Source organism: Eucalyptus grandis, chromosome 10 (genome assembly GCF_016545825.1).
Source record: "Eucalyptus grandis isolate ANBG69807.140 chromosome 10, ASM1654582v1, whole genome shotgun sequence".
Lineage (NCBI taxonomy): Eukaryota > Viridiplantae > Streptophyta > Magnoliopsida > Myrtales > Myrtaceae > Eucalyptus > Eucalyptus grandis.
This window is the reverse complement of record NC_052621.1, coordinates 24364396-24434997: the sequence shown is the minus strand read 5'-3', so window position 1 is coordinate 24434997 and position 70602 is coordinate 24364396. Positions and strand designations below refer to the sequence as shown.

The following is a 70602-nucleotide window of genomic DNA, read 5'->3' as shown; positions in this document are numbered from 1 at the left end:
AGCATTTTCTCAAGAGGCTTTCAGGGCTGAAAGACCATTGTAAATACTGAACCAAACGCATCGGATAGAATTAAAGTTAAATATATAAATTAAAATAGGATTAACTTAAAATATTTTTTATTTTTTTTTTAATTTCTTAAATTAGAATTAAAATATTATTTATATTGAAATATAATTTCAATTTTATTAATTTAATAAGTTTGTTATTCGAGAAAAATAACTTTCCTATTAAAGATATTAGAAATCCTATTTACCTTTATCCTACTTCCCTCATGGGATAATTTTATCCTATCTATATCCCATTTATATTTGACTTTATTTTATCCTAAATGAGCACCAAACGTAGGATAAGATAAATCATATCCTATTCTAACTGCCAAACACAAATTAAGTCTACACGTTTTTTTTAGTATGAAAAGGATTTTCAACCTAGTCCTTGTATTGTTTTTCAACTTGTCCTCTCCCATTTTAAGATCAATTTTTTTTTTAACAAACAACGAGAAATATGCACTTTTGGTAATAATAGAGGAGATAAATGACATTATTCCCTCGTGATTCAGTTTATAGACATAATAAAATTGTTGATTTCAAGTAGAGTTCGGTTCTAATTATTTGTAGGAGAAAGAAAGAGTGAAAAATGTGCATCCTCTTCGAAAAATTGTGTTCTAGTAATAAAGTTTATTCTACTTATTTTTAGAATAATCTAAAATAATGGAGATTACATTGTGTATTTTACAATTAGAGAAACATATAAATAACAAATTTGTTTAAAACGGTTCATGGTTAAATAAATATTACTAATGAAACTAAGCATGAGCGACCAAAAAGAGGAACGATAACACAAGATATGTCAATCATCATACACAATCCGATTGACGTTTACATGGGTGCATTTGTTTGAGTGAAAAAAAAAATCCACAAATAAGTTTTACGAACTTTCACACATTTGATTTATTAAAAATGATTAGTCAAGAAAAACCATTTATAGTCTAATAAAATATGCTTGCTTGAAGTTAGGATATTATTTTTCTAACTTGAAAATGGGAAAAAAACATTTTTTTTGAAAAATAATTTCCTAAAAAATATTATTCTTTATCATGAAACTTTCCGTGAAACAAACACATTCATAATAAAAGAATTTTTTTCTAGAAAATCATATTTAAGAAAAAATGATCATTAAAATTCATGTGATTTGTCTTCGTGCATTACAAATGTAAAAATTAGTTCAAAAGTGAAATCCAATGGGATTGAACAATTACAAATTTGGAATTAATAACTTATCATGTTAGAATCGATTCCTAATTTTTGAAACCTAAAACCTACTATGTTTATCATGAAACTAACCCTAGAAGCCTGGAATCTATCATGTTTGTTTGGTCTAGTTTTATGGTTTACTAGGGAATTGGTCTCCTTTTTTATCTTCATTTAAAAAAAAAAAAAAAAAAATCAAGACAAATAACAATTATAGCAAAATAGTACGAGTGATAAAATGGTTCAAAGAAAAACATATACACACCAAACATAAATATAAAGCAATAAAGAAGTTAAACTCTTTTGAGAATAATAAATAATCTTCTTCCAACTTCAAAAAAATAGGTTTTAATCGTTCCAGTGTGATTGGGTGGGTGGTAGGTTCAGCACCCAAAACGTAGACCTACCCACACAATACCGGTTTAAAAAATTTGGAACGAGAAACTGATTTTTTTTCTTGCTTCATTTAAAAAAAAAATCAACACAAAAGTATGAGCAACAAAACATGTGAAAGTAAAACATCGATACAAAACATACGCAAATATAAAGTAACAAAGAAATTAAATCTTTTTAAAAATAATAAATCATCTTCTTCCACTTCAAAAAATAAATTTTAACCTACACGTATAGTACTAGTTCCCATTTTTGGAATTGGAAACCAATTTTTTTTTCCTTTGCTTCAATGTTTTGAAAAACCAAAACAAATAGCAATTATAGCAAAATAGCACAAACAATAAAATGCTTCAAAGTAAAAAAAAAAAAAAAAAACAAAAACAGAGATACAAAAACAGAGAAAAAAATGTTAAACATTAAAGAAGTTAAGTTCTTTTACAAAAAAAAATAATCATCTTTTATTTTTTCTTTTTTTTCTTTTTTTCCTTTTTTTTTTTTTCATTTTTTTTTCTTCCTTTTGGCCGGCGTGGCGGCGGCGAGGGTCGGCTCGCCGGATCTGGCGAGATCGAGCTCGCCCGGGCCGGCGCGAGGTCGACGTCGCCATGGTCAAGGCAAGCTCGAGCTCGCCCTGGCCGTGCGAGCCTCGGCCTCTTCAAAAAAACAGGTTCTAAGTAGTTTCGGCTAGGGTTGGATAGGTGGATAGGTTTAACACCCATAACTTAAAATCTACCCACACAATACTGGTTTCAAAATTTGGAATAAACCAACACATATTCACTGGAACAAAAGCACCCATAACTTAAAATCTACCCACACAATGGGTTTCAAAATTATGACAAAACAAAATGAGCAATAAAATGGTTCAAAGTAAAATATTGATACAAAACAAATAGAAATATAAAGTAATAAGGACGTTAAGCTCTTTTAAGATTAATAAATCATCTTCTTCTTACTTCAAAGAGTAGGTTTTAATCGGTTCCCAAGTTGGGCAGGCGGGTGCATATATTCAACATTTAGAACCTAGAATTTACCCACACAATACCAATTCAAAAATTTTGGAACTGGCAACCAGTGTTTTTTTTTTTTTTTTGGTGACTCGAGAAGCATCGTACAGCGTAAACCTGGGGCGACCCATAGGGACCCACCTCCCACGAGCCGCAGGTAAGTCACGCAAATGACGAGGTGGGGAGTTGAACTCTGGCCTTGCAAGTGGCCAGTGTGCAACTCCATCATCTTTGCCACCAACAGGGTGGGTGCAACCAATGTTTTTTTCCCTTTAATTTTTTAAAAACCAAGACAAATGGTAATTATAGCAAAATAGTACAAGCAACTAAAACGGTTCAAAGTAAAATATCGATACAAAACAAAAAGAAATATAAAGCAATAAGGAAGCTAGCTCCTATAAGCATAATAAATCATGTTATTCCAATTTCGAAAACAGGTTGTTGGTGGATGGGTAAGTTCAACACCCATAACGTAGATATCAGTTCCAAAAAGTTGGATCTGGAGCTAGACTTGTTTTTATGGGCGGTTCAGTCCTATTTTCAGATGGAACTAGACCGGTTGCACAACTCTAGTAATTGTATAGTAATTTTCAATAGAAAGAGTAATATAAGCAAAGAAATAAATATTGGAGCTATCGTCACTTCTATAGTCTCCTTAGTTTTCCCATCTCAAAGGGGGAAAAAAAGAGCTTATCTAGAATATGACTTCTACTTTTAACTTTTGAGTGTTGATAAATTTTACAGCACTTATATAACGCAAGATTCTTGAAACTTTATAATATTCAAATTTTGACATGTAGTATGGTGTATAGCTTATTCGCAATTTTAACTATTGGCTTTTGAATATTCATAAATCTTCAAGAAGCAAACCAATCGTGGGTACATCAAGGAATAATTCATCATCAAGATGAAGTCCCTGATGCCTAAAACCCGACTCTCGCGACCCTGACGCCTTGACCTAGGCTCCAAATGGCAAAGCTCAGGGTTAGCGGCCGCACAAACCCTAGGAAGTCAGGGCTCAATGCCCCAACCTTGAGGATATGACTCAAGAACGTGGAGTGCTAAGACTTGAGACCAACACTCGTTACGGTTGGACTTGGGACCCAATGGTTGATTGCAACCATGGCCTCTGGACCCGAGGCTTGGTGGCATACCTGGGATCCCTGGGATAGGACCCAACAAGCCAAAGCCTAGACCTAAGATCCCGAACTAGATGGTGTGCTAAGCTAGATTTAGTATGTTCAATGCATGTTTCCATTTTTTGGCAAAAGATATCAAAAATGATTTCTAACCTGTTTGAAAACTTAATTTAATTTTCTCATCAAAGTACTTTTCAACGTCTAATTTGTATGGAAAAAGATATTTGAAGTGATTTGATTTGGCGATATGTTATTATGTCTCTAGTATGATCTACTAATTTAAATGCTCACCAGTATTGCAAGTCTGCCAAGCCACCAAAACGTTCCGCAAATCGACGTACCGTACCTGGCCTTAGCTCCCGGTTAATTTTGGGTTTTTCTTTGTCATGGCCTGGGTTACTTTGGGCAAGCCCGAAATTGGACAGCTCCAATTATGGAATCAACGAAGAAGAAAAGTAGCACATTTCCAATTAAACAATTAAAGCTGCAATTCAACTTGAGCATTGGCTTCACTAATTACAACAAAACACCCTTTTACTTTGCACATCTTAAGTGGAACTTGTAATTCAAACCTAGAATCAAATCCTATTTGGGAGTTATTTGTAACATCTAACACCAAAGATATGAAAGTTTAGAAAAGTAAACTGGTATAGAATAGTTGGTTCCAAGTGTCCGGTAACCCGGGCAAGCACCAGTGGCTACAGTCAGCGGAGTGGTCGGGATTAGCCTTCTGCTCGGGGCTCAGGTCACCGCTGTAGATCGAAGGGTGCCCGTCCTTCCGAAGAGCTGAGAGCATCGTAATGTCAAGAAGATTCACCGGGGTCTGCATGCCTTTGATCGCTGTGCTTATCACCTTCATCTGCTCAGGAAAAGTGCCAGGATAGGTGGTGCTGCTCGTTGGCACCGTCTCGCCGTAACAGTTCTTGGACACGGTAGCCATTGAACCTGTGCTCCACTCGCTCGGACTGCAATTTCATTGAATCAATCAGTAAGTTGTCAATCAACTAAATAGACAATTAGGTAACATTTCTAGATAACTTAGTTAAACTTCAATCTAGTATGAACATTATATCAATGATGGAAAATGAATAATTACTCACGGACATGAAATTACTTTTTATCCCATAACTTAAGGATGCGGGCATGGAGACCCGGCAGAAATCCTATGAACCCATTAAGTCAAATGTCTAGTGCGCCTAATCTAGAGTAATCTACATAATTAGCGAAATTCAAACAAGTGGTTTCTAGTTTTCAAAGCTAGAAATCCTCCGACACCCAAATGAATCACGTTAACCTGCGGATTGCATGCATTTAGGTTTCATTTATTGCAGAGCGACAGATGCAAATGGACAGACAAAAGGCAGTGCCATGGCCACGAGGAGCTAGGCTGGCGAGAGAGCAGAGAAGTTTCTCGACCGCTTGATCGTTTCGTCTGCACTTGAAGGCTTATTAATGTCGGCATTCTACCACATGAGAATTTCGCGGAGTCTCATGCGTCTCCATGGCTGGTCGGCCGACACATTGGCTCGTTCTCAGTTGGCTTTGTATAGTACACTCAAATGGGGTGTGAGGACAAGATGCGCTGGACCTTGCGATGGAGACGAATTACCGCCTACCTTTTACCTGTCCACTTCCATTGATCCTAGATAAAGAACTGCAGACAAGACTCTTATCATTTTCGAAGGGTCGTTTCGTCGAAATTTCGATGACCAGAAATGCATCTCGCAAATGCGCATGCGATACTTCCACAAAATGCTAAATTATTGATGGGTAGTACGTCTATAAGATTGGCCGAGCAGGTGCCAGGTGCGACCGGTCGAGATGCGCGAGAGATGGCCCCAGCATCATCTCTCCTTTCGCTTTTTTTTTTTTTTTTTTTTTTTTTTTTTTTTGGGGCTAACCTCAGCCCTAGGAATGATATCCAGACAGACAAAGTGCCGATTTGACTCAGCATGGGCCCAGGATCGGCCGCAAAAGGCAACCGAATCCGCACAGCTAAGTCCCCCTATCAAGATTGAATTTTTAGCCATTTGGAGCTGAGCTGGAGCAGCCTTCTTTTGATTTTCTCTTTTGACAAGTTGCTCAGACCTCAATTATTATGTCACGGAGAGAGGGAGGGGAGAGAGAGGGTTGCTTACTTGTAATGAGTAGGAGAGACTCCTTGGAAGAAGACCCGGGTCCGGGCCCTGTCGACGTTGGCGTCGACCCAGTTGGCCCATGTCCTGAGCCCCGTTCCCAACGCCACCAGACGGTCCATGTCCTCATAGTACCTCCCTCCTGCCTCCATCACGTCCCACCTTCATTACCGCCGCCGCCACCGTCGGCTTAGCATTAGTAGTTCATCATAGAATTCAATTATAAATATGACTGCGCTGTTATTTGTTTGTTTGGTTACCCCTGGAGAGAGCCCTTGTGGACCCACCAGTGGCCGGTGTTGAATGAGAGGACGTCGGCAGCCCGCCATGCGTCGGCGTTCCTCGAGATGTCCTCCAGCTTCAGGACCCTCTTGCCCTGGACGGAGTCGATGTCCACCAAGTAGGGGGCCCGGTAGAAGGACACTGACACCCCATAGTCCTGCCATGGTGTACCATGTTAATCACAGTGAGCTCTACACAACAGAGAGAGAGATATGCACGTTGACTTCCTAATTTTGCAGGGTGCCGCTTTTACTGACTGGAAAAGAAGAAAAACGATGGCACGGAACCGACTACTGCTCTATGATTGAGATTCCCAGTTTCTACACGTGAGTACTAGTACTCCCCACTTGACTCCCCGGGTCACGTTGCCGACAACCACCTACTGGTATACCCACAAAATTGCGCACAAAGAACCCGTGCCGTGCCATGCCGTGATTTTCCAACGTTACAGCACATCGAAACTGAAGGAAGCGGCTTTCTAAAAACCAAAGCGTGGAGCCGAAAGGCCTTCTCGGATGCCGTAGCACTTGTTTCAAATCAGTAAGTCCTACGATAAGTCCCTATTGAACGGCCTCTAAACTTGACTCCGGACATTGTCAAATTCTAATTGGATATAATATAACGGAGCCTAGAAGCTTTTGTTGAGTATCTCTATTTCCTAAGGCACCAGGTGGTGTGCCTACTCATGGGCCACTAGAGAGTGATCAGCCCTTAGAGAAACAATAATTGTGCGGCTCTCGTTTGTGCAGTAGCTGAGTTCCATGATGTTTCTGGTCCACTTAAACAAGCACTCAATGATTCCACCACATCACTTCATGAAAAAGAAATGTTCGAGTGCGCACAGCATCATTGAAACTTCCTTTTTCCTCCGCAAGTAAACATGGAGAGCAGTGAAATTTTGGCAAAGATCGTTAGTTTGAGGATGAAGCCAAGATGATGAACTCACGAGGAACTTGAAAGTGGAGAGTGGGTCGCCGGAGATCCTCTGGACGGGCGTTTTGGGGGCGGCAGCTGATATCATGCAGACCAGCGACTGCCACTGGTTCCTCCCCAGGGAGTCCCCCACGAACATCACCGTCTTCCCCCTCATCCTCACCAGGAAATCGAGTCCATTGAACCTGCGATATCACTGCCTTAAGTCCTCACTTCACTCACCGCATGCCTAAACAAGAGACCCAGAAACGAAAAACACCACCATAAAAAATAGAGCAAGTTTACAGTCGTCTCTTACCTTGGAAGTTCACAGCTGAGAGGCTTCCATCTATACTTGAGGTAGTCCGAGTCCGGGCGGCCGAAGGCTTGGCAGTTGAACTGGGGGTCGATAATGGGGCACTGGGAGGATTGGTACATCGGATACGTGTCGTCGAGGACCCACGTGCCGACATACAGTGAGCAGTTGGAGTACTGCTTGGCCCCGAGCATTGGCTTTCTATGCACAACCCGGGCGTTCTTTGCTCTCGTCCTCGGCAAGACCGAGCAGGAAGCCATGTGACGTTGAAGCCAGAAGAGGCATAGCGCCACCACAAGCGAGCATGGCTTAATGGCATTAGTGTAAGGTCTTGCCATGGTGAAGAATGCTGCAATGGACACAGAGAGAGAGAGAGAGAGAGAGAGAAGGGGGGGAGAGAAGGGGGCGGAGGGGACAGATGTTTTAGGATGTCCCTTGTAATGTAGTGACTTGTGGCTTGTAGCAGGAGAAATATATACAAGTTGGGGGGGTGTGTGGGGTTTCTGAAGTTTGAAAAGATTTGAGCATGTGAAGGTGGCTAAGCAGGGTTCACGAGAGAGCTTTAGGCGTTTTAAAAAAGTTGATTTGTCCATCTAGTGGCGGTGGCTTGTGAAGTTGATATGGACCCCTGGACCTTTTATCATATCTATATATATATATGATAAAAGGTGTAGGCTCATCTGTCCATCATCAGCATGAGGAATTGAGGGGATTGGATCGGTCTTTGGTGCACCACCAGCCACGGCCATGTGCTGATCTTCGATTTCGCTTTAGATCTCAATGAGGGTTGGTCCCATTGATTTTGGGAATGGAGAACTGGATTCCAGCAAAATAGAATAAAAACTCGCATTAATTTTAAGAATAATCGGGCTCGAAAAAGGTGTGTATATATAGCAGCATTTTTCAAAAACTCTGTTTGAAAAATTTTGCACATTTTTTTTCTTTGGAAAGGAGCCACCAAAAATTCCAATATGTAACCATGGTGGCACGATTACCCTATACTTTTTCTTGTAACATAAAAAAAGCCCAAATTTATATTTATGTGATACGTTTACCCTCTCTCAAAGTTTTGTTAAATAATTTTTCAGTTAAAATAACATCATTATATCAACACTGTTTTCTTTTAGTCATCCATATAGATAAATTTTTAAAAGAAGTAAACGTGTCGTACAAGTACAAGTTTGGGTAGGGTAAATATGTCACGGTTGGTATAAGTTGGGTTTTTAATAACTTTTGTTTTTTCACTTTTTGTTTTTGGAAATGGCATTTCTCATTTTTAAGGTAATTAGTTTTCACTTTGTTTGGTAAAAAACATGGGGTTATTCCAGTGCTCAAAGTCAACCCGAAAGAACTACTGCAGTACTTCCCATATTCTCCATCAGCCAATTCCATTTAAGATCTTGGTCAAATTCACTGGTAATCGAGAATCTTTCATTTTTAGACAAAACCACAACCATAACGTTCTCCTGCCGGAGGCTCGTGGCTACTCGAGGCAATCCTGTCTTAAAAAAGGGTGATCGACCTATGAATTCTCCTATTTCGGCACGTTCAGCCTTTTGCCTTTATTTGATTGGACATAAGGGATAAACTTAATTCGTTGTGCGAGAGCAGTGTTGAGTTATAGACATATATGATACCTTTTCGAAACCATGAATCAAGCAAAATAAAAACAGAAATCTTAGCGATTGATAAATGCCAAATAGTTCGCACCATATGAGGTGGGAATTAAATCATTATATCATTGCAAATCCAAAAAAAATTAATGATTACAAAGCGCTACGTCAATTGTTGAAGTGTCGTGCCTCTTTTTACTCATGTCCAATAACTAATTGACTTGTCTCTATTAAGGTGAAATAACATAAAATATGATTTTTCTCTTCTTCCTCTTCCATCACATAGGAACACCTTGTTCGACCACCATCTCCACCCGTTCTGGTGTCGCTTGGGGTCAACCCAAGCTAACCCTCCATCATCATCATTGCTCACGATCAGCTCCGTTGTTACTTGTCCAAATTTGGCCTCAACCATGGTTGTAAGTTTTGCTTGTCCATCCACCCACTGCAACAAGCTATGACCGGTGCTTGTCCAACCACCTATAACAACAACTACAGGCAACAAATTCTAGATTTGGTTGCCGAGATTGTCGATCTATTAACGAGTCTGAGCAACGAAGTCCAAATCTAGTCTCCACGGTAAGGATTGCAAGTGACGAAGTTCAGATTTGGTTGCCATGACTCCAAATCTCAAGATCGCGAGTAACGCAATGCAAGCCGAGCACCCTTTTATCATCCTTGCTTGTCTAGGGCCAGTGCCTCTCAATCTAGCCCGACCAAACTTGTATATATGGAGCAATAATTCATCCGCCGGGGATCGCCATGTACGGCTACATCTAAAGAGCCAACCAAAGATATGCCTCAACGCGGCATCGCCGGCCATGCACGACAACCGGATCAACACAGGAAAGTCGGTAACATTGGAAGAAGAAAAAACAAAATCACATTTTTATTACGTCATTCTATTATTGAATATAAGTAAAAAAGGATCCCGTGTCACTTTGCAACCACTCAATAATTTCTCCACAAATCCTGGCAACCTGCCTACTTTCTGAATCTACAAGAAATCAATCCTTTCAGGCTCATTAACTTTTGTAGATTTACGTTTTCAATTTTCAAAAATTTATTGCCCATTAAGTGTCAGACAGTTCAGACTTTTGCCGGGGGGCCAGGGACTATTATTAAAATATGCAACCTTTTTGCGGGTCTTTTTAGGTGACATCACTTTTGAATTTTTCAGCCTCCATGAATGACTAATCAATCTCCCCGTCAAATTATATGATATGATAGTAAGTATTTTTCTTATTTAACTAACATTTTGCAATATTCAGCAAAAGAAAGAAAAGGGTAGAAAAGAAACCAACAAATTACAAATATTTTAACATTTCACTAACAGACAAAATGACAATCGGCGCAGGAGCTGTTCTAGTCTAGATCTGCACATGATGAAACCTCCTACCTTCCCAAAAGCATTTCAGACAGTCAAAGATCCAAGTACATTATGGCAAATTTTAATGATGGACCATAAGTTTAACTGCTACATCAAGCTTTTTCGAGTACGTTTGATTTTACATTTTAAAAGCCAATTAAAAAAGTACACAGCAATTCAACTTAAGAGACTTCAGATAAATGTAAAAATTATTTGGTCATCCATTGAGAAACAGCTTTATTAATTTTTTTTTATTTAAAATTGAAAAAAATAATATATACAACTTTTTAAATATAAATTTCGATAATAATACTAAAAAAATCAAATATATAATTAAAAAAAAAAAACAAAGGACCAACCTTTCGCCAATTCAATGAAGGGCTACAATCGCCAACAAGCTAGATTTGAGGTTGACGGCCATTGGTCAAGGTCACCTAGATTTGACGTCGATGGCCATCAGCTGAGGTCACTTGATCGAGCAATCAAGCGACCTTTGGCGAGGGTCATGTGACCCTAGTGAGGATAGTTGCCGACGCCAAATCTAGCTCATCGACAACCATAGCCTTCGACAAAGGATTGGTCTTCTTTAAAATATATATATATATATATATATATATATTTATTTTTTTAACATTTATATATATTTATTTATTATGCATTTAAGAAAAATAATAATAAGGGCAAAATCGAAAGTTTGACGAATGGATGAAAGTGGAAGAAAAAATGAGTTGCAACATTTGGTTAAATGCTGAAAGCGTTACTAATATCAAGCTTTTAACCTTTCCAACGTCAACTTTGATTTGAAAGCTATTTTAAAATCATTGCCAAATGATCCGACATTTCCCAAGAGGCTTTTGAGATCAAAAGCCCATCGGTGAAAACTTTGACGCACCTTTCAACGTTCACCCACGTAATGAAACCCACATAACATAACTGAGATTCAATTTCAACGGGAACTTCCTGAGAATGACTCTGAATCAATGGAATCCCAAAGAAGGAACACATCATGACTTTCCCCTAGAAAAAGAACAGGAGATTACATGGTGTTCAATAATTATTTACTGTCTGATGCACAAGGCCAAATGCTTATCAGGCCAAAATTTCCAGATCATTGTACTTAGCTGAGATCTGGAAAATGATCTGGGCCAGCATGAAAAGAAACAAAAGCCCTTCAAATCTAGCATTGAAGGGGGGAGGGAGGGGAGGGGGGAGAGAGAGAGGTTCCATGACTTCCCAGACCAATAAAACTACAAAGCGTGGTTACAAATAAATCCCAACCTGACCAGAACTCACACTGAGAACTTCTTCCTCCGGTTGTAGCACTTCAAAAGTTTGATGCTCTCCGTTCTGGCTGAACCGTCGGTAATGCCTTCAGGGAAGCCTGGTCCACTACCTAGTTCAGTGGGCTGGTTAACCTGGGAAAGAAGCAGACTAGAATTCATATTGGAAATCAGCACTCAATGCAAGAACGAAATTAAATTTATCTGGTGAGAAGCAAATACCCCTATAGCCGAAGAAACAACTCTGCCCTCACCATCAACAGCATTGCCTGCATCCAAACTGGTGAAAAATCACAGCAGTCAGTGAGATGTATATGCTATGCTTCAATAAAAGCTATTAAAAGCCGCATGCCATATTAGGGAAAGACCCTGGAGAAAAGGTATTATAAATGGAGGAATTTTCTACTTGTAATTGTTGAATGTAAGATAAAGCAAAGACTGATCAGAAGAGACAAGTGCAGTTCCTAGCTGTAGGCATGACATAAACACAAAGGTCACCCCCTTGAACCAGAAGAGTGCTAAGGCCCTTGAATTTCGAAGTTTCCCTCCATAAAACTAGCTTTTAGTTCAGTCCTGTTTGAGTTCCGTGTAGTATAAAAGAAAGTATTCCCTAAGCAACAAACTTTTAGGTTGATTGTGCAGCAGAATGTGTTAAAAAGGTGGGCATGTCAATGGTGCATCTAGCTGTTGTCCAGGTGTCTAGCATAAGAATTTCAGATTGAGAAGACAATGGCCATAAGGGGGAATCCACCTATCTCCCAGGAAGTAAAGTGGAAATCCTTAGAATCGCACACTATTACATCCAAAACTGACCATTGAAAGGTAAGACCTATATCCTTATGAAGAAGTCTAGTTGTAGGAAATTCATTTTAAGATTTACCAAGCCAAAAACCATACTCAAAGTCAATGTTAAGCAAGCCACATTTCTCCCTCATCCAAATGATTGTTTTTACCATGCCAATTGCTTCATGAACAATTTTGGTTCATAAGGCATCAAATCTCTTTTGCATTGCTGCTTGCGTATGAAGCAAAAGAAGAATGGCACCCAATGAATAAATTTCACATGACCAAAAACACCAAATTATTGCTAATTAACTTTCATTGAGATTTAGCTTCTGATGCAACATTGGTCTTTGGCCATCCTCAATGACACTAAAGAGTTGGCATTGCAGGATCTAACAAGTAAAATCATCTCCAGATGCCCTATATACTGCATTTTTTGTAGCACTCTTGAGTTTTTAACAAAAAAGACACCAACTTTCACCCAGCAGACAATTTTGACCCCAACTTTCAATCATGTAGCATAAAAAAGCATGAACTTTCACCAGGGAGACAACTCAGCATATGCAAAAATTCATCAACAGAGCACATAAGTAAGCATTTTCCTCCAAGACGATTAACTATCAAACATTCTGAATCTGCATATTTATCAGGAGGATCTGATGCGATTCTTCCTCATCCTTCTCCAGTTATATAGAACATTTTCCACATGTGATCTAAGATTCCAAAATGCAAGATAGTTTTTTTCCATGTTACATTTGACTGTTTTTAATTCCCTTTGGCTGGCACTAATAAACCATATAGCTCCTACAAATTCACCTTGTTCCCTGAGATGAGAGGGGAGAGATGTGCACTCTATGGCCTTGGTCCACAGCTCCACTTTCCTCATGTTGATCTGCCTGAAATACTTCTGACACAGTACTTGATGCTTCCAATTTATTTTTGTTACCACTTCCTTTCAGTGCATCATGGATCTTAGGGGATGTACCTGCATATGAGAGGTTTGCTACCCCTGAATATGTGTTTGTGAATGGTCTCCTATGAAGAATGATCGCAACAAATACCTGTGAAGAAGCGGACTACTGATGGACTATCCAACAAATGCTTTTGGCACATGGTTGTATCCTGGAAGTCTAGGAAAGTATAATCCAGATACTGTAATCTCTCCAAAGAAGTCATTTTTGTGAACCCAAATGAAGTAGTCCATGTGTTGATCAAACTAGGAACAGCAGGCAAAACCAGTTTGGATACTGCTAACTCCTTCAGCTTCTGGAAAACGAGGTAGAACATAAAGTTAATCAGATCAATTGCATTAAACAGTCCTGGATAAAGAAAGGGAAAAAAAGGGGAAAAGCCCGCATTGCTCCCCAAGTCATTCAGCACTAACAAGAGGCTATCTTTGCTACAAATTTACCGCAACTCTTAGAAAACTGCCTCACCCAGCTTTAAAATGATGTGACTTTAGAATGTGCAGTACTAAGCACAAGTTACAAGACAACTCCAGTACAGACTCTAAGCAATTTATGAAAAGCTGACTCTAATATGACATTTTCATTGAGTCACCAAAAACGTAATAGTGCCCACATTTACCACCCTTCATATTAACTGGCAAAAATTGAAGTCCTACATACCAAGCCAAACAAATTCTTATGTTCTTTTTACTTATTTCTGTTTAGTGTCCAAAAACACGTTAATTTTGTGAGATAGGTAAGATAAGTAATAGGCCACCAAGGAGGTGCAACCCATAACCATGTGCAAAAAGAGCTCAAAAACTAGTGCCGTATAGAAAACAGCTCTCAGAACCAATATCAGGATAAATCATCAACTATATCAACCAAGATATTTACATCCATGAGCAAGTCTCCACTAGACCAAAAGTGTTTTAAGCCGATTTCCCAAGAAAAAACAGAGAGAGAGAGAGAGAGAGAGAGAGGAAGATTCCTCTCCATCAAAAGCTCTCACATCCACTCCTTCCAAATCAACCGAAAAAAGAGAAGGACCAAGGTAGTCCTTTTCTTGTTGTGTTCTAAATAAACGCCCTGCCACACCCTAAAGTTCTTGCTCAATAGAACCTCCATAACCTATGATTAACCCAGTGCAAGCACAAGCTACCAAACCATTCACATCCAAGAACAATGAAGGAGGAGGTGCCACATGGTCTCTGCCCTCTTTTAGCAGAGGAAAGAGATCAACCGCTACTCTGCCTCTTTGTTGTAAGTTATCTAAAAGTAAGGACTCGTTCCCAATTTGCTTCTAGAAAGAACTTTTGTTGGACCCCTCACTTTCCAAGGAAAATCCATATTAGCGCCACTAATCTGTTCTAGCAGCTTGTAGTAGAACTTTGCAGCATAGATTCCATCTCTTCCACTGTTCCACATGAGTCAACCCAAAATGTGATTCCATGTAAAAGGTACATCATCACTTGACGGTAGATATTAATGAATAGGGTAAACTGCCCGAACACCGATCAGGTTTTGATAAAAATGCAGGTAGGTCCTAGATTTTTTTTTTCAAATTGAGCATTTACCCTGCTCCCTGAACATCTCAAGATTAGAAATTATTGAATGAATTGGTAGGGTGGCTTTAATGCCTCGTAAGAGCTTTTAGCCAATACATACACATGTCGTGGATGAAAAGGGAGAACACCTTTAGTTGACAGGAGGTGAGTATGCTTTCTAAATGCAATGACTGTTTATGCATCAAGGGGGTGTGAAATCCAGTTATCTTAATGAAAAAACTGAGAAGAAAAAACGAATTCCAATTTGGTGTTGCTTTGGAGTACTCTCATGTTTTTCCTGGAAAAGCAAACAGACACATTGAGGTACCCCCCCAACCTTTTTTTCTTTTTTTCTCCCCCTCATTCCAAACCCTGTAACTTTTTGCAGCTTGTCACACACACATGTTGAGCTTGAATACTGGTATTTGATATGCTCAGCCCAATACTCAGCAATCTCTCTTGACAACAGCAGGATTCTGTCCATTTGAGTAAATATCTCGGATCATTGTTTAATGTATAGTTTTCATTAGCATTGCCAATTTGCCATTGAAACACAACTCTTGCCATGTTCTAATGTTTCCACACCATCAATTTGCCATAAAAAAAGACTATTGGAATTTGATACAGATAAGTTGCCCATCATTTGAAAGAATACCTGTAGGACATCCACATCAAGTTTAGTGCTCTGTTTCTGATAGCAAAGTGATGGCATGGAAACATTTAAGCAATGTCCAAAGTTGAGTGGTTACAATGACATAGATCAGAGTACAGCGGCATAATAATTACCACAATTTAAGGATTGTAAAAGATATCCACAAACTTCATTTGACTGCTTGAATTGCTCTCTGCTTCTATCCCTTCAAAAGAGGTCACGATGTAAAGCTCTAATGTTTATCACAATAGACTAATTGGTCATTACTTTGTAGAGGAAGTACCGTGTAAGAATGCCCAGGTGCAACATGATCTCACCTCAGGATGGAGGACTGGAGATTCAGAGAAGATGGAACAATGAATAAAAGCTTGCTTTGGTCCCCACATCACCTTGTTAAATGATAATTGACAATGCCAAGGGAAATTAACGCTTTTTTTCAAACTATATTATCTAGGGAGAGAGAGAAAGAGAGATGGGATAAAGCGAGTTTCACTTTAGGGGTACAAAATGGAATCAAATAGTATAGGCATTGAGTAGACTGTGTGGGCTTACACTCACTCTATTTGACAATTTAATGGAAGCGTAGGTAGAGGAAAGAAGAAACTTAAATACAAGATGATGCTACATAAGGACATATTACCTTCTAAACTAAAACACACATTATCACTCCCCTCAAGCTAGGAGCATTAATGCTCCTAGCTTGTTACAGATAAGAAACTCTAGAACCCCAGAACTTTAGCAGATAAATCTGCCAGCTGATCCAAAAATCTTATTAATCGCACATTTTGTAGAAGGTAGTTTCTGTCAAACTATGTGACAATCAACCTTGATATGTTTGGTATATTCGTTGCAAACAGAATTGGATGCCCTATCAATAGCAGCTTGATTATCACATGTGAGGGTTATTGGATCAGAATGCGTAAGTTCGAGCTCCTCCCTCATGTGCTTCAACGGAATGGCTCACAAGTGGCAAGTGTTGTGGCTTCCTACTAAAAACCAGAAGTTTACCTTGTGATAACAGCTTGCAACTGGCTTTTCCACGACGTCTAGTTACCCCAAACAAATACACAGTATCTGGTGGTTAACCTTCTATTAGATATCAGCATTAGAGGATGTACCATGATTTTCATAAAGTAAATCATGCCCTAGAGCACCTTCCATGTATCTCCGAATAAGTACATCTGATCCCAATGTATAGGTCTACTGTGGCTAGAACCACACTCATGGCAAAAGGCATGCCCTTGCTTGCAACCATTAAGTAATTCAACTTTCCAATTAATCTCTTCTATCGCATCATTTACCAACTCAAAGGGATAGCATTGACATCTATTGGTTAATCGAATTGGATGATCAACATAGCATCTCCAAGGGCCAAAGTTAACCACCACTTCACTAAAGCTACCAAACCTTGCTCAAGAAGATTGTTCTGTACACTTCTTCAGTCAACAAACTAAGCTCTCTACTCCCCCTAAGCAACAAAAGCAAGTTATTGCTCCATGCATATTTCTCCTCATCTCCATCCAGGAAAGCAATTTTTTATACCTAACTAATGTAAAAGCCACTGAAACAGCAAAGTAATTTTGAGGATATATAATCCAAAATATTTAAGTTACTAACAAGTGAAGTTAGATTACTTTAACACCCTCTCTCACGTGAAAATCAGATGAAGAATCGCATGTGGAACGGATAAAAGAAAAATAGGACAGACAGGAACCATACAGGAAATGAAATATTAAATGGGGCATCACTAATTGGAAATTAGCTCTGATACCATGTTACAATGTCCAACCGGAAACTTGAACCATCAAATTAAGGGGAACTACATGTATGCAAGACCCAGACAAGCTCTATAGACAAGCGATGTGGGATTATCTTATAATAATAACTTGAGGGATGTATTTTGGCAAGTGGAGAAAAATATTTAAATAATCTATTTAACAGAGTAGAGTATAGCATTAAGCTACAATTGCGCCTTCAACTCGATAATTGAACCATATGTCAATTTCACTATATGAATCTTTTTGCAATCAACAGTAAACTTATCAGCAGGGAGGTTTCATAAGATTTCAAGTATTGTTTTGCTGTAATTAAGCATCCCTTTGTCATAGCAGCTTTCCGACCAGGATGTCTAAGGAATTCACAAACAGATGGAGTGGAAATAGAGGGCAGTGAAGTAATAAAAGATGTGCATTAACTTGATAATTGATGACATGCAACTAAAAATTTGTTAGGAGGTACGGGTTTTTACAATTTCAAATAGCAGTTGGAAGAACAATCAATAGAATATGGATTTAGAGACAGAGGAAGAGTTGGTGGAGTGTCGAATTCACCTCGCCATATGATCTTGTCTACTTGACGTGGTTTCTCGAGACAATGGACCAGAAAAACTAAGAGGCTATGAGAGACATTATTGTCTCCTGAAGACACTTCACTAAGGGCTTTCATAAAGAGCTAAACATTAAAGAATTGAACTTTAAGTGTTGACAATCTTAAGCGCTGAAAATAATAATACAAAGATATCTAATGATTCCAATTACCATCAAATATTTGTACTGAACGAATTAAGTAACCCAGTCCTTACCAGATTTAGTGGATTTTTCAAACAGGCCCTAAGGTTTTACCAACTTATCTATATAGTCTCCTGATTAATGTGAAATGGGATATGGATATTTTTTATACATCTCAAATTAAACAACATCCACTTACACGTCGAAGAATGCAGATTCTACCAAAATAATTTTCTTGCACAGCTCTGTTACATGATTTTACTCTCCCAGTGTAAACCAGGTTTAACTTCTCAAACCTGTAGAACTAGAGCCTACGTTTAGAGCTTTTAGTGGCTACATAGTCACCAGAAAGAAAGAGTCCAAACAAAGTGTTTTGAGCAGATTATTAAGATCGACTGCAGAGCGCTCACTAGCCTGCCAAGCCAATTGATTATCAAACTGCATGACCCCAGTATCATGCTTCACCAGCGAGTATGGATAGTTGGAGAGTTCAAGGTGGGGGAAGAAAGCATCTAGTGCATAGAGCTACAAACCATGCAATGGTTGGGTGAGGTCCACTGCAGCATTCCCCAGCTCTCTAGCAAAAAGGCTATTTCCATGGGCCATACCCATAACCTTAAACTCACAAGTAATCTTACCATTATGCCAAGCCTAGCCCTGGCATGACAATAGTTAAAACTACCAAAACAATGGTTTTGTTGTTAATTTTTGGGGGTTGGGGGAAGGGGAGGAGGAGCAAAATGCACACCCCACATGCCCATGTACATACGTGGGCACAAATGTAGATAATTCAGAAGAGTTACCTTTTCAAGCTCATTCATCAAGATGTGACACATTCCACGACGACGGAACTGCAACCTGGTCCCCACTAGGGGTACTTCTGCCACCTTGTCCCCAAGCACCCTTGAACATAGACAAATTAAATTCTACAAGTCAAGATACTCGAGTAATAACAGGCTGACTAACAGCAAATCCAATACCATATAAAGCAAAACGTGGGTATAAAGCCTAAATTTCTTACTCATTACCTGACACAAGCCACTGAGATCAACTCGTCATCTCTCTCCAATAATACTGTATAGAATCCTCTGAAGTTCAGACGTTTAAGCTCTGATCTGCAAGGTCGCAAGATAATGGGATCATTAAGCAACATTACTTCGTTTTTCTAATAAGCATAAGAACATGTACCACTTGAATGTGAAGTAACAGCGCCATGCACGATGTTTTGGTCATCCATGAGAGCTAAAGTCCAGTGTTAAGTTCTCACTTTTGTCTCTCTCTCTCTCTCTCTCTCTCTCTCAATCCAATTGGGCAAGCAGAGTTACTTTTGCAAGTATATCCACACTCCAAAGAAAGGCAATTAGTGACATACAACAATATGAAACATAAAGGTGGAAGAAAGGCCATCTAATTTCTGATTCAGCTTCCTTATCCTATAATCAAAGAAAATAGCTCGTGACAAAACACCTTCAAGAACATTCATGTTATCAAAGACTTCAGCATCAGGTTGCAGTTCACATAGCGAACAATTTCCTGTACAACTTTTGCATGCAGATACAAGAAGGCATCAAGGCAAACAAACAATTTGGAATAGCCACAATCACTCAATCAGGAAAGAACCTTTCACCAGCAGTGAAGAAGATACAATAAATGCCAATCCTCTCAGAAACTTTTGCCTCCAGAAAGTGCTAGAAAACCATTAGATAAGCCGTTTATGCATGTAATGCAAGCACAATCACATGCAACGTGGCTGTTTGTCTGACAAATGAGAGTATTCAATGGGATATTTGAGATTGAAACCTTAAAACTAGACATCAGTTGCCCTCTTTAACAGGTCTTATTCATTGGCAACTCAAGACAGTGGAATTGTTTCTTAGTTTCTTTATGAGATGATAGTAAATCATTTATTGCTTATGCTATGAATAATGTGCAGTATCTTAACAAAATGACAACAACAAAGAGTGAATTAATCAAACTATAGTGAATGTACACAAAAAGAACTTTCATATTTGAGGAAATCAAAATTTCCCACCCTCTACTAAAGATAACATCCTCAATGAGATCCCTCCTGGCATAGGGCTCCTTTACAGGCTCGAAACATTCGTGCATCACATCAACGGCAACATTCAGCTTGCAGTTAGTTTCTATAACAGATTCGATATGACGACCACGAACATCAAGGTAATCGGTATCAATAGACCTTGACAGGGTCCATGTCAAACTCCCCATGCCCACTTGAATTGGCTTCCTTAGGAGTTTATTAAGCCCAAGAAAGATCTGCAAAAGTGATTACATATTCAGAAGATGCTATAGCTAAGAATCCATCCTGCAATAGTGCATATTTTTGGCATCTTGATGTGAGGATGAAATATCAAGTTGGCTTTCATCAATTTAAAAGGGGGGGAAGTATCAAAAACATGCCACGCCTTTCACCCAATGACCACTTCCGTAACTTTGGAAACAACTTTGCACATTCACATCAATTATCCTCATGTTCATATTTACAGTATCATCATTTTCTTTCCAAAAATGCCCATCCTCAAATCCTAAAATTCTCACACCCACCAAAAACACTCGACAAAAAACCAAATTACTGAAAGCCTAAGCAAGCAAGTTTGCAAGAAAAAGCAACTTGCATGACATTTGCAAAAGTAGAGGCATATAAGTGATCATCGTGACAATGGTGAGGTATCTTTTCAGTACTTTCCCCAAAAAAAGGCATTGGCTTTCATGCTTCCGGGGCATGGCACTTTTCTATTCCGCATGATACTAAACTCAAGTAATACCTACTTGCTAATTCCAAACTCCACGGGCCTTTGTATTGATTCTGTTTGAAGACACTAAGCATCATTATGTAGAGCGTTTGATTCAGAAGATATGCAACTATAGACCAACAGCAATTATGATCATAAAGCCTTTAAGAAATATTGCAACTTAGAGATGATAGATATTCCAGAAGAACAAAAACTTGCCATTCAAACATCTAATGTACAGAGCTTATTCTCAATTTAGGAAAAGAACAGTAACGGGTATGACAGTAAACAATGATACAACAAAAGACAGACCATTAGGATCTAGCTAAACAGAGCTTTAAAAATGATAAAGTTACTGCTAATCAAGATCATCTCTTCACTTCAGTTCACTTCAAACCAGAAAAATAAAATGGTGAACAGCCAAAATTAGATGGAAAGAGGAGAAGGACGCCAGGTTGGAATAGCAGGCTAGGAATTATCCAGTATCAGTCAAATATTTGCATGTTACCATTTGCAGGCAACTCAAGAGTCCAAGTACCCAAAGTATCTATAATTGCATTATAGCACTTCCAAGTCGTGATAAAAGTGAGATAATCAGCACTAACTGGCTTAGGTATGATATGGAAGATCAGAAGAGAAGTGCCTAGTTTCAGAGTACCGTTCTGCAGTTCTTGCTGCAATACCAGTCCTTTTTGGAATGAGATTCCAAGTTAGTTGCTCCTTTTTTCCTTAGGCACCCTAAGTGATCTGGAAAGAAACAAACGGTTAGTTCAGAAATACCTAAATGCATAGCTAAGAAGCACTTTAAGTGTGTTCTTATCAATTAATATGCATGTGTTCAACTTGCAGGCCTTATATAAGGCTTGAATATTTGAATATCTCACATTTACGCTCACACTGGTTGCAAGTAAAAGCACTCTCATCAACCACATACTGCATAGCATCTTCTTTAAGTTTGCTTTGGCTGCAAATAGCGCAATGGCATGACGGGCAAAACCAGTCACCATGAGGAATTTCCTATTGCGGACAGCAAATAAAAAGTTCAGTGCTACAAATACCATGAGTAAGGGAAGTAGAATGGGCGAGGAAATAAATAATGAAAAAATATCGTCACTATTCTCGTATTAATCAAATAAATTACCTACCTTCAAGCCAAGGCAAATCTGGTGGAATGAGGAGGGACACTGATCGCACATAATTAACTCCCCTCCGTAATGACAGACTGAGCATATGCAGTCATTTTTTCCATTCTTCCAATTTCTTTTAGTCTTATCATGTTGCTCGATTGTAAATCTACTCATTTTTCTATCACTTAATAGCTGCTTCTGGCAGTCCAACAGTGACCTGCCATCTTCCAAAAATATGCAGGAAGCTATTCTTTGGTCATTTCGGCCAGCATGATATGCAAATCCACGTAAGGTGAACACCTTTTTGCAACAACTGCACTTGATCCCTCCACGAATTACTCGTCCTTCAGCCAAAGTACTGTGATTCTTTCCCCTTTTGTAATATACTTTTCTTCTGGACAAAACTCTATCATTATCTGCCAACCAAGACAGTACATTCCGTGGATGCCGGCACGATGGACTGGGAACAACCTGCTGAATCCTTTTGCTTGATCTCCGAATGCAATTTGGGCAATCAGCTCCCCTGCCTCGAACTTTGACCAAGGCTCGGGATGCCATACTTCTCGACCTTGCAGTATCAGTAGGTTTATGCTTTGTGTCTCTCAACTTTCTGTTGCAGCTGAATCCACCTATAGCAGTCGAACAATCTTCACTTTGACTTCCAATCAATTGAGATTCTCCATGGTTGGAACAAAACATCCTCTTCTTCCTAAGCCGCTTATCACCCCAGCGTTTTATTTCACCCCAACCAGCTGCTGACAATTCATTGTTGCCAGGATAAGGAAGCGCCAAAATAAATGAATCGTGACTCCGTTTCCTCGATGAATCACATCTCATTTTGGGCTTTCCTCTCTCATCAATATCCTTTAGCTCCTTTCTTACAGGTAAGACATGGCTTTGTGCATCAATTTTCATGACTTCTGTTGCCTTATGTTCTGTATAGCAACTCTGATCAGATCCAGTCTTGTTAGTGGGCACAACAGCTTGAGGATTACATATTGATCTGACATCGAGCATGCTGATACTTAATGGTGGCACAGCTTTTGAAGGATTCGGACCACAACCAGTACTGATGTTGCACTTGTCAAAATTTGAAGGCAAGAGAAGATTATCACCTGAAGCAACAAAGCTCTCATTATTGCCTGAGGATACTCGAATACGTATTCTCCCATTGACTTTCCTTAAGTCTTGACAGACTTCTAATAGTGAGTAATAGCACTTCCCATTGGGAGAGGTATACTTATACCTGGGGTGGTTAATGCCCCTCAAGAATTCAATTTTCCAGCCTAGAAGTGACAGGTGCTCTCGTACATCTGCCTTTAAAGAATTTCGATCATTCCTGCTTATATTAGATGCATACTTCGTAATAGCATACGGACAACATTCAGCTTGTGAAGTCATATCACGACCAGCAAGCTGCCTAGAGGTTTCGCATTTCCTTCCATTTGAATCTGTGGCTTTCTCGTTTGCCTTTTCAAAGCATCCTTGACAGGTGACTGAAAAACTCTGTTGAAAATTTTCAGCTGAAATTCGTGAAGCCTGTGGTGTTTGGCAGGTTACATTTGACAAAACACCATTTGTATGAGACAACCCATTTTTAATCTTAATAGTGACTGCGTCCAGATCATGCAAATGTTCAACGGGTCGCACAACAGTGCCATTTGAAAAGGGGCACTCATATCCCACATCACTAGATCTGGAAAGTTTCAAAACACCATCCACAACGCGATATTCAGAGCTCACCGACTTATCACTGCAATAAGTCTTGTCCATGCTTTGCATCCCATCCAATGGCACTGTAGCATGAGGATCATCCCAAGCCGCTATGCCACTGTGATTAAATTTAGAAGACAGTTCAGGTAACTCCAACAGCGTACAGGTTTCTTCCATTGAGTTTCTCAATCTTGGAAAGTCTAAAAGGGGAATAAGATCAATTGAAGCAATTGCAAGGTTTTCTTTGATAGTTTCCAACACCAGCTTCTCCCACAGGGCCTTATCCCTAGATGTCCACTTACTCCTTTGAAAGGCTTCTTTTCCCCGCAAATCATACCATAACTGCTTTGAGGAAACAGGAATAGGCCATTCCTGCGCATACACATGAATTAAGTCAAGGAACAACCAAGTCCCTCGACTTTGCCATTTCTCTGTAATCTCGTCCCAATCTTGAGTAACTCTAATATTAGTGAGTTGAGTCAACATTTGATCACCCAATTCTGGAAAGAAAACATTTCTCTTCTCCGCACCAACATTATGATCAAAAATCACTCCTTCCCACCAAGCATCCATGTGAAACGCATCCACACACATTCCATATGAGAAGTCACATGGACCAGTTACGTAAATAGGCGGCACTGGCCTTATAGAAGCACGGTAATCATGCTGGTCAACAGTGCAAGAGACTAATCCATCCACAGCAGGTGGTACACATACAGAGTCCACGAGTTTGCCAGAGCCATCGTCGACGAGAATGTGATCATATTCGACGCGTCGCGTTCGAATGCCACGAGAAATGACGACTCCAGAGTGCCACGAGCCTTGGAAACCATCTTCCTCGCTTGCTACCTGCATACATCACATCACGCACACATCATCACTACAAAGAGAAATGCCGCATAAATTCAGATGATCCTCGTCTTTTCGCACGTGGGCGGTCGAGAAAAGCGAGAATTCCAACACAACCCTGCATATATAACCGGAGCACAAGCTCCATCGATCACGTTCCCGCCCAGGCAAAAAGACAAGGCGCCCAAATTCATCCTTGCATGCAACGGAACACGAGTAAACTCTCATTTACGGTCCAAAGGTGGGATCTTTTTTCCTTTTTTCTTTGCCCAGCCAAGACGCGAAACGCGGACGAGGATCGCGAAGAAGAAAGGCAACCGACCGGAACGACGTGGCCATGACAAAACACACGTACCCACCAAAACACTCGCTTCACGACATCTAAAAAACTCGACGATCACCAACGACAGAACGACAACCGTCGGCACCGCACGGAGACACTACCAGGAAAAACAGTAAGGAAAAGGAACGGGAAAGACAAGGCTTCGACGCGACCATTTGCCGCGTTCGACGTGAACCACCGAAGGGACGCTGGAACGAGACGATGTACGCAGCAAAAAAAGGAACCCAGAAAAGAAAAAGAACGCAGAGAAAGAGCCGGGCATCATCACCTCCACTTTCTCGCCAACGAGAAGCTTCGCCTTGCACTTCCTCCTGCCGACCTTCCTCGCGCCGCTCGGTCCCTCCCCGCCGACGCGACCGGCCATTTCTTCGTCTGTCCACCGACCGAGAAACGGCGGACGACGATCGCGAGAAATTCGCCGAGCGAGCAGCCCGAAAACCGAGGCGGAAAACGGAAGCGTCGCCGACCGGAGTCGTCGCCACCCTCTCTCTCAGTCTCAGTCGAAGTTTCAGTGGAAGTTTCAGTCTCTCTCTCTCTCTCTCTCTCGTGAGCGAGCGGGGCGAAAAGGAGTGGCCCCCCCACGAGGCGTAGGGCGAATCCCCGCCGTGCGCGGCGCGGGGCCGCCCTTAACGGACGGCCGCGATTTGCTCGACGGATTGCGGGATCGGGCGTCGCGACGCCTCGCTCGCCACGTGCGCGGTCCGGGGCCCACCCGACGGACGGCCGCGATTCGCTCGACCGATTTGCGGGATCGGGCCGTACGTCTCGCTCGCCACGTCCTCGGACTAGAATAAGCTTATTCGAAAATGTTCTGGTTTCCTGCGGGCGTGCGTACGGAAGGTCGCACGGTTGGGCCAGTGGCTTGAGGACACGTCGAAGCTTGCGGCCCAAGATGTAGTGTATAATGACACGTCATATACTGAAGATTGTGTCTTATTGAGGGATACCTTTTTTACTTTTTATTTATTTCTTTCAAACTATTACTGTTTTTTTTTAAGGTTTGTCAGTTCGGACAATTTGACGTGGATTTTGCACGTACCTACAATCTTATATAACATGTGACGGAGCCCTATAATTTGGCATATAATTTTGTACGTGATTTTCCAAAATAAAATTTATAATTTTTCAATGTTGGAATCACAAATTTTGATTTTTTTCAAATGAAACACAAACGGGTCTATCATTTTACGACCATAGACTAAAACCTCATATTTTAAAAATAAAAGGAATAGAGAACATAATCGATCTTTAATAATGAAGATAAACAGCTGGAAAGCAGTTTTTTTGGCAATAATTAAAACCTCAATTTTGTTATTAAACACATTGAAGACCTCAATTAATGAAAGAAAGGAATTAATAAAATTTCTAAGCACTCTCTACCTCACCCCTCTTGCAAGGATTACTCCTAAATTGTAGGGATGCTATTATATTATATTTGCCTAAAAACCTTAGATATTTCCCACAACTCACCATAAATTGCGAGATTATACTCATGATTAACCATTTCATTTTTCAATGGAGAGAAAACAAAACAAATGATCTTTTTTTCTTTGGCAATGGAATATTAATAATACGGTTTTAGTTTTAGCACGTTATGATCACACTTGCACAACCCTCAATATTACAACTAGCTTTGATTTGGACAAGAGAGAGGGTGGTGACTCAATATCGTCGGAATTTATGGGACAGAGAAGGTTAATTTAAGTACTTAATCTAGTAACTATCCAAATAGTTGATTCAACCAATCGATTTTTAAAATGGTATGTGTGGAAAAGGTCTCTCGAATGGAATTAAATAATGGAAATTTTGTTTTTGTAATGAGTATTGTGAATAGATCTGAAAAATATAAGTGGCAAGATTTTAATTTGAACACGTTATAGCTTACCAAATACACATTAAGCCTTCATCATCAAAGCTTTCCAAGGAAAAAAAAAGTGGATGCTTCTTGCCATTTCTATCATGAAAGAGAAGATGTAAGCCCGTTTGGTTCGATTTTGGGGAAATACCTTTGGCTAAATGCAAATATTTTTGGGGTAAAGGAGTTTTCGGGAATGCTTGGACGTTTGGCAAATTACGCATTTAAAAGTGGCTTGTACAAAAATACCGTTTGGCAAAACTTATTACAAATAGGCTTTTGCTTTTAATTTTTATTTTTTTAAATCTGAAAATCAAATCCGACGGCCAGCAAGTCTTGGACGGCCTGATCCGACCATCCGGCGCTTAAGGTCACGACCTCGGGCGACACCATCGCCACAACCTCAGGCGCCTGGAGGCGTAGAGGCCAAATCTGGCCTCCGGACCGCCAGATCTAGCGGCCTAAGGTCGCCCGAACCTTAGGCGGCATCGCTTGGGTCCGCACGACCTCAAGTGACGAAGACCTCAGGTGGCGTGGCCTAAGGTCACGTAGACCCAGGCGACGTCACCCGATTTCGAGCGAACCAGGCGATGCGTGACTGAACTAGGCGACATCGCCTGGTTTCGAGCTAACGACGTCGCTTGGGTCACGCGTTGCACCACCCCCAAATGGTGGTCACCAGCGATACACGACCCTCAAGCGGTGGCGGCGGTGGCTGCCGGAGAAGCCCCATGGCCAGGAAGAAGAAGAAGAAGACGAGAAGAAGAAGAGGACGCAAGGAAGAAGAAAGATGAACGGTAGATGTGGCATTTCAAAAATATCGAAAGCTTAATGCTTTGCCAAATATCAAATTTTTTTCCCAAGCTTTTAAAGCATTGAAACATTCGGAATACTCATTTTTGGGCAAATCACAATCAGCTTTCCAAAAAAAAAATCACAATTTTCTTTCGACAAAAAAATAAAATATCAAAAAATTTCTCCAAAGTGGGTCCCTTGGGGGCCCAGAGTCCCTTGAGAATGCCCAAGCAAATATCCCGTAACCAGTTAATTACATTTGGTCTCTCTCTCCCCCTCTCAAATCACAATCACTTTCTTTTAAAAGTAAAAAATCACAATCAGTTTCTTTTGACCAAAAAAAATGAAATTCACAATCACTTTTTTTTTGGTCGGTCACAATCACTTTTTTAATCTGGTGGAAAAGAGAGATAATAAGGAAAACGGTGTAAGATACCGGGTACCGATTCAGCAGGTAAAATAATGCAACGACCTTGATGGACGGTCGGGATTCGTTGGACTTCGTCCCGAGGCACCTATAAATTGCCAAAGGCTGACGGGGCTGAACTCTGGAAAGGTGCCATTTTTCAGGTCGGTGATTCCAGAGAGAGGTCCCTGCTGAAGCCGCCGCACCGCCGGCGACACCGCTGACGGCGATCTTCACCCTCCCGCGCACGCACATATCAGCCTTGGACAGAGGTACTTCTTGCGCTTGTAGTTTTGCCTTATGGGTCTGTCTTTTTATTCACCCACGATTGCATTATTGAGCGTGGAGGTAGATAAAACGGACCTTGTTCTAGGGTTTTGGCGAGTTGTCCTTTCGTTTTCGGGCGGTTTGCTATCTGGGTCGGTTCTCTTGCTTTTTGTCTTGCTTTCTCCGTCTTGTCCATGTTAAGTTGGAGAGCACAGTGTGATTCATCGGTGGTTTGGACTTTGTTCTTTCTGTTCCCTTGGGAAGAAGAGGGAGTGACCATTGTGGGGCGAGATCGTTTCTTTTGTCAATGGAGTTGCGGCATGAAAGCTTCGCTTGGCCCTTTTTTATGTTGGTTTCGAGAACATGGGTGGAATTTAAGAATGAGTCCAAGAACGTGGGGCTGTCTTTTGGGTGTGTTTCTAAATGCTCTTTCGACATAGTGTCATCGTCCAGGCTCCCAACCCAATACTTGTTTTAAAGCCATCTGCTTTCCGCCATTCTGCCCCAGAGTTAGTTCATTTATGCTGTGCTGAGTCAGAGGTGCTCTAATGAGATTTGTTTGAGCCCAAGTAATACCCTGAAACAAACAATTGAGAGCATACCTGTAGATGTGTCTGATTTTCATGCCGTGAGGCCGCTGGAAATAAACCCCGAAACAATGAGCTACGTGGATGCTAGTGACTTGGGCATTTGTTCCATTTTGGGTTAAAAGCCCAAAAGGTTGTGCTTTGAGTTTCAATGAGATGTTAGTGCTATGAAATTACAGGTGTTTCCTTTGTGGACTTTAAAGAAGTTACGCAAAGAAATTTAATCTCATAGTTTCATCGTATCGGTCTAGTGATGGAAAGTTGCAAACATATTTAATGTGTCCTTTCGTCGCCAAATATAAATCTTCCTCATGGGGACATTTGCTGAGTCATAACTTGTATCTTTGATTTCGCTTAAGTTGATTCTTGAGGTGCAAAGCTTTCAAGTCGAAGTTTCCTTGAACGCTAGATGCTAAGGGTTTGCTTTGGAAATTGGACAATTGGGTTTTATACACTCCTTATGTAGGATGATATTGCTGCTGCTCTATTTAGCTTTTTATCGGCATCCTCCCTGAAGAACTCTTGTGCTTAGCTTTCAAGTCGAACTATTGTGCAGGCAGGCAGGAATAGGTTTTAGCTGCCTTGGCTGTGTATTAATAAGAAACTTCTCATTAATGGTCATAAGACAATTTCCAAAAGGGTGAATAGAAGTAGTTGTAATGTCTAGGTTTAGGTTCTTTGAACTCACACTTCATTGGAAATATATATGGGTAGGTGAGATGTGTCTCTCTCTCAAACTTTTTTCAAAGCCCTTTCTTTTTTCTACTGCTGTTCTGGTCCATCCCTCTCTATTTCTTTCTGCTTGCACCTCTCAGCTTGTCTTTCTACAGCTCTTTCTGGGAATTATAATTACATCTTTTTGGATATGGAACAGTTTGCCCTTCAGGAAAAACTTTTAGGGCAGAGTAAGTTGAACCATTAGAAGGGAGAGCTGCACGCATCACCTTTTCTCTTTTCTGTCATATGTGTGAAGATTTTGCTTGTTCGATTGCTAGAGTTTGGGGACTCCAAACACTCCTCACGGTGTCTGTCATTTCTGCTGCAAATGATTACTTGCACTTTTTACTTGCCTTTAGTCTGTGGACGAATCAATCCTATCTGCAATGCCGAATCCAGGTCACAACAAAAGTTAATAGGGTCATGGGCAAGGATGGTCCCAGCATAACTTCGCCTCCTCCTTGTTGTCGTCCTTTGAGAGCAAGATTTATCTAGTCTCCATGATCTGTCACTTTTACATCAAATCAATTAATGTTGCATATCTATTTCACTTGATCGAATCAATTTGCATTTGGTAACTGCAATTGTTTCACCATTTCAAATGCCATAGCTCATCTTTCCTTTTCTTTTGGGAGGAAGGAACCATTCATTTTTGTTGTCTAGAGTAGTTTGCGGTATGTTGTTTCACCTAGTTTCTATCTGGCATTCTCACCTTTTGCAAAACGGTTGATGGCCACTAAACTAACTAGAGTCTGGATACTTTGTGATTGCCAAAAGCTATTTGGGGAAGACAAAAAGATTCAGATAGCTTATCCCATCAGTTTGATGACAGTGTCTTTAAAATTTGTGGGATTTCTTCTCCCTTAAAGCTTATTCTGTCCACTTCAAGATCTAGAAGTTCAAACAAAACCTTATGTATGTTAAGTTTCGCATTATTTTAAAAATGGATTTGGCATTTTAATTAGATTGGTTTGGTCGCTGGTCTGGTTTAGTATTTTATACAATTGCAGGTCAAGAACCAGCCGAAGTAGGTGTTTATCTGGTTCAATTGGCAAATTTGTTTCGGTTTGAACTGGATCTTGACCTTTACGTATGAATTGTTGGATGATCAAATTAGTTTAAATTTGCTTGTTTATCATTTTCTATGATAGCCTGTTCCTTTTTTAGTGAAGCTTTGTTATTGTGCCCTTTTTTTCTGGCACAGCTCTGCTTGGCTCAACTGATTGCTGATTATATGTTCAATGATGAAGTATAACTTTGTGGGGCTATGATATCTGCAGCTTCCTACCGGCCAGGTTTGGCAGCTAGAGGCTTGTTGCAGAGAACATGGCCAAGCATCATCCTGATTTGATCATGTGCAGGAAACAGCCAGGAATTGCCATCGGACGACTCTGCGAGAAATGTGATGGCAAGTGTGTCGTCTGTGATTCCTACGTCCGCCCATGCACGCTTGTACGCGTGTGTGATGAGTGCAACTATGGTTCTTTTCAGGGCCGCTGCGTCATCTGTGGGGGAGTGGGAATCTCTGATGCTTACTACTGCAAAGAGTGCACGCAGCAGGAGAAGGACAGGGATGGGTGTCCGAAAATCGTCAATCTAGGAAGTGCTAAAACCGATCTCTTCTACGAACGCAAGAAGTATGGTTTTAAGAAACGGTGATGCTCATGCGATGCTATGATACCAGCTCACCACAATCCAATGATCGGCTATTTCGAAGAGGATTGAATTGCCATGAAGGCGGTGGGCAAACCTGTTTAGCCTAACTTGTCAGCAATGTAATTCAGAAGCATGTGATGGATATTGTTCTTGAAGGAGATGATACTTTCTGTTTTGGCCTCTGAATTAGTCATAGTATTCAGGATTTCTGTGGAGTGACTATGGAAAAATTTGAGTGTGCCATGTTCTAAAACATTATTCTATTTTTTTTTTTTTTTGGTCGGTTAAAACATTATTCTATTTAGCAGCAACAAGAGCTGATACAGACATACACTGCTTGTTTTTGCTTTGTTAACTAGGAACCTGAACTTGATTGGGGATCACAAGTTTCCTGCTCAACATCCAATGAGTGGGAATCGTCACATGGGTAATTTGGTATCCTAGGATCTCTCTTCTTCCGATATGCCTAGGTACTTCGGAGAACATATTCAATTGGGTCCTACAAATATTTAACAATGTCGAGTAATATCTTTTCTGGGTCAGAATCCTTCTGCATAAAGGGGGGACAAAAGAGGTGCCATGCAATCTACACAGGCCACTGCACGCTCCACCAAGTCCCACTTTATTAAAGAACCTCTTTCAAGAAAGTCTCGGGACTTTTCTGTCACTAAATCCGACCTGCTTTCACATGCGAACATCGTCTTACGATTTCGGCATTGACCCTCGAGCACATTTTCTTTAGGTTATTCAACTGCGGTTGAGAACTGGAAAACCGAAATGTGATATTTACTGAGACGCGCGTTAGAATGTGACTAGACCGCAGGTAGTCGAACGATCCATGACATTCCAAGAAAAGATGCTCCCTTCGAGAGGCCACTGTCCAGCCGAATCGGCTTGATACGCTGATGCTACGTTCCAACCGGGTCACTCGTGGAAAGTATATCTTCTCGCCACGTCCGCTTCAGGATTTCAACCCTCCCCTCTCTCTCTGGACGTCAGATTTGACCCGTCCGAACATTTCAAGCACGACGTCTCGCCTTGCCGAACCAAACCCCATTTTCTGGGAGCTGGATGAGCTAAGCGGAAGCGGAAAGATCAGAGCTTCCCAAGATGGCCTGGTTCGGAAGATTCGTTCAACTCGCCAACGTCAAGAACTCGGCGCGACCCACCAATCCCAACCACTTCCTCACGTCCCTCTCGCACTTCAGCTCCACCGCCGGGCCGGCGCCGGCGGCCGCCGTGCGGTCGAGGCAACCAAACCTGGCCCCAACGAGGCCCGACGAGAAGCCGAGGGTGGTGGTGCTGGGCTCGGGCTGGGCGGCCTGCCGGCTGATGAAGGGCCTGGACACCAAGGCGTACGACGTGGTGTGCGTGTCGCCGCGGAACCACATGGTGTTCACGCCGCTCCTGGCGTCGACGTGCGTGGGGACCCTGGAGTTCCGGTCCGTCGCCGAGCCCATTGCGCGGATCCAGCCCGCCATCTCCACCGCGCCGGGGTCATATTTCTTCCTCGCCAATTGTACTGGGGTCGATCCTGACGATCACTCGGTAAAGTTTGTTCCTTGTGCGATATCATCACTCTTTCACTCGATTGCAATACCAAATTCTTGTTTGTAGTGGTGCTCAAGGACTTTGCTCTGGGGGCTCGTTGACAAAATATCTTTAAAATGCTGTCTAGAATGGTTAAAGTATTGTCTGTTGCCATTGGTTGCTGCGAAAATTTGTGTTTATCTGCTTCATGGTATGATTCAGTGTAGGTCCACAAGTTGGCGACTGTGGTAGTTACAATTTAGCAAGTTGCTGAGGTTATGCATGAATTGTTTGCTGGAATTTGCTTTCTAGATGTTTCTATGTTTTTTTGTGCTGGTAACTGCTTAAAACGTGTTAACTTTCTTTCCCTCGTCTAAGATGATGGAGCCATGATCCCTCATTGGTAAATCTGTTCCAAGCACATTCATTTTGTCGTAAGCCAATCCACTATCTACTAAACTTTTGTGTTAAAGTGAACGTGTTTACTACGGGTTTACCATCAGGGGTATCCTCTATGGACCCTGGAAACAGTCAACCCTCACTTAGGACTTGGGGTTCCTTCTTTAGTTGCCGCATATTGAGATAAATCATTGAGCTATCGGGTGTTACCTGTTGTGCTGGACATCTTTATTCATGATCGTATCCCTATTTCACTAATGTTAAAATCTATTGTACTCCAACTAGAGAAGCTGTTTCCCAATGATAGTGGCTAGATGTGGCTTTATTTGGCAGATCAATCTCCCTTTGATTAGTTCATATCACCAATTGTGGTAGGATGCATGTGTGAGTAAGTTGTATTAGAGAAATTCTATATCGGAGAATTGATGTGGTGTAAAACTGTTAATATATTCTAGTTAACTTATAATTCATTGACTTAAGCTTTTGGGTGAAAGTGGGTCTAACCGGATATATTGATGGGCTCACAATTGGGCTTTCCTCTTGGTGATCTTCTTAGGTGAAGGTATTGGATTTTTGCTGTGCTCTCCCAACAAATGGTATTAGAGTCCATGGCTGTGGTTTCTAAGCAAGTGGATGTTGTGGGGTAGTAACGTGGGCCCGTAGGAAGTTAATGCATAAGATTGCTTGAATTAAGGGGGAGTGGGCCTAATGCTGAGCTCACATATGAGAGGGAGATTATTAGGATGCACGTGGAGAATTGATGTAATGCAAGCAGTTAGTATCCTAGTTAGCCCATAACTCATTGGCTTAAGCTTTTGAGTGTAGGTGGGTTCAACTGGATATATTAACAGGCTCGAAAATGGGCTCCCTTTTGGTGATCTCCCTAGGCGAAGGTATCGAACTTATACTGTGCACTCCGAACAACTTGGGCCATGAAATTGACATGGTGATTGGGCTGCGGTTCTTGTTTTGCATTGGCCTTGAGTAAAGGTGGGAGTGGAAGGAAATTAATAATATCATTGCAAAAATTTTGAGTTGGCTTCTTTTTAGAGGTCTTTTTGTTGGATTCCTTGGATCTTTGAGTTGTCTTGTGGTCTGATTTCTTTGTGCATAGAAGCTTCAGACGTACGTCACTTTCATCCTTGAGTATCATATGGGGCCCTTTTTTTTTAATGTACTGATTTCATGGATAGAAGAAGCTCCCATTTCATTTAAGGAACATGAGAAATATATTGGAACTGTTCAATCATCCTTTTCTATTCTTGTGTTAGTGCCTCTGTTTTGTATAGGGTGAATTTTTCCTTGAAACTTTATTACATGACCAGAATGGAATCAACACTAGTAAGTGAACTCTTAATCTTAGTGCTTCTTTGGATGTTGAAGGTGCAATGCGAGACTGTAACTGATGGAATCAGCAGTTTAGAGCCTTGGAAGTTTAAAATTACTTATGACAAGCTGGTTGTAGCATTAGGAGCAGAGGCCTCAACTTTTGGAATCCATGGTGTGAATGAGAACGCAATATTTCTACGTGAAGTGCACCATGCACAAGAAATCCGCAGGAAGCTGCTCCTAAACCTGATGCTATCTGATGTGCCTGGTATGCTATGACAGTTGAACTCACATCATTACAAGGCTGTTGCTGTCTTTTCTTTTTCATATCTTCTGCGGTATCTAGTCAAGCCACTCAGTTTACCCCATATGGTTGTAGTTGATAGTTTTTCATGTATGCAGGTATTTCAGAGGAAGAAAAGCGGAGGCTCCTACATTGTGTTGTTGTTGGAGGGGGTCCGACAGGTGTAGAGTTTAGTGGTGAACTGAGTGATTTCATTATGAAAGATGTTCATCAAAGATATGCACATGTGAAAGACTTCATCCATGTTACCCTAATAGAGGTTTTTCCCATAGCAAGAGTGTTGGATTATAATGCATTTCACCTTTTCCCAAAGCTAATTTCCCAATCATTATTACAGGCCAATGAGATATTATCTTCCTTTGATGATCGTCTCCGGCGATATGCTACAAAGCAGCTGACAAAGGTCGGTGATGTTATCCAATACAGAGAATTTATTAGCCGTGCAAGAAGAAACTGCAACATCTTGATTATCTTATCTTTCCATGTTCACATTGAAAAATTAATTTATCAGTTGGTGCTTCTACTGAAGGAGCCATCGTGTCATAAGATTGAAAGAGGAACCTTCCTGAGAATAATTTTTGTTCCTGAAGGCATTCATTGAGGCAAAGCAATGGGATACCTATTTTGTTTATTTATTTTGGTTGAATATGTCGATTAATATTCTCGTATTTGTAGTCTGGAGTTCGTTTGGTCCAAGGTGTTGTGAAGGATGTCAAATCTCAGAAGATAATTCTCAATGACGGCACAGAGGTTCCTTATGGGCTGTTGGTGTGGTCTACTGGTGTTGGTCCCTCACCTTTTGTGAGATCTCTGCAACTTCCAAAATCCCCAGGAGGGAGGTGAACTTATGATTCCACTTCTCTTATTTTTATTGCTTTAAGTTTTGGGAATGATAAAAGTGCAATGTGAAGGGTAGTTTCTTGTAAAGCTCTAAAGATTCAGTGAATTTTGGTTTTAATGGTATGCTAAAAGAGAGTCATGAGTTTGTTCAATTAAAATGCGAAAATGAAGTATGATAAAAAATGAAAATACAACACAACTACGCAAGAACTGCAAGCTTATAAATGTTGCCCAGGTTTTCATAGATATTTTGTTCCCCATGGCACTCTGATCTCAATTGTATGATGTGCTTTTTATGCCCACAATCTTCTAAATCTGTGTGAAGTAACAGGCATTTAAGGCAAGAAGACAATAGGGTATATACTAAAATTAGAAAATGAGCATAGGGTAGAGTGGTCGAGCAAGTTTTCCTTGCACGGTGGCAATCTAAACCAAACTATTAAAATCTTTATTCAGAAAAGAACTTAATCTTGGAGGTTATGACATTTTTTGGAAGTGGTGCATCCTATTATCAACCTGGATGTCTTCTCTTCCCTCCATGCTCTTTATTGGGCATTGGTCTAAATGTTTGCTTCTAGTCCTCCAAATGAAGTATTTCCATATAAATTATTTTCTTTTGGGTTCCATTCATGTAAATTCCTGTGCTGCAAATTTGGTGTTCGCTGGATATCATTTTTCAGTCTTCATATTAGGTCTTCCTTTTCTGTCTGATGACATGGGAGCTGTGTGCTGCATGTGTACATGGATGCTCTCCATTTGATTTTACAGGATTGGTGTTGATGAATGGCTTCGAGTTCCTTCTGTTCAGGATATATTCGCAATTGGCGATTGCAGTGGGTTCTTGGAAAGTACTGGCAAGCCAGTCCTTCCAGCTTTGGCCCAGGTGGGCATCCTGATCTTTTAGATCTTAATAGTCTGTGATTAGTCATCACACCTAAAGAATGGTCAGAAATTTCGAGATGGTTGGCTTCTGTCCTTTTGTGTTGTTAGGTGTTCGTTGGCAGGGTTAAAATTTTCTTATTCAACTCATTATTTTGGTAAGAGTAGATTGTGGCATTCTTTATCGATCAACTTAGGAAATGATCTGTTTTTCAGAGGCAGGTCACATCACTAAGTGACAATTACGTTATGTCCATTTAGTTTTGAGAAATATATGAATCGTAACCTCTCTTTTTCCTGAAGCATTCGTTGGTTATGTCTAACTTTTTCCAATGATGATTATTTGCAAACCTCACCAGAATATGACCTGTTTTGGAGTTGTTGCTCATCGGACTCTAGAGCTGAAATGTAGTATTTCATCCTTAAATTTCAAAGTAATTTCAAAGTACTGCACTTTGCATTTAAGATGGTACAGTAAAACCCTGAAATTCTTGGGGTGTTGCATTTTGTACCCCTCTAAAATGGCGTGACTTCTACTTCTTACAATTACCTTTTCTCAAATGTTGTGGCTCTCATAATTTTATTGTTTTTAATGCAAATAACTTGAGACCCTCAATATATACCAATATTGAGATGTAGGACCGTATATCTTTTTCTCTCGTGTAGAACCATATATTATATTTTCTCATCACTACTTAAAGATTAAAACATCTGTTTCCATCTTCAAATTTTTGAAAGGAAAGTAACAAGTGGGAAAATTAGCTTAGTCAAACAGACCTTAATCAAAGACTACAAAGTCCCACACCAGTTAAGATTGTGAGGTGCCGTGTTGGAATCTATGGTGCAGTGTGCCATATCCTAAAAAATCCAGGGTGCAAATTGGCAATAACCATGCATATTTGCCATCCTACAGTCTGCAGTTGGAGAATATCATCTGCTCAATTGATGATTGTATCTGGAAAGGTGGTTCTTTGCAATTTGATGGGTACTTTTCTGCATGAGCAGGTCGCCGAGAGACAGGGGAAGTATTTAGCGGAGTTACTAAACAGTGTGGCTAAAGCTGGAGGAGGGCGAGCAAACAGCATCAAAGAAATCGCATTAGGAGATCCCTTTGTCTATAGGCATCTCGGAAGCATGGCCACCGTTGGGAGATATAAAGCTCTGGTGGACCTGAGGCAGAGCAAGGTGATCTAATCAGCTTTGATTGAAGTTACTGGTAATCAGACAACTCAATGGGCAGACAAATTTAGAGTTACATTTTTTTTCTCTCTTTCTTTTGCAGGAGGCAAAAGGTTTGTCCCTGGCAGGATTTACCAGTTGGTTTATCTGGCGCTCTGCTTATCTAACTCGCGTGGTAAGCTGGAGGAACAGGTTCTACGTGGCCATAAACTGGTTCACAACTTTCGTTTTTGGTCGCGACATAAGCCGAATATAGTCATCAGGGTCCAACACTTTAGATTCATTGATTCAGACACATACCAGCATCGATACTTTCTCCTTCACCTTTAGAATATTGATGACATGGTAGCAATAATGCTTAAAGGTGTATAATTCTCTCTTAATAGGCGTGGATTTACGTGTTATTGTATAGTCTTGGCATTTTTTACTCAATGCAGATTAGTAAGATGACATTTCATCTGTGCGTCTTATCATCTTGGAATGGTTTGTTGATTCAACTATGTCCTGTCATAAACCTGGTTTTTGCGTTTAGTATAGTGAGAGCTATTGGTTCCACATTATTCCCAAGTGGTAAAATCAGTAGCATCAAGGAGGTTTGGTCTCGCTGAACAGTTTTTGCAATGTATTCATGAGCCTAAACTAGGCTGGCTGACGGGCATGCCGGATTGGGCTGGGGTCGGTCCAAGCCCGACGATTTTGTTATTTTATGGACAGTAGAACGCTCAACAGTTGCCGGCTGTCGGGGAGATGAGCATCATATATTCCCCTCCCCTCCCCTACAAATACATCCCTGCACCTCTCATTTTTTGGTTCTTCTTAGCCTCGTTCGTCTATCACTTTAATTCTAAAGTTTGTCCATTTTATTTATTTCTTATTCCATTATAACAATTTAGACACGTTCTAAATATTGCAGTGAAGAGCAGCACCTTTCGTTTTCGATCATCCCACTTGATTTATTGACTATGTGAATTGTGATGGACTTGTTCAATCACAAACGTATTGTCGATGCAAGTGTCCTACAACAAGAATGACTAGCTTTAACGAATCTATGCTGCATAATCCAATTGGTTAGCGCAATGAGTTTTGCCCCACGCATGGAGATGGTACTCTCATTAAGCAATATCTAGAAATCCATATGATCTTTACTTCAGAAGAACACTCTGCATCTTCATCTACCCATAAGTTGGAGACGTATTCGATAAAAAAACTACTCCAACAAACTATTCCGACTACATCAAAAGAGTTGGCTCTTTTGGCGAAGATAATATCGAATATGAAATGGTAATAGAGCATTTTACATTTTCCAAATTGTCACCATGATTTGTGACTTATTGGCCCCACTGGTTTCTACAGTATCATTCGAACCCATGTTCCATACTAGCCAATGGGTCACAAAAGACAACATGCGCAACTTTACTGCAAAAAAATATAGAGATTACTATTTGCGAGCATGATTGTTTGTTGCAAGAATAAACTCTAGCCAAGTGTGTTCAACTTGAGGAAGAAAAAAAGAACAAGACTTTATCATCAGAGCCACGGCAAGAGATGCGAGGCCGAAAGCACCAGCTTTAGTAGATATTATCTTGGGTGTAATTTGTGTACAATTTTTATTAAGGCAGTTGAACACGTCAATTCCTTTTCAAGTTATTCGAAGATGTACTTGTATGTCATTCGTGTTTAATTGAATGAATATTTTTCATTAATATTCCATAATTGTTCATGTATTATTTAATATTTGAAGTGAAAAATTAATTTTAAAATTTTAAAATCTTTTCACTAATTTTTTTTTTTTTAATTCTAAGAAAAGATGCGGGGCTCAGGCCTTGCAGCCGGTTGGTGCCGGCCTAATCATGGCCGGCTCCATATTATTTGCTGACGTTTGGAGGCCTTTTTGACTCGAGATGGATGCCGATGGCGTGAAGAAGGCTGTTTGCAAGATTTCCGGCTCCAAGCTATTTGCTGAATCGTCAAGGGGGACAGGCCACTTGAGGAAGCAACAAGCAAAACATGAAGTAGAGATGTCTAGGGTCAAGGGGAAGCTCTTCAAGTGCATCGTCATGTACTAGAAGCCCGTTCGAGGCGAGAAATCAGCAGGAGCTTGCATGTTATTGTATTACCATTGAGCAATCCTTTGGCTTCGCCGAAGATTCCTGTTTCGGCCGCCACATGTGGATAGCTCTACAATCTTATTTCAGACCAATTTCGTGGACGACAAACACCAGAAACTCCAAGTCCATGTACAAAGAGAGAAGGGTGGTGTTGGTGCTATGTTGTCACCGAATAACTATCGAGTATTCTTTGCTTTTAATTTATGGATTAGTTATACGAATTACACGAAATGTGTCATTACCAGCGATAAGGTCAATGAGGAATAAGAAGTTAATTTTCCCGCATAATTCTCCGAATGTGGCATCTAAAATAATGATAACTACCAATGAGTTTGATATTAGCAGTAAAATTATAGCATCATGTTGGATAATGCTAATGTGAACATCTCCTTATTCAGAAGTCCGGTTCAATAGCTAAATCTTGTTTGCAATAGGATTTTCTTTCATGTGCGGTGCATGTGTCACTATATTAACTAGTACATAAGATGGTTTTTATCATTTTTATGATTTTTTGGCAACCACAAGTGGGTGGGTTCAATACATGAGATCCACCACGCTCAGGCATCAAGAATTAGACATCTTGCATATGAATTAGTGAAGGCGAGCTGAGAATTTCCCACTAAACGTAAGAACAAGGTGAAATTCAACCTATAAGGTGTTGAAGAAAGCATGTGGGGAAATCGGTATACTTACGCTTTATGCCACTCCTAGCGGAAGTATTGGTCTCCCCCATTGACACAGCAAGATTGGAGGGTTGTTGAAGTCTTTAAGCATTTCTTATGGGTTTTTAGTGATTTGATGGATGCTTGTTGTCCAGAGATTTTCCAAAAAGTAACCTCGCCATTACCAGCTATGAAAGCAAAATTCCTCAAACTTTACAAGGAGATTTGCTTGTTAATTTTTTTCGTGTCTACTATCTTGAGTTCGAGGTTCAAGTTGGAGAGGATCAAAACACTATTTGTTCCATATTACAAATATTTGAAACTAGGTGAGAAGGTCCAAATGGAGCAGATATACGTGATGATGAGGTATTGGCTCTAGAATATATATGCCACATAACCCAATTGGTTCGATGCAATGAGTTTCACCCGTGAATGGAGATAATGCCATCATCAAGCAATATCTAGAAATCTATATGGTCTTTACTTCGGAAGAAGAAGAGGAACACTCTTCATCTTCATCTACCAATAAGTTGGAGGTGTATTTGACGACAAACTACTCCAAATACATTAAAAGAGTTGGCAAAATTAAAATCTATAATGAAATGGTGACACAATATAACTTAATATTTTTTCTAGTTCTTTTTACCATGACTCGTGACTTATTGGCCCCACCAACTTCTACAGTATCATTTGAACCATGTTCAATTCTAGGCAATGGATCATGGAAGACAACATGTGCAACTTTACTGCAAAAAATGTGGAGATTTGCTATTTGCTATACTGCAGGAACAAACTCTAGGAACAAACTCTAGCCAGATGTGTTCCAACTTGAGAAAGAGGACAAGAACTAAACTTTATCATCAGAGTCATGGCAAGTGATGTGACGCCGAAAGCACCGGCTTTAGGAGATATTGTCTTGGGTGTAATTTATGTACCATTGTTATTAAGGCAGTTATATGTGTCATTTCTTTTTTAGATTATTTGAACATATACTTGTATGTCATTCGCATTTAATTGAATGAGTATTTTTCATTAATATTCCATAACTGTTCATGTATTATTTAATATTTTAAATAAAAAGTGAATTTAAAATGTTTAAAATCTTTTCACTAATATTTTATTTTTAAATTCTAAGAAAAGATGCCGGGTCTTGCCGGCCTAATCATGTCCAGGTGGCCACCCCTAGCCATATTGGTTAAAGGCAGAGGGAGAAAAGGGTGTCAAGCTAAGACCTTTTGGCAACTTTTGGTGGTTTAAGTTCAAAACCCATCGAGCGATCGACTCACCCCTTCTGCCCTTTTGGTCCTCAATTCCGCCATTTAAGCCCTAGAAAATTTCCAAAAGGGCGATCCTAGTTTTCTCTACCCTTTCTCAAAGCCTTTATAGAGATGCTTTTACTTTTCCAACCATGCTGAAGTGCAAAACCAATGCATAATAAAGGTGATAAGGTGGGCAAACATCATATCAGATGGAGGAAGATTGGACTTTGGTCATTCCAACCATCCACCTGCGTATATTCAAAGCAACCTTCAAGTTGAAGCTTGACATCGGTGGTAAAGCAAAGCTTTGCACCTGAACAGTAAAGGAGTAAAAGCAATACCAAGAGAGACTGAATGAAGCACCGCTTTTGCTCGAGAAATTGAGACATCGGACTTAGTACTAAATGTCCGAATTATTATTATTATCATCATCATCAATAAGCGGTAGTATCACAACCTTTGGTGCAGGTGCAGCTCTGATTCTTTTAGCAAGACAAGATTACATAGTTTGTAAGCCTCATCCAGAAAACATGCTGAGAACCAAATCAAGAACATTAGGACGGAAAAGAACCGAGAAATACGATAGTCTATAATAGACTATGAGAAATCTCGGACCGAGCAGAAACCTTCCATCCTGCTCTTTTCTTCCCATCTTCCCTCTAGATTTAATTTTCCAGTTCGTTCGAATCCTAGACATTAATACTAGACTCAGAAGAAAAAAAATTAAAGCAATAACGAAATGACTAATAGTGGTTAGATAAGAAGCCAATGTTGATCTCAGGCGACCATCTGCTCCTGATCCGCGTACAACTGCTCCACCCAAGCTGGAAGCAGCTCAGTACCTCCAGAATTAAGATGATACTGCTGCTGCTGCTGCTGCTGATGCTCTGCTCCAAAATTGCCAGGGTTTTGTGACGGGGCTTCCTTTGCCAAGGACTGAATCCAGGGCATGTCTGGGTCCCCTACAGTTGCTGTCGCAGAATCTGCAGACGCATGGAAGCGGTTGCTGCTGCTCCTGAGCCCGAATGATGCGGATTTCCTCAGCTTGTTCAGCTCCTCCCCTTGAATGCCCCAGTCTAGTTTGCCATCGGGCGAGCCCCAGTCATTCTGGGAAGACATCCTTGCAGTTGGAGAAGCAGCACCTGCTGAATATCCAGACTGACTGTTCACTGTACTCCGCTCAATGAAGCTGTGGCTCCTTTTTGCAAATGCCAATGACCTGGAACTCAGAGTGGCTGCTGCTGAAGCTCTGGAAGGATCGGTTCCAAATGATGGCATTGCCCTAGGTGACGAGGAAAGCTTGTCAGTATAGTTTGAGTAGAGCTGCTGGGTCATGTTCTGCCGAATCTTCATTCCAGTAGGAGATTGCAGCTGGGATATTGCACCATCAAGTGACAGCCCTTGTAACTGAGACAAGAGGGTCAGGTCCAATGACCTGAAACTATCCTCGAGATTATTTGGTTTTACTCCTAACCTACTTATTTCTCCAGTCATGTCACCTGAATACTCAGGGAAAGCCGACGTGGTGGATGAAGAGTTGTTCCAACCACGAGGAGAGGACAGATCAGGAAAGTGTTCGAGCAACTGCTTCTGCAAACGATAATTATTTTCTAGATCGATCAAGTCAACATCTAAATCCATGTCTCTAGCACTCAATGCGCTTCTCAACCTGCTACCTGGAAGCTGCAAGCCAGGCGGAGTGCTATTAATTTGGCTTTTCCACATCGACCCACCAAGGGGAGAAGAGGCCCCTGATGGAGTCATAGGTGGTGTTGAAGTTGGCGGTATCCGGACTGAAGAAGAACCAAGAGAGAGAGGGCTCAGTGATCCCATGTCTAGAGAAGCAGCAACGGGCGAAAATGATCTTGGAGAAGGAAGCGCTGAACCAGTTGATGCATACAATGGACGAAGCTCTTCATGTTTGTGGGCAAAGAAACAGACTTTTCTGGTGCATCCAATCTCATCCTTACAGAGACGGGTGCGATATTGAGCTGGGTGAAGCCAGCACTCAAATATACCATGAGCATACTCGCAGCCATCCCCTTGCCTGCATGACCCCTTGCGGAACTCAGGGCAAGGCACACAGCTGTAGTGATATTTCCGTGGGTCACGCCGTCTTGCATTCTCCCCAGGGTGAACAAATGGACACTCAGTCCAGTCATGAGAGTAAGCTCTCGAGCAAGGCTTCACTTTGAAAGAATACATCCTAAACTCATCTGTGCTATATATTCCATTGTTGATGTCCGGAAGAGAAAGGTCGACAGGATACTCTTTCTTTTCAGAACCATCCTTGGAAGCGCGGGCCGTTGGACTCTCTCTTTGTTCGTTTCCTTCAATTTGACTACCCAGATTCTCAGGCAGATTGTAAGTTTCCTCAACAAACTCAACAGTCCCACCTCCAGTCAACATGACATCCAAAGTCTTCCTTCTCGAATTGAAGGGCGAACCAGAGACCTCAGAAATCAAGTCTCCCGCTCGTTTCCCATTCGCATCAATGGAGTTAGCATTCGCTGAAGAATCAAGCAACAGCTTGACCACCTCAGGAGATTGTACCGAGCCACCAGCCACAGCACAGTGAAGCGCGGTAGCACCATCTGAACCACACGCCTTGTTTACATTGGCCCGGCCAGACTTGATAATATAATCCAGCATGGACATACTGCCGAACATCGCGGCAATCATGAGGGGAGTTCTCTCTTCAAGCCCAATCTTCTTCGACCCGATCCTCCTACCATACCACAAGCTCGACTCATCAATATCGTAGCCGTCTTCCTCAACTGCTTTCTTAAAGTTCGTCAGATCATCCGCAGCAGATAACTCGAGCAGGATCGAGAACTGACGGGCCGACATCCTCTGCTTCTCGAATTCACTCTCCCTTCCCTTTTGAACCGCTACACATGGAAAGATTCAGCACCTAGGAACACTCCCTATCAAAATTCGCATCCGAAAGTTATAATCAGGTCCGCAAGAGCGAAAAAGAAGAGGAAAAAGAAAATCTTTCAAAAGATACGACGTTCCGAGATGATCCCATAGGAACACACGAGAAAAGGGTCATCGTCAACGAGCTGCCATATGCCGAGACACAGCAAACCCAAGTCACGCAAACACATCAATAACATAGTCACCCTCGCAAAAAGCAAACTTACGATCGGGGCAGGACCCAAGTTCTTCTCTTGACAACACACATCGACAGAGACGGCCGACGAAAACAATCGCGACCCGCATCGGCGAACGGCGAATTCGAAACGAAAAGAACAACAACAACAACGGGACACAACCAGGGCAACGATCAAACCCCGCATAAAGATTGCGCCCGGGTTCGAAAGTACCCACGGAAAGCAACGATCACCCAAGAACAAGAACAAGAACACAGGACCCAACCCAGGGACTGACCTTGGCACGCGGAGAGCAGAGCAAGCGCAGGCGGGCGAGACGAGACGAGAGGCGGCCTCTGGTTATCAAGCTTCAACTCCACACTCGCTTTCTAGGGAGGAAGTGATCGACCTTTGTCGTCCCATCGCCGGGTCAAAAAGGCCAGCCAACCAGCCTCTTATGAAAGAACGAAGTTCCTCTCTCTCTCCCTCTCTTGTGTCAAGAGAGATGGCTGCTTTCTTGGCTTTCCCTCTCTCGCACACGAAATCCAAATGAAACTCAAATGCGAAATTTCGCCCAAATGAAGTCGGAATTGGGTCATGTGTGTGTACGTGTGGGGGCTTCAATAATATCTAGCCCCTCCCCCGAATGGTGGAAGTCCACGTGTCGGATTCTGCCCGCCAACCGGCCTCGTAGCCCCTCGGGGGCCATTTGGTCACACTCACATGTGAACCTGGATCATCGTCCAACGTCTGTGAGCTCAGCGAGTCATCCGAGCCGTTCGGAGCCTCACGTGATCTAACGGCTATCATCCGTCGGGTTAGTACCCCTGCTACCTTGACGTATTGCTTCTACAATATCGATATGTAGAGAAGCAAATCAATCATATTTTCGAAATATAAATATAAGAAAATCAATTAAGATATGAATTGCACCAATGGTACGACCAATTAGTTTGATCACGTAATATTAAGTCTTGTTGCGGCTTTTGTGAATGAGAAGTGACGACCCATCCCATTAACGAGCTTAGTCTAAATTGTCTATGAACCATAAAAATGACTTTTTTTATTGAAAAATCATCTAATTCAACCTTGATGAATGGGGTAAATGTGTCAATAGATGCAAGTTTGGATTTTTTTTTTTTTTTGTAAGGTAAGATTAGTATTAACTTTTAACCAAACAGAACTTTACAAGAAAGATATTTTAGCACCAAAAAGCTTACACTCTTTGAGACAAACAAGTCAAAAAGAGTGAAAATGTGTCAAGAGTAAAAAGGGAAGGGGGAACCAAAAAAGTGGCAACCCATCAAACTTTATGAGGAAAGATCGGACACCTCGAAAGAGAAAATAGGGGGATCAAGGCCCCAACTTCTTTGAAATTTATGGGATTAGAAAATGTTAATGATAAATACGTCATTGTAAGCATAATTTATAATTTTTTATGTCACAAAAAAAGTTCAGCATAAATGTATCGCAGTGGGTTATAATTTAATGTTTGGGGAAAAGTCGCCAAAAACCCAAAACTTTATCCAAAATGATAAATTTACCCAATCTTTTTATGATATAAAAAACTCTAAATTTTGTTAACTATGACATATTTACTCAATTTTTTATAACACAAAAAAACCTTAAAATTTATATCTCGCATGATACATTTACCCCAAATTATAGGGCATTTTCGTCTTTTATTTTTTTTCCTTCTTTTTCTTTCTTCCTTGTATCGATCATGTGTCGGGCTGCCCTCGCCCGACGTTAGCAAGGGCAACCCGACGCCCAAGTCTAGCTTCCCTCAGTCGGCCATGATGGAGGGAAGGGAAAAGAAGAAAAAAGGAAAAAAAAAAAGAAAAGAAAAAAGGAAAAATATAAATAGCAAAAAAATAAGACGGAAATGCATGCTTTTGGCCATAGAGTTTGGACTAAATGTGTCACGATTAGTAAAGTTTGAGATTTTTTATATCATAAAATTCGAGATAAATTTATCACTTTAACCACCCACCGTTGCAGCGTAGAGGGTAGAGCTTGTGTTCTCCACCGAGGAGAACCAGGTTCGAAGCCCCTGCGAAGTAGGGAGGCTGAAGCGTTATGTGGTGCCTTGCTCGGGGGTTTACTTTCCGGCTGTCGGCCGTGCGGGATTCCCTAGGTCACCAAAAATAGAAAAAAAAAATTATCACTTTAAGTAAAGTTTAGGATTTTTGGTTTTTTTTTTCTTAATGTTTTTCTTTGTGGTTCCTTCCCATTATGTCTCTTTCATAAGGTCATTTCTTCTTGCCCGGGAGGTTAGGGCACGCCATACGCGTTTTGATCCATTGTAGATGACGTGGACGCACCTGCACCGTCAAATATGTCATGAGAGCGAGATCTAAATGGATATCGATTGGTCGAACCCCACCTCGACGAGGAAAAGGCTACGGTGACGTCGCCTTCTCCTTGATCTCGATGACAGACGTTTGTCACCGCGGGGCCCTGCTCTTGAAGAAGTAGTCGTTTTGACCCTCTCGAGTCTTGACCAATGCGGTGCACTGTACGGGATAATGAGCGGGACCAAGTTAGGTTCGGTTGAACCCGTCCCCTTCTCTCTCTCTCTATTTTATTTTACTCAATTTTCCTTTTTTTTTTTCCATTTTCTTAAAATTGGAATGCCTAGTTTATTATTGCCGTTGTAAAATATGATGATTATAATTTATGAGTGTCGCTTGTACGATAAAAATCTTAAAATAGATATAGACTTGCTAGTTATGTTATGGTGCTAGTATAAATTTTTAATTTATCTATCTTACACTTGTAAGACTATCAAAACACCTGGAGATAAAAGATTCTATGTCTTTGAGACATAGAAATAGCTAAACCTATTGCAAAAAGTTATGTGGTATATTCATAGAATGATCCATCTTATATACAAAAAATCATTAGGTGAGTTTGTATCATACAATAAATTCGGTACAAACCATCACATCTGTCGAAATTCATATGTTCAGATGGAGTCAACCCTTTTAAATAGTCAAAATTCTGCTACAGGAAAAATCAATTCCATATGTTATTATTTTAATCATAAAATTTTTAATAAGAGAGTGTTTGGGACGTCATGTCAATGTGTATATTTGTCGTTGAATGAATAGTTAGTCTATTTTAATTGAGATTTTGCAAAGAATCATATAGATGTCCAAATATTCAAAACCATTTACATGATGTGCAATCATTTTTAGCTTGAAAATTCGTAATTGATTTTTAGAATGATGACAATAGTGATGATGATGCAGGACAAATTATAAATTTTATCTAAGACCGAGACAAATTTTTTTAATAACCTAATGCTAAAAAAAAAATTATTGCAAATTTCATGAATAGTAGAATATATGTTCTAATATAACGCACCGAATACCAAAGACAGCGTCCCTGCTAATTTTTTGGTCCATAATTAACATAAATATGTAGATTTATTTTTCTTTTATGGTAAGAAATCAATCTCAATAAGTTAAAATCCAATCCATGAAATACCTTACTATTACCAGGATTTTCTACGACATGAGCTAGAGCCTGAATCGATCATCAAGGATGGATTTGCAATTATTCTTAGCTAGAGCTAATATGATCCAATTGTGAAGGAGTCGGGTATATTTGATTTAGATATAAGGCTGCATTTGGTGATCGGGATAAAATTCAGGATGGGATAAAATTAATCAAATCCCACATTTAGTGCTTACTCAGAATTTAATAAAGTCGGATATAGGGATATATGTCAGATAAAATTATCTTATGGGGGAGGTGTGATACAGGTTAGGGGTGTGCATGGTCCGGGCGGGCGGTTCCCGACCTAGAATCGGGAACCGCCCGCTAAGGATCGGGATCCACCAGTTTGTTGCATGGATCCATCCGGGAACCGGATCGCCGGTCCGGTCCGGTTCCTGGGTGGATCCATGGAACCGATCTTGACGCGAAACAAATTTGGTTTTCAACATAGAACGATCGGGTCTATGAGTTGGGAAGGAGAGGGAGGAGGTCTATGGTCGGGTTTTCAACATAGAACGGTCATGAAACAATTTTCCGCGGCTGTGGCGGGTGGTGGCCGACGCGAGGGGGCGAATAGCAGCGGCGGAGGAGCCGCGGCGGCAGAGGAGCAACGACGGCCGCGTCGATGCTCAAGGAGGAATTGAAATGGCGATAGGATTAGGAGGAACCGAGGAAGAGACAAAGAGAGAGAGAGAACCGAAGACGAAGGGAGTGCGGAGATGAGATCTAATTTAGGGTTTTTTTAGTAATTTTTTTAATATTAAAAAGATTTTGGTCCGGTCCGGGTGGGCGGATCCGTCCATGAAACCGAGAACCGGGAACTGGACCGATTCCCTCAAGAACCGATTCGGGGCGGTTCCGGTCCCGTTCCAGCGGTTGGGCAGTTCCGGATATTTTGCACACCCCTAATACGGTGGATAAAATGTTTAATATCCAAAATAGGAAAATTATTTTGCTCAAATAAAAAAATTCTTAAATTGAAAAATTTAAAATTATATTTCAATATAGATAATACTTCAATTCTAATATAAGAAATTCAAAAAAAAAAAAAACAATTTATTTTTTAATTTAATCTTATTTTTATTCATATATTTAAATTAAATTTTATCTTATAAAATAAATTCGATATGTAAATATATATTTATTACATATTTTAGGAGTTTTAGTATTTTAAGTGTATTAGTACAATTTTCTATTCAAAAAAATTATTAGATAATGATGGACGGGAAAGAAAGAAATAAAAAAATACTTTAAAAAGAAAGGAAAATAAAATAAAGTGGACAAAAGTGTCGCTAGATATTTTTACTATCTTCGTTTATAAAATTTGTGGTTCATTTATATTGATATGTCATTTATACTAAACAATATATATGATATGATTGAATATATTAAACTTTATTACTGTAATCATCAAACAGTTGACAAAATATAACAAAATCTTATAGATTTCATATCATATCCTATTCAATTTTATAATGCTTAGAAATGTGGTCAACTAAATGTAGCCTAAAAATGGTGTTTTCACACCTAAAAATGTCTTGACCGTACACCGCGGCTAGGGCAACCACCATCAAGACGTTAATAATTTCCAACCTTCATGATAATGGCGGTGGCCTTTGATCAAGTTCAATGCATTTTCCATTCGATCGTATTTTTTTAACATTTTTTTAATGATTAATATCACGAAAAATCTCAAATTGGTACACTCATAATAAATTTACCTCATATTAAAAACCCAAACTGATAAATTCGTTATAAATTTACCATTTGTTAGTTTTCACTAAATGTTACTACTAAGTTGGATGACATGTGGTGGTTGCTTGGTATAGCAGTTTAGGGTTTTATTATTTGTTTGTCACAAGTATGCTAATTTTATGATTCGTTGTGATATTAATATGTTGAGTAAATTTCTACCAAGTTTTGAAGTTGACAAAACTATTTGCTTATATTGTCTTTACTTCTAAGGGTTTTTCAGACTCTTAACAATACTTTTCCAGAAGTATATTCCTCTTTGACGAGCCCAGAACAATATAGTATCTAGAACAAGGAATAGTCCAAAACTAGACCTAGTGATGTTGTGACACAAATCCAGAATAAAATTTGTTTGGAATTCTTTAACAACTATCTCTTGGCCAAGGATTTTACCTACCTTATTCAAAAACGTTGATTGAGTAAATTATATATTGACAAAATCAATCTCGAAAATAAGTTCCATATGAGGAAGCATCACTTATGGAAACTAAGATTTTGATTATATGGGCAAGCATAATCAAGTGAAATATCCATTCTTGTCTTTAACAACCATAAGATCTCATTGAATGATTCTGTCCAACGGCTTGATTGAAATAATTTTCTTTAGAAAATGTCAACTGCTAATGTTGCATGGAAGAATATTTAAAAGAAGGTCATTTGGCCAAGTTGGAAGGGAAACGTGAAATTAGAATTCCAAAGTCTGAAGTTTCTCTCAACTACCCGTCTTCGTTTGTGAGCATTATAAATTGTAATCAAGAGAGAAATACATAAAAAGTAGAGAGAAATACACAAAAAGAGTGCCTTAGTGAGCTAAAGAAATTTACTACTGAGTGTTTGCACTTTTAAGTTGTAATATTTTATCGATTATATAGTAAAATTCAGCCAGTAGACTGTCAACGCGGGAGAGTGGACGTAAACTTAATTTAAGCCGAACAACTATAAAATTAGTGTGGAATTTTCTCTTCTCTCGCTCTGTTTATTTTAAGTTTGTTGCACACTTTTTGGTTAAGAAGCTTGTGTTCCTCAAAACTGATTCTGTTCTTCATCTAGACTTTGCTTGCAACTTATTTTATTTTAAGTTTATTTGTCAAGATTTCTTTTAGATACCTACTCATCACTCTCTGGGTCTTAAATCTAGCTTCTTCATAATACAATTTAATAGAGGGTGAATTTGTCTCAAATGTACAATTTTGAGATTTTTTGTGGTCAAAAGAATTAGTATAGAGTAAATTTATTACATGTGTACCAGTTTGAGATTTTTAGTAATAAAAAAATTAGTTTAAGGTAAATTTATTACATATGTCTTGGATTGTAATTTTTTGTGATATTAAACCTTAAAACTAATTTGAATGTCTTTCTTATAACAAAAAATATTTGTCCGCGCACTAAAGTTAGAGGCGTAAATATTCTCAAACAAATAATCATTCTCGTGAAAGATAGTAATCGAGAAGCTTTTGTGCTTTTCATCATAGCTCGCCATATGGCAATTTGATAAGGCAGCGAGCGTTTTGCTTCGCCTAATAAAAATATGCCAAAAAGTTAAGTAAAGAGTCGATCAAAAGTTAATTACGTGCTCAATTAACTTTTTTTTTTGTCGAATAATACTTTAATTAAACTAAGGGGAAAAAAGGCTAATGGAGAAAACTAGTTTCTATACGGAGATCGCGGCAACGAACTTGGAAACCCGAATTATCCGTTATAACTAAGTTTGTTTCACAAAACATGAATGATTCAAAAAATATTGTTCTGAAAATGATCGTTTATATTATTACAAAAATGAATGAATGAAAATACTTTTATCGTTCATAAAAATCCGTAGACATATATGATTATCAATAACAAAAATATTTTTTATTGACTAATTATTTTGTGCAATATAAGCGATTATTTTAAGGAAAATGTTTTTCAAATTATTAATTTTCTATAAAACAAATGAACCCTTTAACACAAATCCGTTTTCACCATAAGATTATTCTAGGGATTAGGTCCTAGCAAAATAGGCAAACAAATGTTCGATGGCAGAAAATGTCGGACGGCGGTCCATTCGTACCATAAGCCATCTGGGCAGGTATCCAATCAGATTGGTTCCCAACCTAGGTGGGGGCCATCGGGATACGTGTCCCTTCGAGTCAAGAATCGCCAACTCTGACCACGCTTAAATTAATCGGGTCTGATTATTCTATCCAGGCAACTCGGTGTATTATAATTTTATGTCCCTGTCATGGATTGAAATGAGGCACACCAACGCAATTGAAAGTATACAATAGATGTCCCAATCGACGATCCGTAAAGATAAAATCCAATTTTTAAAACGAGGGACAGGACAATCCTTCCCATGATGTGCGCTACAAACCATTGTTGAATTCATCGACAAGAGAGAGAGAGAGAGGATTTCGATGGTTTCTAGATTGTCTTTGTTTCGCAGCCCTTGTCTGCGGAATTTGTGTTCGTTTTTTCGGCTGTTTTAAAACAGCTTCCCCTGAAAAAATAAAATAAATTAACAACAGGCACCTGAAATTGAAAATAACAGAGCGAGTTCTATGGCTCGTTGCTGAGGTAAAGAGCCATTTGATCGGAAAATGATAAATTCAAGCCATCCATCGAGAGTGCACCGAAGATAAAAATGAGACTCTGGAGAGATCTTGGAAGCGTTCGTGCATTCCAATCCATCTACTCCAAAGGATTACGGGACACCGGTATCAAGCATTATTTATATTTAGTTAAGTTTGCATGTGAGTGATGTTTATAACTTATGAACTCTTAATTAGAGATATATAATTGCAGGAACTTTTTCTTGACTCCAGTGAAGAATATATGGTCTGAGTAGAAAAGGAAAAGGAAGGAAGGGAATTATAACACGATATCAATTGAAGTTTGAGGAAGAAAATCGATAATGTTGTGTATAAAATCAATGTACCATTAGATAATAAAAGCTTTGTGTTTTCTGTAAATTACGTGCATGATCTTGTTTATGAGGTTAGTGGGTATTCGTTGGCTTAAATCTTATCTATTTAAGACAGGCTTTCTTGTCAATCAAAATTAGATGGATCAAACTCTTTCTTGTCATGATAAAATTTTTGGGTAAAAAAAAAAAGAAAAAAAGAGTCAAAGCGTGCATTCCATACAACAGCGCAAACAAGTCACATCTTGAGCATGCCATGATCTTTCTCGAAGACTTTTTTAAGCCTTGCCAACCAGCAAGATGATGACTTAGATGGGACGGGAGTTGCCTCTCTTCGTGCTTCGGGATTCAAAGTCTTATTGGAAGCACTGAGTAAAATGCTCGGAAAGATGGATGGACGGGTCGATGCGCGTGAAAGTTGGCCTCCGACGCGGCCTCACTGCCGAAGCGAAAAAAGTCATCAAGGAAAAAAGTGGGTGAACAGTTGCCAGCCATCTTGTTGGACGCAAAGTGGGGAGGAAAACGACGCGGTGACTTGAGTCAAGACGAGATTCCTTTTCGCTACTGAAGGGAAAAAGGCTTTGTCAATCTTGATGGGTTGCCAGGAAGTTTTAGGGACAGGACTGATGGACACGAAGGCGACAGACGAGAAAAAGAGGACGTGATGTCTGTGCTTAGCTCGAGCAATCCTATGTCCAAAGATGCATTGCAAGCAGCAAGCCTTCGAGGACACCGCTTGCGTCGAGAATGCGGCATGGGCCACCCCTGAAATGACCTCGGATGGTTGGACCGTGTTCGGTCCTGAGCCGGATTTTAAAAGGCTCTATCTAGAGCCTCGCTCGGACCTCGGAGTCCTCTAGATGTAAAGTAACGGGAGAGTATTCCTTCCTCCCGGGATAGAAAAAGATACAGAAGGGGACCCGGGAGCATCAGCATGGGCCATCTTCGAAATGACCTTAGATGGTCGGGCCGGGTTACTCGATGGCTTGTCTGTGGGCGAGGATGATTGTCCGGATGAATCCGAGAGAGCCGCCGATCATTCCTGCGGGCTGAGGCGAAAGTTTATCCCATTGGACCTGGCTCAAGAGGGCTAAAAAAGCTAAGTGAGCTGGACTTGGGGGATGTAGACTTGAGCATTCTGTCTTGGGCTCGATATAGGCTCGGCAAGAGCACAGGCGATATTGATATAGGCTATTGGACACAAGCATGACAGACCGAATCGACCACGACGTGAAAACCGTTTTGCAAAATTGTGTTTCTTAATAAGATTGAGCATGATGGATCCTGATGCTGTAATTTCTTAGCATGTGATTGGTGTGATCTATTAAACTTAGTCCACCAAGTAAGATAGGGCAAGTGAGATAGCTGTGAAGATACTTGCAGCGACAGATGAGACAACAGGGCTAGAACCAGCAAAATTCAAGTGAGAGCAAAGCAAAATGGAAAGGGCCTATAGCAGTAGAGTGTGTGGGTCTATATATAAATGAGGAAGTGTCATAATATACGATTGAAGATAATGAGCTAAGTGAGCTATCATAAATCAACATTTATTATTTTTAACTTGAAATTTTAATGTCTTTTGACAATGCAACTCGTGTTTTAATAAACTGATATAAAGTTATTTTTTCTGCTTTATTTTATTTATTTCATGATTTTCTTTCGAAAAAAAATATAGCTATTGTTTTTAATCATTTCCCTTTTTAGAGTTTTTTTTTGGAAAAATACTAAAATTGTTATATTGTATTCTAGTTGAGACTTTGTTACATGCTAAAGGATTTTTACTAATAACTGCTAGTAACGTGGTCGGGTAAACAGTTCTTAGTATTTTCTCACACCCCAAACTTTCGTTTCGTTATTCCTCTTGATTCAAAAACATCTCATCAACTGTCATTTTCCACTTCATTTTCCACTTCAGAATCAGGTTCCTCGAATTCGAACCGCATAAGCAGCTTCACCGATGGGTATTTTATCCCCTTACGGCCGTGCAAAGGAACTGCTCTGATCCCTGTTCTCAGCTCCGACACGGGCACGCACATCTGACCGCCAAAGTCGTGGTGTCTGGTTGTGTCGAACTCTAGGGCCTCGATCCTGAGGATGGCCAGCTCGGGAACCCTGAGCGGGAACTCGAACTCCTCGTTCCACACTGGTGTCCAGTCATCCTCCATTGCTTCGGTCCTCTTCATGACTGTATCATCCGGAACTCCTGCAATTCCAACCTAGCAATGCATATCCAGAAGTTGAACAAAGTAAGCACGCATGCTCCTGGTCGTCATGAAGGTCGGCTGTGAGCTGAACGAATCGAATCTCTATTCTACTTACCCTCACGAAGAAATCAGGTGGCGAGAATTGATCGAAATGAGTTGCTTTGAAATCCAGATGCCACCCTTCTCCCAAGTACACTGTCACCTGTTTTTTCCAACCACAGGCATGACCTTTTTCAGAGATAAATGTTTGTTGGTGCAGATGTATAAAAATCCATTTTGCACGATAGGACTACACACCTTCAAGTTCGTCTTAACCGGTAATGGCTTTGCAGGATCGAAAATATGGTCTTTATCCAATAGAAAATCCGGTTTTTTGACGTAACCGCACCGACCATTGGCTTTGAACATTCCTTCCATAATCCACAGATACTTCCCATATCCCTTCGATGAGAAACAAAATTGAATGGATTATATAAGTTGATCCCAAACACAACTGCTTTAAAACTTGTTCCAACAAACATCACCAGGGTGCCGTTTACGACCAAAAAAGAAAAGGAAAGGTGAGGCTACGTGAAAAGAGCACGTTGTAAAACATATAAATATTGAGCAGCACCAGTAGATAGAGAACGGGAAAAATCAATGACAATTCCAATTAAGCTAAGCTGAGTCATGAAAACAAAACCTGCATGTTAAATGCAACCATTTGAGCTCCGTGCATCCACCCGAGCAGAGGATCGTAATTGGACGAATCGAAACGAGTACCCTTAGGGTATATCCTCAACAGATTCTTTTGAGTGAACCTAGAAGCAAAAGCATTAAATTTTGCAGGCAAGGAAGGACAAAGGCTCAACCCTGTTGCCTGGTTAGTTCAAGGATTAGGAGTTACCTCACAAGATCTTGTCCATGTTTCTGTGATATCTCCTCAAGCTCTTGTTCGCTCAAGCTAAGGCGTCGAACTTTACTCGTATCAATCCTTAGACTATTCGTGAGTCTGCCCTTTGGCTTTCCAGCGCGGATGGCAATGAGATGCTTGTACTCGGGGAATACATTCTTCTCTTCATCGTCCTGGTCGCTACCTTCTTTGTCTGAAAGCTCCTCGGACTAGTAAACAGTAATTAGACCTCCCAATTTATTCTAGGCGTAAAATTTCCTACATGACATAAGTATTGCAGATTTTGTTTCACCTGTGCGCTGTCGTATTCTTTTTCCATGCTGCTCTGACGTTCAAGGTGCTCTTTCGGAGGTTTTGTTGAAATCAGGATCTTCTTTTTAAGTGATTCTGGTGATGGGAATTCTGCTAGTTGGTCTGTACCTGGTTGATGCAGCTTCGATTCAAAGGTCTTCGTGACCATCTGGAGCAAAGGAGCCTGGTGAATATACATTTAGGAAAAAAAGAAAGAAAGATCAAATAGTACACTTTCCCTTTTCTAAAGTACCTTGGCCACCTTAGCTTGAAGACGTGGGGTTAGATGGTCTTCAAAGGTTATCACGACGGGGAACTCAGATGCAATAAAAGCATAATCCCTGGTGGCACTTAGACATCTGTTGAGATCGACCGGAGAAGTGAGTGTACTGCATATGACACAGGAAATCAATCAGATGCTTCATTTATATATGCATACTATAAAAGGAAAAGAGACTCATGTTGTGATAATTGACAAGTCAGTTTAACTTTCTTGCCTGAACCAATTTAAAAATACACAGATTGTTGGACCGAGCAACTGAAATATTGTGAATATGCAGTCAGCAGTAGCAGATTTGCAACTATAGGGACGCCATTCAGTTTAAGGATGAGGAAACCACATGATATTTCGAGATCATGCTACAACAGAAACTATTACTGGTCAAAGATAAAGAAGCAAATTTATACTGAGAACTAAGAAGGAATTTGAATTTGACACGATGACTGATCACTAGATACTTGCCAGCAGATATGAGATCAAGCAGATACTCGGCCATAACCTCAGCAGCACAGTGAAATATACGTAAGGTTTTTTACTATGTGATCATGAACCTTGGAATGAAAATACTGATGCCCATGATAATCGATACACATTATAATTTGTCAAACTTTAGTAGATTAGGGAGGCGGCAAAAAGTTCTCAATGAGAATTTTGGGAGACAAGTCTACGGATGGTTGGAGAAGTAGATAAAGAAAAGAACAATGCTTTGAGTTAATCGGTCATACTTTCCATGAGAGACTTTTACTTTGTTTCCTCCGGAATCTGGCCACAGATCCAATTCGATTACTCTTACACCTTTCTTTAGAGCCTTAATGATCGGTTCAGAGCTGCTGTCGCTGCTTAGCTGATTCCCAGTTAAGTAGGAGTTGTGGCCTGTATACATATAGTAATGAGCAAGGGGAGCATTCATGTCATGGTGCACCTGAAATACAAAGAAATGTCACTTGCGATATCTGGAGGAGGTGTGAAAAGGCCAATCCAATGCTTTGGCCGAGATACATTCTAACTTGCAAAGAGCAATTGAATGGTCAGAGGCCAGCTCAATATCTTTCATTGTCTGACAAAGCTGAAGACAAAATGTATATATGATGACTCTAATTACCCCAAGTGATGGTGCCATTGGAGGGTTATGATCACTGAGGAGATACCGGAAGAAGTGGTCAACATTCAGTTCCTTCCTATACATGATATGATGCCTAAGGCTGTGTAAGATTGACATTGCATCCTCTCTGGTCGCATCCTTTAACTTTTGGTATTCAACAAGAAATCTCCGTAAGTGCTCGATGGTCATCGTGCCATTTTCGGAGTACTGCCCAAACAGTAGCTGGACATCACTGGGAGGTCTGACCTCCCTGAAATAGAAGTCTCTTCTACAACAACAGATCTGGAAACGGAAAGGCCGTCTCGACTCTCTCAAAATTCGTGACCGCAACCGCGACCGCGACCGCATCGTGGATGACATGTAGTCTACCTATCCCTGAGAGATGCAAAGCCAGAGTGTGTTCGCGTGAGAACCTTATATCTTGCGCAGCAAAATGCTATCCAAGCAAGGTATCAGTACGTTCCTTTACATTTATGGGAAGCAAAGACAAACCGTCGGAAACCAAATACCCAACAACAACTTGCAGTAAAAGGGAACTCTAAGAAGCAAAGTGATTCCCTGAGTTTAGAACAAAATATTTGCTTGGGACATTCTTAAAGTGAATGTGGGATTGTGCGGAGACAGGTGGTCCAACATGATCTCGAAGTCCCAGCACATTCGATGCTTCAAAGTGAAGGCAACATGTATTACGTATATTTTGAACCCAAGAGGACCACAAATGTATGAACCAGCAAGAACCGGTCAAACTGGCGTGAACCAGTCTAACCAATCTGACCAGCCGCCGGTGGGTAGGCCGGTTTGGCCCCTTGCTGACCAATTCTGGACCTCCAGTGACCGGTTTTAATTTCACTTCCATGCTCTTAATTTCCCACAATTTTGCAGATTGGCCCTCGAATTTTGTAAATTTGCAAATTGACCCCTAATTAGGCCCATTAATTGCAATTCTCTTTTTAAACTCCAATTTTTGCAAATTGGACCCATCTGATCGATTGCTTGACACCTCTTAATGATGATTATACTTTTAAAATTGGCATTTTAAGCTAGTTCGTGTTTGGAATTAGGACATCTATCTTCATGAAATTTGTTTCAAATCATTTAATCTTCATTGTCAAATGATTTTCAGTGAATGGCCTTTTCGAATTACACCTTGAAACCACTTTGGTACATGTGATGTTTCCAAAAGCAATTTTTTATAAATTCTTTTCAACACTTGATTTGACTTAGGAAATGTTATAGTTTGGACCATATTTAAAATATTTGAGATGCCTATGAGTGCATTTATGCGAGTCCCAGGTTAGCCTTGATAATTAAATGTGTTCTATAGCCTAAATATCCCTTAATCCAAAATGTTTTCAAATCTTTTTAAACTTTTCTTGACATTATGATAATCATGGTTTGGACTGTATTTAAAATGTTTGTGATGTCTATAAAGTGCATTTATGCGAGCCCCGGGTTAGTCTTGGCAATTAAATGCGTTCCATAACTAAGACTTTAGTTTGTCTCAAAAACCTTACTTTCCATTATTGATTATTTCAAATTTATTTTTTGAAACATCACATATATCCTCTCATGCATATAGTTATGTCATTCATTAGAAATGCTTGTGTTTGTGATTGACGTATGCCTTTATAATAAGTGACCTGCCGACGGTTTACTTACTTGATTGATTAATTGAAAAATAAAGTCTAAAAGGCCCGCTTGTGTTTTTAATTCATGCTCATGCATGTGAATTTTAGATGCATGTTAAGAGCAATATATGACATTTAGGGAAAATCTTGAGAAGTCACTTATAACACATTTTTTGAGACTTACAAGCATTATTGGTTATGCGAGAACACAAGTGGTCAACAATGGCTATAAGTCATAAAAATGAATTGGATTGGTGTCTAGAGGGTTTTACGCATGAATTACAAAGGTTGACTCTGAGGCCCAAATTTGGTTGATTTTAACCTTGTTTCACTTGATTGATTGATCTTGGCCCTATGTTGTGCTTTTGATCGTTTTGATGTGTATGATTGTTTCTTCCATTGTATGTACCTAGTTATAGTTCTTAGATTAAGTTGAGATTATGAAGATGGAGAGGACATGAAGACGGTGAAAAGTCGACGTCCATTTCAACTATAATTTTGTATAATTCGTCCTTGACATATGTTTCGAGTTTTCTCATTTGTATAAACACCCAACAAGTTGCGAGTTTTTTTCTTTTTGCTTATCTTTTGAGTTTACTTCTTTTTTAGGATTGCACGATCGATTTATTGCTTTCCATAGCTGTTTACTTACTGTTTCGTACTTCAAATTCAATAGTGTGCTTTCTTTTATCTTTTTTAGAAATAGAATGGCACAAAAATGACCATCCATGCATGATCACTTCGTTTAGAGTAAACGATCCTGAAAAGTAAAAAGGAATGCATGAACACCTCAGGTAACATGATATATTGCTAGGCACCAAAAGGGTAACTCAAGTCTCGAACCTGGATATCTAGTTGCATAAGAATCGAGGGACTACTCCTAACCCTTGATTGGATTCTCTAGCTAACTCTAAAAAACGAGGCCAATGATGACTCTCGTCTTATTTTTAGGTTGTCTTAAATAACTAAATTGTTTAATAAACCCGTTGTGAGAGGTATGAACCTTTGGAAAAGGTTCACGGTCGTGATTTAGCAACTCAAGATGATGAAGCTAGTAAAAATAAAGTGATGCAGTCTTTTGTGGATGTTCATCTTGAGAGGGCTATCACGATTGTAAAAGTACCCTTAAACCCACATTTACGTCTAGTTTCCTTTCGACCTTAAAAAAACTGTCGATCAAGACATATGGTGATGTCAGGGTAGGGTTACGATACCTTTTGCTATCATATGAGATATGAGCTTGGGAGAGCTTGTGATTGTGATCAAGTAAACTCACAAGAGGTTCGCCCAAGAGGCGAGGTGATGACACTTCTGTGGATGAGAACTGTGAGGGAGCCCTCATGGTCAGGTATCCCTAAATTTAACCTTTCCCCAATTCCTTTCCCCGAGGGCCAGTAGCGGAGAAATCAAGTCGCGACAATAGTTACAAATGATAATTGAAAAAATAAAATTTCTTTGAAGATATATGACTGACCTATTTAGCAAAATAGAGGTGTTTTCTTTTTTTTTTTGTTGAAATTAAAAAACCAAGATGAGTTCGTTTGGCGAAAGGAGCACCAACGTGCTTTCGAGAGGATAAAAACATATTTGACTGGTTCTCCAGTGTTGGTGCTGCCAAAAGTACGCAGACCTTTAAAACTCTACTTGTTGGCCATTGATACAACAATCGGTAGCATGTTGGCATAAGGGAATGATGAAGGTAAAGAGCAAGCATCATATTATCTTAGCAGAATGCTGAACAATGCCGAAAAGAGATATACTGTTGTTACAAAGATTGGTTTATCTCTATACTTTTAATGTACAAACTTGCGACATTATCTGTTGCTAGCTGTCATTCTTATGATATGTAAAACTGATGCTATTAAATATATGCTTACGAGGCCTATAGTAAAAGGCCGAGTGGCAAAATGGTCTTTCGCACTATCTGAGTTGGATTTAGCGTATGTACTGATGAAAGCGGTAAAGGGACAAGTAATAACTAATTTCCTTGCGGAGTATCCATGTGTTCAAGTTGAACGCTTCGGAAGCGAAAGCTATGCACAATTGGTCCCATGGTTGCTATACTTTGATGGTTCCTTTACATAAGTTGTGTCAGGAGTAGGGATCTTGATCGTGTCTGCAAGAGGGCATAAATGAAGTTCCAATTCAGCTTGCATTTTAAATGTTCCAACAATCAAGCCGAATATGAAGCGCTTATAGTTGACCTTTATTTGCTGGTTGACATGAGTGTACAATCAATCAACATAATGGGTGATTCGTAGTTGGTAATAAAACAATCGAGAGGAGAATACCAATATTTTAATGAAAATATTGGTGAGCATTACCACAAAGAAAAATAATTGTTAGCTAAATTCCCTGACTCAGAATTGGTACACATACCACGATACCAGAATGTGGAAGCCATTGAGCTTACTCAAATGGCATCCGGTTACCATATCAGGAAGGGATTGGCCTACACTATAACCGAGACATAAACATTGCCATTTATGTCTCAACGCACTATGGTTGCTGTAGCCAAAGCGAAATGAGATGGTCAAGACTGGAGGATACCAATAATAGAGTATTTAAAGAATCTCCAATCACGAGACAAAAAGTTGAGAAAGCAGGCACTAAAATTTATATTTCTAGGGAAGAACTATATCAGCATACCATATAGGGGGTATTGTTAAGGTGTTTGGATAAGAAGTTGAGAAAGTAAGCACTAAAATATATACTTCTATATCGGCATACCATATAGGGAGTATTGTTAAGGTGTTTGGATAGAAGGGAGGTGATGTTGGCAATGACCGAAGTTCATGAAGGGATTTGTGGAGCTCATCAAGTAGGCATTAAAATGAAATGGCTATTAAGATGTCATGATTATTTCTGGCCCATAATAACCTAAGACTATATAGATGATGCGAAAGGATGTAGGCCTTGCTAAATACATGACTCAATCCAACATGGCCCGACTACTGATAGTGAAGTTATGACCTTTCAAGGGATGGGCGATGGATATTATTGATAAGATACACCTACCATCTGTCACGCCCTAAACTTCGAGCGCGCGCACATCCCTTGGCGGTCGATAGAATTTGCAACGTTCCCAGGACGCGTCGTCGACCCATTCAATTTATACACATGTGGAAGTGAATTAATAAATCACAGACAACAATCAAACACATGGGACAGTAGCAGTAAGACATCCAATAACACAAAACATACTTTATATACATGCTAAGTCAGTCTTATAGGTCTATATGCAGAAGTCTATTTTCAATAGGAAGCCACTAAGCCAATCCTACCCTGGACCCTACCTACTTGGGATCCGGGTCTAGTATGACACCATCTAGGATGTCGATGTCTAAGGGATTAGCTACCTCTACACCAGGCCCTTCAGCCTTGGGCCCCTGGTTTGCCGTGATATCTTCCAAAATATCGGCATCCACGATAGGATCAAATACCTCCTCATACTCGGTATCGATGGTAGGTCTGTCAAAACCGTCCAAGGGGCTCTCCTGAATCTCGTTAGACCCGTGATGGAACCACGCTTTGAAGTGATGATGTACCAACTAAGGTAAGTCTTCATCAACCTAAATGGTGGTCACTATGAGCTCATGGGTCCAGGGGGTCTTGTGAATGGGGAGAAGGGTATGCTCGGTTTCCGCCTCTCGTGGCAACCCAAAACGGATGTGTCGAGTCTCCATCTAAGGACCTGTAAAATTTTAAACCAAGACATGGTGAGATAAATCTCAGCAAGTCTACACCCTAAATCCTAATTAGGACGATAATTTACCTAGAGACAATCTAAACATGCACCATATAGGACTTATCTCGCCTCAGCACCTCCCTGCACGTTAGTACATTTCATATATCATATATAAACGTAGCAAGTGTAATCAATAATTGGAACACTTTATCTCGTTCATCAAACATTCACAGGGGGTCCCGATTATAAGGCCAAATTGTTATGACACGTTTCATTCCATGCCACACAATTTCGTCCTATAATTAGGCATGGCTATCTCAATCACTCAAGCGTGTCCTAATTATTTACAACCCAACGGTCATAGCCAACTCAACAATCGGCGGTCATCTGGCATAACCGAGTGTCGTCTCGCTTCGTTGGGCATGACAATGTCTACATCTAGACCGCATTCCTAAAGAAGCATCGGCCCAGTCTCCATTGTGACCAGCATCCGTTGACATGGGGCATTGAAACTTAATTAAGCATTGCCCCTGACTTTCATTAGGTGATGTATTCCGATAGCGATCACATGCACATCCATGTTCGGCCAAGAATATCGTGCTTTGCACTAAAATACTCCCATTTCAAATAATGGATTTAACTAATTTTCTTCATATTAAAAATACCCACACACTGTCAAATTGAACCATAAAACGTGATACTCTCTCATTTCAAAATTTCATGAATTTATATAGTACCTAAAATATTTTTGATGTAAAAAATCGACACCCGGTATTTTTCTAATTAAATACCATAAAATCAGATTTTTGCGATAATAATTCAAAAATCGTCACCAAGCACCCAATTGCATAATTTAGCACTCAGTTTCACAAACTAACACATCTATGATGATCGGCGTAAAATTTTACAAACCGGCTATCCCAATACAATTTACACGAATTAATAATTAATTAAATAAATTACAAATTAATTAAGTAAATTACAAATTATTTAAATTAAACCACTTAATCAATTTAAATAAGCTAATCTAACCATCCTAATTGAATTAATTAAATTAACCTAACTAAGCTAGCTACATAAACCTACTAAGCTAACTAATTAAATTAAATAACCACCTAACTACTGGCTAGCCTAACTAAATTACACTAATATTAATTAAGACTAACTAATCCCCCTAATCATCACTTAAGCCAAAACTAATACAACTAAGTGTAATTAACCCCATAATAATAGATTAGGATACTAACTCACCGGATTAGCAAGCAAACGGGTTCACGGCGACGGCGGTGAGATTCTAAGCCTACGGCATCTCCAACAGAGGGCCGAAAGGGGCTGAAAAAGCCTTGCTAGGCTCACGGCCCAGTCGGAAGGACCGGTTCTATGGACTACTGGCTTTGGGCTCAGCTTGGGGTTGAACGGTTGCGACGGTGAGGTGGGCTGAGGACAGATGGCTGGCGGACCAACGGTGGCAAGTTGGGCTAGGGTTCGGACGGGAGGAGGTCGTGACTAGGTTGGACGGCGGTAGTGATGTATGACCATATGGATGCGCGAGGGTAGGTTGCGCTTGGGTGGCCTTGGTGTCGCGGGCTGGACTCTTGGGCTAGAGACAGGCGGGTGGCTTGGACGGGCGGCGTGAGGGATGGACTGGTTTTGGGCATGAGGTAGCAACAAAGACAGAGAAGAAAAAGGAGAATGAAGGAAAAAAAGAGCTGAGGAAGAAGAAGAAGCTGCAGTTCTGCAAGGGAGGGGGCTGTTGGTCGCACAAAGGGGAAGGAGGGGGGACAAAGACCTTGAAAGTCTTGCTTGTGGCCAATGAGCATCCAAACACAAATATCTTGCACTCAAGTGCAAGACCACAAAGTCTTCAGCCATCCCCTAAAGTCCATGCAAGCACTAATGGCTAATTTCTTCACATAATCCTCACAAACAAACCCAAATTGAAGACCAAATTAGCCCATTGCAGCAGCCCTACGAATTTCACTCAAATTTCTTCTCAATCCTCCACAATTAACTCCAATTTGATGGCCAAAATTGCTGAGGAGGTTGCCCATATCAATTTCCACAATTTCCTTCACAAACTAATCCACTTCGGTAGCCAAAAAGTCCCTCAATTTTGTCCATCCGAATTTCCACCATTTTAATTTGTCGATTTTGATTTTTCTACCAAAATTCCAAGCTCGCCAAAAATTCTTCAAAGGATGAGACAATGTCTTAAAAATAAATTGTGACACGCTCGAACTTTCGATTCCTGAAATCGAGTTCAATTTCATGGTTAAAATCGACTGGACAAGATTTTAGTGCGACCTAACCTACCGGGTGGCTTTTAGGGTTTTTAGCGCGTTTGACCCGTGGTCGATAATTTTGATCCACGTTTGTGCATCTCTGACTCATTGGCGACTCTTGGTTGTCGTAAAAATCTCAAGATTTCAATTACGAGTATCAGGTACAGAATCGATAGAAAATTGGGTTAGTGTCGTTCGACACAAATTTTGCAATCAGGTAGAATCACCCACAATTCAATTACGTGCTTCTGTCAAATCGACCTATCTCCGGTCTCTAATCGATTATAAAGGTACCGTATTGACTCTACTGATTGGCATGGTCGAGTAGTTGATTTTTGATCGAATTCTCAAGTCTGTTGCATTTATATCCCTTAATAGCTTCACCTGATAGATTAGTTAACTCGAGAGTGATTAGCTCCGAGAAAAAGGACCATAGGCGCGTCGATGAGAAGCTGATTTTATATAATCGAGATGGGTCGAAATTCAAAATGTCACACCATCGAGCAAGAAATATTCTTACATACTTCTGGCTACCGATTACTTTACTAAGTGGGTGGAAGCAGTGTCATACAAAAACATAATCCAGAAGATTGTAAAGGAGTTCATCAAGGAGCACATCATACATCGCTTTGGCATTCTCGAAACTATTACAGCTAACTAAGGGCAAAAGAACGCTTCAAGTGCCACAACTTTGCCCAAAGGGACACTTAAGTGCCATAACTTACGAAAAGTACACTTAAGTGCCACATTTTAAGAAAAGTGGGACACTTGAGTGCCATCTCCGGCGAAGCTAGCCGGAAATCATACGTGGCATTAAAATATTAATATTTCTCGCCGATGTGTCTCGCCGGAGAGCTGAGTCAGCTCGAATTCACCCAAAACGACGTTGTTTCGGGTGTTGGCCCAAAATAAAGCCCTTAAATTAGCGAAAACGCCGTCGTCTTCCCCATTTGCCCTAAATCTAAAAGCCTAAATCGGGCAGAATGCCATTGAAGCGTTGGAGCCCTAATCTCGCACCCTAATTTGATTTGCTCCAAATTCTACCACCGAATATTGGAAATGGAGAGTAGGACTTTTAGCAGCGGTTCAAATTTCTCTTGCCGAAGCGAAAGAGAAGGCGAACGTTTCTGTTTTTGTGGGTTACCAAGTCCAAGAAGAACATCGTGGACTCGAACGAATCCCGGGAGAAGATTCTATGGATGTGCCCGATATAGAGAAGGCTCGAAGTGCAAATACTTCAAATGGGTTGATGCGAAATTCTCTCACCGAGCCATAGAGGTGATATTTGACCTACTTGATGGATGTCATCAACCTCCATGTACGCTTGTGGATGACTTGGATGATGTTGACTCAATGCAAGCTCAAGCTCAAGCATCTTCTGTTAACCATTTGACGAATGAAGTTTCAAAAATGAAAATTGAACGGAAGTGTTACCAAGTGTTTCTTGTGTTGCTGTTTTTATTGTCTATCCTACTTTATGATGAAATGTAAAGTACTGGAAGATGAGAAGAAGTTTCTTCGACTGTCATAGTTGTAAATGTATGGAGAAATGTACTTGTTTTGAATGAATGAATGAATGATTTCGACAAATACTATTTGTACAATGTTTTTGCTTATTCTCAAATATAAATCAGTGATGATAGAATGTGTATTAGGTCGATGTGTTGTGGTGACTATTTTACTTGAATTGAATTTAAACCGGCAGCAAATGTGTAAACCAGCAGTAAATATATAAACCAACGGCTTCTCTATTTTGCTGCAAACCACCATATACATAGAACAGACACAAGTGATTACTCAAGTGCTATAAGTTATATCTAGCGATCACTTAAGTGCCAGTCGTGATAAAAAAGAGTCATTTAAGTGTCAAGTTATTATTAAAAGGATCACTTAAGTGCCACTTGTTGTTAGAAGTGAACACTTACGTGCTAGGTTTTTTAGAATGTGATTAGTTAAGTGCCATTTTTTTTGTACACATCGGCTACTACCAGCCACCACCACCGCCCACCATTGGCCACCATTGGCCTCCAGCCATCATCACCACCAGCCACACCAAGCACCACAGGCATCCACTTGAGCCACCACTAGCCACCACTATGTTGGTGGTATGTTGCTGCATAAGTTGCTAGTGTAAGGTGTCTTACACCAGCTTGCACCAGCACTACCTGGTGCAAGCTGTGCATATTGCACACTTACATCTTGCACCAGGTGCAGCAAAAACCTCTAACCCAACCCACCACCATTAGGCTTCACCAACCGCCACCACCAGCCACACGAGCACCCCGGTCACCATTACATATCCATCACCAGAAGCCGCAATAAGTAAAAGTAAAAAAAAAAAAATTGAAAAAGGCACGCCAAAAATGACAAGCAACAACCGTTCCATTAATTTTGAAATGAAGTCTCACAAACTCAATGACAAATGAAGTCTCACCAACTCAACTAACTCAATGACAAACTATTATATATAAAAAAAAAACAAACATCCACAGATGTTTACAACTGACTCCTCAGCCCCACAAACCATATCACATCCCATTTCATCAATCAATATGCACAATGCCTCCTGTTCATGCTCGTTTTGATGGACCTCGCATTTGATTCATAATCCTTGTACTTTTTCTAACTGGACGTGAGACTTCTTCTTCAACTATCTTGGGATGTGTTTATTCTGATGGAGCTGCAATCGTCCTAGGCTGAACTGATTCAGAAGGTGCTGCAATTGTTGTAAGCTAAACTGATTCGGATGGACCTGCAACTGGGTTCTTCTTACTCTTCTTTCTTGTTGGTGCAGGCAATGTCTTCTTCTTTGTTGGCGTAGCCGTTGATTCTTGAGTTCGGCCTTGAGAGATAAGAACCTCTGAACTTCTCCCAGGCTTCAAAAAGAAAACTCAATTATCAACAAAAGTTTGCACTATAAATTAAATTAAATGTAGCCTATAAAACTTACATTAATAATAACTGTTCTAGAATGGTCATTTGTATAAAGGCTATAACCATATTGTTTTAGCCTCTTCCCAAGAGCCTCTCTTGTTCGAAGGGGAGCGTCGCTTTCAGGTACTTATGATTGGTTGCCTCTTCTTCTTGCACGTGATTTCTTGGGCTCTTGTGGCTGTTCAGCTATAGCAAGGGCTTCTTCGGCCAATTCTTCAGCTAGGTGTCTTGTAGATGGCCTTCTTGTAGGTAGCTCTTGATTTGGCTTTCTTCTGGTTGTTTTTCTAGTTACGCCTTCAGCTTCAGTGACACCTTCGGTTGACTTTGGTGGTGGCCTTTGTGATGACCCTTCTAGTGGCCTTTGTGATGACCTTGGTGATGGATCTTGTGGTGGCCCTTCAGTTGGGCCCTCTATTAGCAACTAAGCTCTAGCTTGCCTTCTTCAAACTTGAGAAAAAGGCAAAGGACATCATAAATATAACATCAGGCCATATTATAACATAAATGAAAAGTAAACTCAAATCATTGAACTGACTGGGTATTTTTTTCTCTGTTGCTGCTAAAGAACAGTCGACTTAACTGGCTCTCCAGTTGCTTTAGCCAATCCTACAGTTGGCTATCTTCCACCTTGCCTTCTTTGAATAGGCCCTTCATTTTCAGGTATAGCAGGGGCTTCGACCAATTCTTCACGTGTCATGGTGACCTGACAAATACAAAAACATTACATACATGTCACTTATATCTATGTACATATTTATAACAAACCATAAAGCAACATAAACACAATTGTCACGACTTACTGGGTTTATTATCGTCGACTGAAGAACGGTTGACTCACTTCGCCTTTCAGTTTCTCCTTCTCCAACTATCTCTTCACTAGGCCCTTCGGCTGGCCTCAATTGTTCCTACTGCTTCTTTAATTGACAACCCTTAATATTGTGCCCTGCTATGTGGCATAAAGAGCACTTTATCGGTACACCTGTCCTATTCATCCTACGGTGACATGAGTCCTCTCCCTCCGTCATTTTTCTTTTTTTCTTTGGTCTTCCCATTCTCTTCTTTAGTGGCAAAGGTTGAGGTGCTTCACGATCAGTTGGCTCCCAGAACTTGCTACTTCTAATTGGCTGCAACATGAATTGATACGAAGCAAGATATTTTGGTTTCTTGTACCAATAATTAAGGTAGTCTTCTGTGTTGTGGCCCTTCAATTGAATTGCACATATGGCATGTGCACAAGGAATTCCATTTAGTTGCCATGCTCTACATGAACACTTCATCGTACCTAAATGGACAACGTACTTATCGGAACCCTTCATTATCTCATATCTTTCATCCCCATTCCAAATGTGATGATAATACCTACTTGCAACCAAGTTGTCATCCAATTTCTTAGCAATCTTAAGACCATATTACTTAGTCCACTTTGCAGTCTCATCTCTTTGTCTGTGCAGCCGAGTCATGACCAAAACCCGTATGTCTTCAAGCATCGAGATAATTGGTTTGCATCTGGCATCTATTATCCTCCCATTGAATGCTTCGCAGATGTTGTTATCAATATTATCGCACTTGAATTCCTCACTGAAGAACGCCCTATACTAATGCTTCGGGTCTGTTTGGGATAGTGCATCATAACCATCCTTTGTCGATTGAAGCATCTCTTCTTTGGCTATTCTAAAGTCAGCCATATTCGTGCTTTTTGCTAATTGCCAAAATTGAGCCTGCAACTTATCTCCTTTATAGGTCTTTGCCCAATTTGCGTATATGTGCTGCACACACATTCGATGTTTAGCATAAGGCAACAACTCAGCTATTGCTGGAACCAGTCCTTACAATAATTCAAAATATAAAAAATCAGCAAATGACATGTTGATATCAAAAAGCAAACAAGTGACCAATTTTTTTTAAAAGCAAACATTACCTTTTGTTGGTCGCTTGTGAACGCCTACCATGCCCCATTTGTTATCTCCAAATCAGTTATCAAATTTTTGAGGAACCAGGATCAATTGTCCTTGTTTTCTACCTTCACAACAGCCCAAGCCAGGGGAAACATTTGGTTGTTTGCATCTCTTCCAATTGCGGCCAGCAATTCTCCCTTGCACAAGCCCTTCAAAAAACACCCATCCAATCTTATAATCCGTCTACAACCAGATAAAAATCCCCGTTTGCATGCATCGAAGCAAACATAGAATTTATCGAACTTCGTCCCAATATAAGGAAGTGGTCTCTCCACGACCTTTACATACACTCTATTTCCAGGATTTTGCAGCCTACACTCCTAAGCATAGTCCCACAACTGTCCATATTCACCGCTATACTGACCAATGAGTATCTTCATCACCTTTTACTTTGATCTTTTACATT

The 70602-nt window shown here is 40.2% G+C and overlaps 6 protein-coding genes across 8 annotated transcripts; 2 read left to right on the top strand and 4 right to left on the bottom strand.

The window, feature by feature from the left end:
• Positions 1-4232: 4232 nt before the first annotated feature.
• On the bottom strand, positions 4233-7829 carry LOC104422374 (protein trichome birefringence-like 45). 2 transcript variants are annotated; one of them, XM_039303855.1, is made up of 5 exons: positions 7436-7829; positions 7151-7322; positions 6210-6361; positions 5926-6084; positions 4233-4752 (listed from the first exon to the last, which is right to left on the bottom strand). In XM_039303855.1, the coding sequence occupies exons 1-5, from the start codon at positions 7768-7770 to the stop codon at positions 4419-4421; spliced, it is 1152 nt and encodes a 383-aa protein (XP_039159789.1). In that variant the 5' UTR covers positions 7771-7829; the 3' UTR covers positions 4233-4418. The 2 variants fall into 2 exon arrangements, with proteins under 2 accessions (XP_039159789.1, XP_039159788.1); XM_039303854.1 differs by having other exon boundaries at positions 6183-6361; positions 7436-7827.
• Positions 7830-11381: 3552 nt separating this feature from the next.
• Positions 11382-25415, bottom strand: LOC104422373. Of its 2 annotated transcripts, XM_010034683.3 has the most exons (11): positions 25184-25415; positions 22029-24572; positions 21768-21900; positions 21542-21630; positions 20163-20407; positions 19159-19245; positions 18934-19033; positions 13539-13743; positions 13294-13462; positions 11917-11974; positions 11382-11829 (listed from the first exon to the last, which is right to left on the bottom strand). In XM_010034683.3, exons 1-11 carry the CDS (start codon positions 25277-25279, stop codon positions 11704-11706), a joined length of 3852 nt encoding a protein of 1283 aa, XP_010032985.2. In that variant the 5' UTR covers positions 25280-25415; the 3' UTR covers positions 11382-11703. The 2 variants fall into 2 exon arrangements, with proteins under 2 accessions (XP_010032985.2, XP_039159787.1); XM_039303853.1 differs by lacking the exons at positions 11382-11829; positions 11917-11974; positions 13294-13462; positions 13539-13743 and adding exons at positions 15635-15828; positions 15907-15954.
• A 2686-nt stretch (positions 25416-28101) lies between these two features.
• LOC104422372 (PHD finger-like domain-containing protein 5A) lies at positions 28102-31529 on the top strand. The gene is made up of 2 exons (XM_010034682.3): positions 28102-28243; positions 30823-31529. The coding sequence occupies exon 2, from the start codon at positions 30869-30871 to the stop codon at positions 31199-31201; it is 333 nt and encodes a 110-aa protein (XP_010032984.1). The 5' UTR covers positions 28102-28243; positions 30823-30868; the 3' UTR covers positions 31202-31529.
• A 523-nt stretch (positions 31530-32052) lies between these two features.
• On the top strand, positions 32053-38128 carry LOC104422371 (internal alternative NAD(P)H-ubiquinone oxidoreductase A2, mitochondrial). The gene is made up of 8 exons (XM_010034681.3): positions 32053-32746; positions 34511-34724; positions 34859-35019; positions 35098-35163; positions 35436-35599; positions 36369-36483; positions 37485-37664; positions 37762-38128. Exons 1-8 carry the CDS (start codon positions 32309-32311, stop codon positions 37912-37914), a joined length of 1491 nt encoding a protein of 496 aa, XP_010032983.2. The 5' UTR covers positions 32053-32308; the 3' UTR covers positions 37915-38128.
• A 3939-nt stretch (positions 38129-42067) lies between these two features.
• On the bottom strand, positions 42068-45322 carry LOC104422369 (zinc finger CCCH domain-containing protein 66). The gene is made up of 2 exons (XM_010034678.3): positions 45081-45322; positions 42068-44614 (listed from the first exon to the last, which is right to left on the bottom strand). Exon 2 carries the CDS (start codon positions 44535-44537, stop codon positions 42465-42467), a length of 2073 nt encoding a protein of 690 aa, XP_010032980.2. The 5' UTR covers positions 44538-44614; positions 45081-45322; the 3' UTR covers positions 42068-42464.
• Positions 45323-54682: 9360 nt separating this feature from the next.
• LOC104422368 (phosphoinositide phospholipase C 2) lies at positions 54683-58089 on the bottom strand. The gene is made up of 9 exons (XM_010034677.3): positions 57710-58089; positions 57333-57529; positions 56581-56716; positions 56329-56496; positions 56031-56245; positions 55827-55944; positions 55442-55585; positions 55260-55346; positions 54683-55156 (listed from the first exon to the last, which is right to left on the bottom strand). Exons 1-9 carry the CDS (start codon positions 58067-58069, stop codon positions 54821-54823), a joined length of 1761 nt encoding a protein of 586 aa, XP_010032979.2. The 5' UTR covers positions 58070-58089; the 3' UTR covers positions 54683-54820.
• Positions 58090-70602: the final 12513 nt, after the last annotated feature.

Excerpts from the sequence above, each read along its gene's own strand:
- LOC104422374 (XM_039303854.1), bottom strand. The coding sequence starts at position 7,770 with ATGGCAAGACCTTACACTAATGCCATTAAGCCATGCTCGCTTGTGGTG. Across the intron at positions 6,362-7,150 it reads TCTCCACTTTCAAGTTCCTC|GACTATGGGGTGTCAGTGTC; the intron begins GTGAGTTCATCA and ends ACACCATGGCAG. Across the intron at positions 6,085-6,182 it reads CACAAGGGCTCTCTCCAGGG|GTGGGACGTGATGGAGGCAG; the intron begins GTAACCAAACAA and ends GCGGTAATGAAG.
- LOC104422373 (XM_010034683.3), bottom strand. The coding sequence starts at position 25,279 with ATGGCCGGTCGCGTCGGCGGGGAGGGACCGAGCGGCGCGAGGAAGGTC. Across the intron at positions 13,744-18,933 it reads TGATGAATGAGCTTGAAAAG|AAGCTGAAGGAGTTAGCAGT; the intron begins GTAACTCTTCTG and ends CTCGTTTTCCAG. Across the intron at positions 13,463-13,538 it reads AGTAGTCCGCTTCTTCACAG|GTACATCCCCTAAGATCCAT; the intron begins GTATTTGTTGCG and ends TCTCATATGCAG.
- LOC104422372 (XM_010034682.3), top strand. The coding sequence starts at position 30,869 with ATGGCCAAGCATCATCCTGATTTGATCATGTGCAGGAAACAGCCAGGA.
- LOC104422371 (XM_010034681.3), top strand. The coding sequence starts at position 32,309 with ATGGCCTGGTTCGGAAGATTCGTTCAACTCGCCAACGTCAAGAACTCG. Across the intron at positions 32,747-34,510 it reads TCGATCCTGACGATCACTCG|GTGCAATGCGAGACTGTAAC; the intron begins GTAAAGTTTGTT and ends TGGATGTTGAAG. Across the intron at positions 35,600-36,368 it reads CCAAAATCCCCAGGAGGGAG|GATTGGTGTTGATGAATGGC; the intron begins GTGAACTTATGA and ends TTGATTTTACAG.
- LOC104422369 (XM_010034678.3), bottom strand. The coding sequence starts at position 44,537 with ATGTCGGCCCGTCAGTTCTCGATCCTGCTCGAGTTATCTGCTGCGGAT.
- LOC104422368 (XM_010034677.3), bottom strand. The coding sequence starts at position 58,069 with ATGTCATCCACGATGCGGTCGCGGTCGCGGTTGCGGTCACGAATTTTG. Across the intron at positions 56,497-56,580 it reads TTCAAGCTAAGGTGGCCAAG|ATGGTCACGAAGACCTTTGA; the intron begins GTACTTTAGAAA and ends CCTTTGCTCCAG. Across the intron at positions 55,347-55,441 it reads CGGTTAAGACGAACTTGAAG|GTGACAGTGTACTTGGGAGA; the intron begins GTGTGTAGTCCT and ends TGGAAAAAACAG.